Genomic DNA, 51,430 nt, shown 5'->3' with positions numbered 1-51,430 from the left:
TTCTTCACCTGGGCGCTGTTAACAGTCTGGAATTCTGGATAGGATGATGCAGTGTTGTGGGGCTGACCTGTGTACCATGGGATGGTTACCAGCACCCCTGACTTTTAGCCACTAGATGCCAGTAGCACCTTCCAGTTGGGAGTGGTCCAAAAAAAAAGTCTGCATTGCCAAACATCCCCCAGGGCAAAATTGCCCCAGGTTACAAACTGTTTGCACTGCTGCAAACCCCGCCCTCTTCCTTAGTAGATCCAGAGAAAGAATTCCAGGCCCTAGGATTCCTACCTAGTCCCTATTGTTCGTCAGATCACACAAATGGAACTACTGGAATTTAATTTAAAAAAATCTTTTATTAGAGATGTGTGGAATAACAAGTCTGAGATGAGCAAAACCAGACACTGGAGGGCCCAGCAGACAGCCCTGCTCCTGTGGGATCCCAGACCAGTCAGGTCTCCAGGGTAAACAGCCCAGCCTCCAGGGCCAGACTGCTTCGTTGGCCATTGGCACCCGCTGGCCTCTCCTGTTTGGCCTGGCCCATCCCTGCCAGGGCCCAGCGCCCGGTGCCCATACAACTGTGTTAGAGACTGATGATGGCGTAGCTGTATCTGCTTTCAAATATGGGGCTGAAAGTCACGGTGACACTTCTGGGACTGGGAAGCAGAACCTTCAGTCCCTGCCCTCCTGTTCTTATTTTCTCCTTCCTCCGTTCTTAGCTCTTTCCTTCCCCAAGACTGGAAGGCTCCTGAGTTGACCAAAGAAAAAAGAGAGAAGGGAAGATCAATCATCCCAGACCATTCCTTTCCTTCCTGCTGCATCAAGGAGAGTAGGCAAATAGGGGTTACTCCTAGTCTACACTTCCTGGCTGGGGAATTGGACAGAGGTCCCCGGGAAGGCTGTGCTGTCCCTCGAAAGGAGTGCTATTGAGTGTTTACCTAACAGCCAGTACCGCATGAGCACTGGCCAACCAGAATGGATGTGAGCTGTAGATGGTGTAATGTCACGTCGGTGTAAGCCAGCTGATCACCTGTCTGCCCCTGGGCCTGGGACCATTCCCTGGAATCCAGCCCTGCCCATTCCCAAGCCCAGCCTTTGGGATCAGTGTCCCAGCAAGGGACCACATCTGTAAGACCCTTATCTTACTCATGTGGCATCTGGACATAGAGAGGAACTCAGTAAAGGAATACTAGATCGATGGATGTTCAAGAAGACAGTCCCTTGGGGCCAGAATCCCTGGTCTGGATGATGAAGGTGGGCTGGTCCCACTGTTATGTAGCCCCCAGACTGATGGGAGAAACACAGTTCTGGTCTGAGGAGACTGAGGGTTCTGCAGCCACAGCTAGCTCAAGAGCACTCCGACCCAGCCGTAGGGCTCCCTGGGTGGTGACGGGATAGAGAGGAAGAGCTGCCATCAGGCCTAACTTGGAAGGATCCCAAATCCTTGCAGGGGGCGTAGGCCCATGGCAGGGAGGAAGGCCAGCCCCAGATGCACAAGGGACAGACAGAGCAAGACCCAAGGGAACAGACACTTCAGTTCCCCGGTCCTGTGGGCTCAAGTCCCAGCTCTGAACATTGGGATCCAACATGGGGGTAGTTCAGGCATGTAAGGGCCAGCAAGGAGCTAGTCTTGTAAAAGCTGCACAGAGTTTCCAGGAAAACCCCCATCCTTGGGCCCTCTCCTTCAGTGGAGCCAGCCTGTGGAGAGAAGAATGAAGACTGACATTTTCTGAGTGCCTGTATTATACACCAGCTGTTTATCTCCCTCAGTTCCATCACTGTCCTATGATAGATTCATGAAATCATCCCCATTTAACAGACAATGAAACTGACGCTTGAAGAAGCCAAGCCACTTTTCTGAGGCCCCTACCTCCTACAGCCCGAGCTCTTCTTATCACACCCATCTGAACGACCAGTATCTACTAAATGCTGGGCGATGGTACCTGGTTGTAGACACAGATCGGTGTCTGGTGCCTGACTTTGATGGAGTGAAGATGACCAATTCCTCAGAGATACCCAACTCCTGGCCCTGCTGTCTCCCACTCCCAGAGCAGACAACCACAGCCACCCCTGAGGGACCCCAGGGGAACACGGAGCAGGAGTTTCATTCTCAGCCACGCTGGCTCTGTCCTGTGCCCACTCCCCGGTTCCTCAACTAACTGTGGGTAACTGTGAGATACTTCGTGATTCAGTCAGGTTAAGGGTGACAGCTCTTGCCTCGTCCCTGTCACATCTCTATGCCTGGGGGCTGGCAGCGTGAGAGGATTCCAGGAGACTCCTAATCAACGGGACAGTTAGGCAAACCATGGGCCGGTACAGGCTGCCCTAATCCCACCTCATCTGCAGGGCAGTGAGCCACCAGCCTGGCTGACACAGGTTTGCTAACCTCCCCTGTTATCCAGAGCTCGGGCCTCATCACCTCTGCCGTCCCTCAGGACCTGGGCTCTCTCCAGCTTCATGAGTCCTGGGCTGGAGTGGGAAGGGGGTACACCAGGACAGGGACTGGCCAAACTGTGGCCACCTGGCCTCATATGTACCCCAGTCACAGGGAGAGGTCCTCTACCCCAACCACCTACTGTTGACTAACTCTTGCCTCCTATGGGTCCTGCCACCACCCCTCAAACCACAGTCCCAGAGCTCATACCAGCATGCTCCTTCTGGGCAGAGGCTGCCTGGTTGAGGGACGATCTTCCAGGCTCCAGCCCACCCCGCCGATAGGAACGAGTGCTCTCGGAGCTGGAAGGCAGGGAAAGGCCAAGGTGACCTCATGCCAGCCTCTTAGAGAGGGGGAGAAAGAGCTCAGATATAGGCTGGGGCCTAAGACAGGTGGGTAGAGAGTCCTCCAGGCTCCTAGCTGGGTCCATTACAGGCTGCAGAGGCCTGGAACTAGCCTCCTGAGGGCTCTGGAGCTTTCTTGTATCTACTCCCCAAGCTCCAAATTGAAAGGGTTCTTTGCAGGGCAGGGAGGACTGGATCGTGGGCTGGAGAAGGGACACAGCCAAGATTCCACCGAGGACCTCTGGAAGCTCCATGGGCAGGACTGGGCCTTCTCTATTCCATCTGCAGCGGTCTGGGTCCCAGGCTCCTTCCCAGCTTTCCAGGCCAGACTCAGGGGGCAGGTGTGTGAAAGCAAAGGGTCCATTCACCCTCTACTAAGGGCTAGCATATTGCCTTGGTCATGGGCCTCTGAGCTGGGAGGTGTCCCAGTCTTTAGGCAGGCACCATTTACAGGTGGGGAAATAAATGATGTACAGAGGGGTCTGGAAACTTGCTCAGTTGCATAGCTGGGCTCTCACCTGAACCTGACTGGGGGGTACATCTCTGCAGGGGTGGTTCCAGATGTCAGGCTGGGTCGGGAGGGGCCCTCCTCAGAGCTGGATGGGGTTTGGCCTGGACCCGCAGCTTCCACGGGGCTTGTGAGGTTGGAAGTGGTGCAGGGTGGACTGCCTAGGCTCTCAAGGGCCCCAGAGGGCTCTGAGCTCAGGCTGGGGACTTCAGAACGATCTGGAATCAAAAGTGACAAAGCCTGTCTTTATCTCTTACTATCCAACACGGCTGCCCCCCACTCCCCATTTCACCCACCTGTCTGGTGTCCCTGCCAACGTCTCCCCACCATGCTTCTGTCTCATTTGCTCTGAGAGCCAGGCCACACTGATGCACTATCTTGCTTCTGCTCCCCATGCTCCCCAGTTCGGACTCCTCTGTTCATCCCTCAGCTCAGCTCAGGTGCTACCCTGACAGGATGCCTTCCTCAACCACCCGTCAGTCCCAATAGGACATGCCCCTCCCTCTCTTGAGCTCCCACAACCAGCCTGTTCATTCAATGAATAGTTCTTGAGACAGCCAGGTAGGCGCTGTACTAGGTGCAGGAGAAATACTAGTCAACAGAACACTCAGGTTCCTGTCCTTTTGAGATTTACACTCTTTTTTTAGGGAAGGTTGAGTGGGATTTACATTCTATACCATTATGTCGAATATTGTAATGAATCGCACTCCAGCTTTTATTTCCCCCACTAGACTGTGTCTCAGTCATCCCCAAAATACTAGAGACACAGTGGACAGTCAATAAATCCTTCACTCTTTATTTAAGTAAAGCATTGAGGAATTTAGAATAAGACAGATCTGGGTTTGATTCCCACATCGGGGACTTATTAGCTATGGGATCTTGGACACGTTACTTGACATCTCTGTTCCTTTACCCATAAGGAGGATAACCTCGACCTGACAAGTGATTGTGAGGGTAGGAGGGTAGCACGGACTATCACATGCCCTCTTAGTGCACTGGCACCTAGCAGTCCCTCAGGAATGGCATGCTGAGCATTTTTCTGGGCAGCCAACCATACCTCCAGTGGCGTGTCCTGCACGCCCATGGACCATGGTTCGAGAAAGGTTTTTGACCGGCAAAGGTGGAGGGCCGACCTCACTCTGGCTCTGAGGGGCAGCTAGTCCCAGGCTGGCGATGGTCTCATAGGTCTTGTTGCTGAGGTCGATCCTCCCACTGACCCAGCGGGCCTGGGCTGGGGGCTTCAGGGAGCAGCGCTGCAGAGTCAAAAGTATGGAAGAAAGGACAATCTGGTTCCTCTAATTCAGCCCTACTCCCCTCCCCACCAGGTCCAGTCTGGCTCTTTCTGTCTGCTGTCTAACGAAGGCCCAAGAGACGGGGTGGGGACCCACCTTCTCTTCCTCATCCTCCTCGCTGTCAGAGCCAGGCTCGGTGGAGATTCCCCAAGAGTAGTCCACGTGCAGAGGGAAGGCGAGGGTTCCAGCCTGGGCCTGCTCCAGCTGCCAATAACAAAGCCTTGGCAGTTCAGAGGGTCAGGGGCTCAGCAGAGAGAGAGGAAGGGTCAGGGGCTTCCCCTCCTTTCCTAGACCTCACCAGCTCCTCACACTCCTTGTGTTGCTTCTTCCTGGCTATGTCCAGAGCTGTCTCTCCTGCCTCGTTCACTGTGAGGGGTAAAGTCAAGGGTCATGGTCAGGGTCAAAAGGCATTATAGCTTAGAGGTTAAGATGGGCCTCTGGAATCAGATTGTGTTTGAATCTTGCTTCTGCTACTTCCTGGCTGTACGAACTTGGGCAAGTTACTAAGCCTCCCTGGGCCGTGATTTTCTTATCTATAAAATGAATGTAATACTTGTAACTTTCTGATGACATTGCTGTGAGGGTTTTTTGTTTTGTTTTGTTTTTTAGATTTTTATTTATCTTTTAATGAGAGACACAGAGAGAGAGGCAGAGACACAGGCAGCGGGAAAAGTAGGCTCCCCATGGGGAGCCCAATGCGGGACTCGATCCCAGGACCTCAGGATTATGACCTGAGCCGAAGGCAGATGCTCAACCACTGAGCCACCCAGGCGTCCCTGCTGTGAGGATTAAATGAGTTACCATGTGTAGAGCACCTGGTGCGTTACAAGGCACATGTTAACCAGTAAGTAGTGGCTGTCATTATCACTATTATTTGAGTTCAGCTAGTATTTATTTGGTTAGGTACTTTCAGGAATGTTTATCTTCTCAGCAGGTCTACTAGGTCATATTATACCCATTTTATACATGAGGTTCAAGAGGTGAGTGGACAAATCCCAGGGCCACAGAGGTAGTCAGAGGCAAGCCAGGATTAGAACCCAAGTCTGTCCGCAAAGTCCATGCCTGTTACCAGGGCTCTCAGTCTAGGGAAGAAGGCAGGAAGTTCCCACCAGGGGCAGTAGGGATGGGAGTCTTGTGGAGTGGGTGGCCACCCACCTGTGCCAATCGCAGCTCTCCCTTTCAACAGCAGCTTGAGGCAGTCAGGCTGGTTGTAGAGAGCAGCATAGTGCAGAGCGCTGTGGCCGTCTGCAGCCTTGGCATCCAGGTGACCTCTGTGGGTGGGGGGTCAGGGAGGAAGGAGGGGGAATGGACAGGGGAAGGGGTCAAAGTCAGGGGAAAAAAGAGGGAGGGGGAAGGACTGGGGAGAAGACAAAGGGACGGGGGAGAGGGGGAGGATAAGGAGGTGGGTGAGGAGGTGGGCAGATGGGCAGGGAGGTTCTCACCCATTTTGGATGATGAAGTCCACCAGGGGCAGGGAGGCCTGGCTGGCGATTCTGACAGCCAAGTGCAGGGCGAGCTCTCCAGGTGCCTGGGTACACGTCCAGACCTCTGAATTTCCCCCAGTTCACCTGCCTGCAGCCCAGCACTATCCTCTTGAACTCTGGCTGCCCCTGACACCTCCAGATATAAAGCTGCTAGGGCCCCAAGAGAAGAGACTGCAGGGCTGGTACCTCATGTTTGGGACGAGGGTGAGAGACCATTGCTTCACTGCTTCCTTCAGCGGCCCCGTCTCCTCTCGCCCCAGTAATAGGTGCCTCCCAAACTAGGCTTTCTCTCTCTGTGCTTCTTTCTCAAGCTCTCCCACCCAGAGCTCAGCTAACCTCATGCTTTCAGCTATCACTCATTTGCAGGCTGTTCCAAATTCTTACCTCACCTAAGTGCTGCCCCTCCCTGCCCACTGGACAGCCCCACCAAGATATCAGACAGACAGCTCCAAGGCAGGACATCAATTTTCATCTACAGTGAGCAACTCCTGTCAATTCAACCTTTCAAACATCTCTGATACCCTTCCCCTCCTACCCCCATCCCCCGCTCATGTGATGTTTGTTACTAGAATCACCAATGCAATAGCGTTCCCTGATCTAATCTGACTTACCCTTACCCGTTTCCAAGGCTAGTCAAGAAGAAAGATATGAACATTTCTTGCACACATAATATGTGCTTGGCCCTTTATACACACGACTTCATTCTCACTCCAACCCTGTGGGTGCTATCATTAACTCATTTCACAGTTGAGAAACTGAGACTCAGAGAAGTTAAGTAACCTGCCTAGATCACGCAGCCAGGACTCTGGCCCCGGCCTGTCTGACTGAAGTGCTCTGACCTGGTTACCCCTCTGAGGGGTGGGGTTTAAGCAGATGTCAGAGGCGGGCCAGGGCGGAGGGACACCTGGACCCAAAGAGGACTGGGGAGTAGAAAGTCGGTGGGGTGTAAGTGGCCCTTGGGGGTGGTCCTCACCTGCCCCTCGGGCCCAGGCAGCAGCTGTCCGAAGTCCTGCCCGTTAGCGAAGGCCTCCAGCACGGACAGGAGGTCCCGGTTGCAAATGGCCATCCGGAGTCTCTGGGGCTCGGGTGTGGACCGGCGCGCAAACCTGTGTTCCACGTACTTGGCCACGATGTAATCCCTGCGTGTGTTCCTGCAGAAGTCAACCACCATCTCAGGGCAAGGGCCGTTTCCATCCAGCGACCCCTGGAACCACCCCACAGGAGCTCCGGGTCTCCTTTCCACCATCCATGTCCTGGACCCCTCCCGATGTGTGGCTCCCTTCTCCCCAGACTTCTGGTCCAGGACCCTCCGGAGACTATGGACCTGAGGAAGCAGAATTCCCAGCCAGGACGCCCCCCTTCCCCCCAACCTGGGAGTCCCCTTACATGTCACTCTCCGCTGAGGGTTTAGGGCCGCCGCGTGCGGGCAGCTGGGCCTCCATGATCTCATTGAAGCGCGTGTTTCCGATGTTCAAGGCCAGCTGGGGTCGCGGGAGAGGTGGGGGTAAGGCTGGCGGTTAGGACAGCGCCCCCTTGGAGCCCCGAGCCTCCCCACCCACCCGAGGGCGTCCCGGATCCACGGGACCCACAACCCCCGGGGCGGAGCCCGTCGGCCCAAGCCCCGCCCCTCCCGGGCCCTCCCCTCCCCGGGCCCCGCCCCCTCCCCTGGCCCCGCCCCGCCCTCACCAACAGCTCGGAGGGGCCGAGCAGGTCCAAGGTGAGGGACTGCATGCGCGAGAAGCGCACGCCCAGCTCGCGGTGGACGCCCGAGCACTGGATGCAGGTGAGCACGCCCAGGTTGGTGCTGAGCCACGTGGGGTCTGCAAGGTTAGAGCCCAACTCGTGCCTGGAGGTGGGGGGCCCTCCCCTCCGCTGCCCCCTCCCCCCCTCCCCGCCCCGACGGCCCACCTGCAGCCCCGCAGTCGCAGCACTGGCCGTTCCCGGGTCTGCTTTTCACCTCCGCGATGAGCAGCTTCGTGAGGTCCTGGGGCTCCCCGTCCAGCCCGGCGCCCCCCCAGGGTCCCGGGCCGCCGCTGGGCTCCCCGAGGAAGGCACTGCTCAAGGCCTCATCCTTGCTGTTCTGTAGCACTGACACCCACCTAGAGGGGGACGCAGGGTGACATGGGAGTGATACCCGCAGGGGTGGGGTCCCCCGAGGCTAGGGGTAGTTAGGACTCCCCTGACCCCACCCCCAAGCAGGCCATGGGGGGGGGCGGGGGTCACTCACGCTTCACACTCATGTTCATCCTCTGCCTGGAAGTGGTAGGTCCTGTTGTCTGTGGGGAGAAGGGGAGAAATCCTGTGGATGCCCTGGGCCCAAGGAGCCCTCACCCAAACCGCTGGGTCCAGGTGGAGCTTTTTGTGCCTGCGGAGGCAGGCTGCGCCTAGCTGGGAGTGGGGAGGGTGATGGCTGGCAGGGTAGTGGCTGGCAGCATGGGCAGTTTCTCAGAAGTCACCTCTAAAGGAGGATCCCAACAACGCCCTCTGTCCCAGCGTCTAGGGAGGTCTCCCAGAGCACAGGACCCCACCTACCTTAGAGTCAGGCTATCCTCTGAACCTACTGCTACCACCCCATTTGAGTCCTCAGCCTCCTGTCTGGTCTCCCCGCTCTCCAACTCCCCCCCGCCCAATCTGTACCGGCTGCCAGACTGTTGTGCTGGTCAGACCCACTCTCCTGCTTCCATGCCTTTCATCATGCCAATCCTGTCCTGAAACGTCCTCCCCTAAACTGCATTCTGTGTCCTTCAAGGCTCCACTCAAATGCTCTCTAAGCAGCCTTTCCCAATTCCCCACAGCAGGGCAGGCCTTACCCTCCCTTATCTTTGACAGTGCTATATCTGCACCTCTCTTCTGGATGCTCCCCATCATTTTACAGTTCTGAGTTCCCACATCACATCCCTGCCAGAGAGACCTCCCCGAGGATGAGATCTAGGTCTTTCTTGGCCTGCACTGGCCCCACGTAAAGCCTAGCATAAAAGCCTCCAAAGGATGAAGAGTGAAAATTTGGAAGAAATAATCCATTCATATCTACTTTACAGAATTAATCATATATAATGTGGGATGTAGGTACATTGTAATGTTTAATGGGATGTGGAGTGAAGCCTCTAAAAAGAGTGTCCTGGGCAGCCTGGGTGGCTTAGTGTTTTTTTTTTTTTTTTTGGCTCAGCGGTTTAGTGCTGCCTTCGGCCCAGCGCGGGATCCTGGAGACCCAGGATCGAGTCCCATGTCAGGCTCCCTGCATGGAGCCTGCTTCTCCCTCTGCCTGTGTCTCTGCCTCTCTCTCTCTCTGTCTCATGAATAAATAAATAAAATCTTTAAAAATAAAAAAGAGTGTCCAGGGCCTAATAAGTTATCTGATGCCTGCAGTGGCAGCTATTTGATAAACACATGTGGAATTAGACAAAGGTCCCTAACTGAAGCCTCCCAGGAGCTAATAGGTCTCTTAGAGAAGCTCTGGGTAGTTGTGGGGGAGGAAACAGGGACTACTCACGGGTCACCAGGTCAAAGCACTTTTTCTCCTCAGGGTTTGGCCTCACTTGGCACGTCAGTAGGGTCAGCTTCACTGGGGGCCGGTTTATCTGTGGGAATTTGAGGACAGAAAATCCACATTACTCTCTGGATCTCCTAGACTCTTCGGCTTCCATTTCCCAATCGGTTAAATGGGCATAATAGTCCTGTTCCAGTTCATATCTCCCCTCTCCCAGCACCTCATGGATGTGGGGTGTGGGCCAAGACTAGGTTGGGAGCTTTGAGTCCTCCTTCCTCCCGTTGGGGGTCTGCAGCAACCTGGATTCAGGTTTGGGGGCCAGGGCTAGAGAGGGGGTTTGACACTTGTTTGTTCAGAAGTGAAGAGAGGACCCATTGATCGTATCCTGAGACCCCCACCCCTCCAGGCCTCACCGTGCTGTGTGAGATGGTCAGGCAGCCATACTTGACTCCACACTTCCTTTTCTGCCAGACTCTTCGAATTCTAGAGCCCAGAGGGATAGAGAGACACTGACCCAAGGGTCACACCTAATTCCCCTGTATCAGAAAAGAGTCCTGGACCAGGTCCTCAGCCCCTCCTGTATGACCTCTAGCCACACTTCTTCACCTCTTCCATCTCCTAACCCCTACACCCCTCACTTTATGGGGCTCCCTTCTGATGGAGAGAAACATACCCCCACTCTCTGGAAATCTTTATTCTAAAGGGGACCATGTGACACTGGCCCTCTGAGAGCTTCTAGTCTGATAAGGAGACACAGCTCCCAACCTTAGGGAACTCTTAGTCTGAAAGGAGGATCAGACTCTTTACCACAACACATGCATTATGATTAAGTATAAAGCAAGATAAATATTGAGACCCCAAAAATAAAATTAGCAAACGCACAATCCAAAGCTACTAAATATCTCTGTAAGAGGTAAATACTAATTAGTATGACAAAGCTATTCTCCTCTGATTAAAAACTGATTAGTAAGTAGAAACTTGAACACATCCCATGGAGCCTTTGCATTTCACACGCTGATTTTTTTTTTTAAGATTTTATTTATTTATTCATGAGAGACACAGAGAGAGATAGGCAGAGGCACAGGCAGAGGGAGAAGCAGGCTCCATGCAGGGAGCCAGATGCAAGACTTGATCCCGGGATTCCAGGATCACGCCCTGGGCATAAGGCAGGCACTAAACCACTGAGCCACCCAGGGATCCCCTATACGCTGATTTTTTTTAAACCAGGGAGCAAGGCACAGTCAACACTTTCATATTCCAGGCATACTCAGTATATTATAGAGGTTAAGGGTAAGGGCCTGGAGAAGGTCTAGGGCATGACAAGTGCTCAGTAAGTGCCATCTGCCACTTTTCCTTTTCATATTAGGAACAATGGTGACTTCTAGCAGAAGCTCATGTGCCTAGGACTCTGATGGTTTTGCATTGCCAGGGCGGAGGGTCCTGGAACCCTCAGTCTATGTAAATGATGAGAACAGTCCCATTGGGCAGCTCCACCAACTGTCACTTACTGGCTGTGTGGCTTTGGGCAAGTTACTCAAGCTCCCTGAGTCACTTACCCATCACTCTTCTTGTACAGAAAGCCCACCTTCTCTGTGCCAAACTGCTTGTTGCCTTGGTGCTGATGGATGCTGTAGCCACCTCCCGAGTTCTTCCGGCTCAGGTTCTCCTGTTCCTCGGATAGGCAAAGGAGACCTTAGGGCATCTGGGTGGGAAGAGCCTTATTCTGCAGGGGTCTTTCTCGAGGACACTTCTCAAGGGACCTTTGAAGTGGGGTCTTCCTTCTCTCCCCCCCTCCACGGTGGGCCTTGGGAGAAGGTATTCATTTGGGGATGATTCAAGAGCTGACCTCTCTGCTCTCAAGCTGCAGTGTCCCTCGGAGGGAGTCCCGGAGCTGGGTCAGCTTCTGTAGCTCCTCCTCCTGGGCTTGACGCAGCTGTGCAAAAGAGGGCAGGGCCCCACTATCAGCTGGCAGGTGTGCTAGGTGCACAGCCCAGACCAAGACTAGCAGGGTGGCAGCCAGCCCCTCCACACCCACAGATTCTCCTGGAAAGACAGGGGCTTGACCAGGTGCCCAAGGGTGAGGCCCAACTTACTGCATGTACAGAGGCTGCCAGCTTCTCGATGAAGGGGGACAGGCTCTGAGCAGCCTTCCAGCCATCTTGGAAAAAGCTAAGAGGTATGAGGCCAAACAAGGGATGAAAAGGGTGAGCATGAGAGAAGCAGGAAGTGTGGGAGGAGGTGCTCCAAGGATCACAGGGCACCTGGGGGCAGTCTCCCCTGTCAGCCAGGAGCCGGCTCTCTGGAGCCAAGTCGTCTGGGTCCAGATCTCACTGACAAGCTGTGTGATGTTAGTAAATCTGAGCCTCAGTTATCTGAGGATATACAGAGATAATAACACTACCCATTCACAGGGTTGCTGGGGATGGAGCAGGAGCAAATGCGTAAAGCACTTAGTGCCTGATACATGGTGAGCACCCACTAGAGAGCATAACCAACAAGGCACGGACACACAGAGTCCTCAAGGGCCTGGGGACGGGCTTCGTTTTGCGTTGCCTGAAGGGTTAAGGGGTGAAATGGGGGTGCGGACAGGGAAGAAACCTACTTGTGCTGAGCGTGGAAGAACTTGATGAGGCTCTGCAGGAAATCGGGACCCTGCTTCATCTGGCTTTCACCGGCTCTCAGCAGATACTGAGGAAAGAGCAGGGCCAAGGGTGCAATGTGAGCAGCAGTGGCAAGGGGCCACCATCACTGAACTTCTTCGCCACCACTGAACCTTAGTGATGTCTCTCTTGGCCAGGACCTGTGACTGGACCCCTGGGGACTCAGGCGGGGAAGACAGACACATCCTACCCCACCCTCACCCCTGCAGCACCCCTTACCTCACACATGTGCAGCTGAAAGACGCGCCGCTCTCTCTGCGTGTCCTGGGCCACCTCCCCAAGGCTCCCTCCTGTCACCCGGGCCCGGTCCCTCTCCTTCTCCAGCTTGGCCCTAGGCCCCAAGGAAAGAGAGGCCTGTACAACTCTCGCTATAGCCCCTTTCACGTCCCACCACCTCTCTGTGCTCCCTTCTGCCACAAGCACACGAGAGTGAGGGGGCCCTCTGTATGCCAGCGGTGTATATGGCAGGGCTGGGGAACGAGGGTGAACAAGGAGGATGATCCAGGAGTCCCCAAGCTGGTGGTTAGAGAAAGACGCAAATCAAATCACAGCCTTGGAGAGGGCAAGGGGAGACTAAAATGGGGATCTGACCTCATCGGGCTGCTCAGGAAGTGCGGCTGGAGGTGAGATCTGAAGCCTGAGAAGCCGCCTGGAGGAAGCCAGAAGCTTCAGACTGTGTGAGAGCTTGAGGCAGGAGGCATCAGGGCTCGGGAGTGGACGTGGGGAGAAAGTGGTTCCAGGGGAGGTACAGAGAGGCACCAGATAAGGCAGGGCCTGATTCGGATCATGTCAGGGTTCCCAAGGGCAATGGGCAGGAGTTGAAGGTTTTAATGCAGGAAGTGATGGGTTTAGGTGAGGACCAGGTGGGTTTGGGGGTGACCAGTATGATTTTGCTGGAAGGGATTTAGGACCACGTGATTTAAAGGATCACGAAGTGCCTTCATACTTCATATTTGAGCCACAGAGCTTCCCATTTAAAGTTTAGGAAACCCTTGTTCTTTTCTTTGTAAATGAAGATGCCTCCCGTGCTTGTAGCTAAAAGTAACCTGGGCCTTGCCCCCACAGATCTCAAGGGTTGGCCGTTTTCTTCGGGGATGGGTGGATTCTGTGCATAAATGATTTCCTGGAAATCCCACACCCATCATACCACCCACTCTCAGCCAGGAAAGCGTTTCCACATCTGGGGCTGGGCACATGTAACCGCAACTCCTCCGTGAAGATGTCTTGCTTATCAGTTTTGCTTTCAAGTAGGTGCCAGCCCTGAGCAAAGACAGCTGTGGGATATATTACAAGCATCACTTCCGCTCTCTGAACCTGTCTCCTCATCTGCAAAATGTGGGGATCCTAATCGGTACCCAGATGAGACAGAGGATGCAAAAGACTTAGCACACAGAAGACCGTACAGCTATTATTATCATAGGTCCCTCTAGGCCCTAGTTTTTCCATCTGTAAACTGGGGAAGCAGTGGCCTAGGCATAGTTTATTTTGGCTTTAAAGTTCCAGGCCAAAAAAATAAATAAAAAAATAAAAAAAAATAAATAAATAAAGTTCCAGGCCTTACCGAGATCTGGCCTCCAGGATAGTGTTTATATGCAGAATCTGTCCCTGGAGATCCATAGAGTAGTTTCTCAACCATGGAACTAAAGAAACTTTGACCAGATAATTCTTTGATGTGGGTGTAGATAATTCTGTGGATGTAGGATGTTTAGCAGTATCCCTGACCTCTACCCACAAGCTGCCAGTAGCATCTTCTAGTTGTGACAGCCAGAAATGTCTCCTGGGGGTGAGGTGGGGGTGCAAAATCACCCCTGAGTGAGAACCACTGCTTTAGCGTGCAGTTCTATAGGTTTTCTAGAAAAAAACTCCTTAAGAGTGGCTACTTTTCATTTCCCTAAGGCTTTATCATATCCTGAGAGGGGAGACTGTAACAGGGTAGTGGAAAAGTTGAGGTGGGGACTGACCCTGCGCACTGGGCCTGGGGGTCACAACAGATGCTTTCTGTGGGATCTGAAGATGAGCAGCAGAGTGGTGATGGCTAGGCCTGCAGCATGTCAGCAGTGAGCTTGGCAGCTTGCTAGGGAGCGCGGGAGACAGAGCAGGCAAAGCGGCTGGAAGGGGCAGGGGAATCTCCCATATATGTTGCTACCCTAGCTTTCAATAGTAAAAAAGGAAAACTAAGCTAGACATCTATTAGTAGGAAGTAGTTAAATAATTATGCTATGGCCAGCTAGAGGAATACTATGCAACTGTTAAAAAAGGACAAGGAAGCTCTATATGTACTAACATTGAAAGACATCTGGCTCCAGGGGGTCCCTGGGTGGCTCAGCAGTTTAGTGCCTGCCTTCAGCCCAGGGCATGATCCTCTAGTCCCAGGATCGAGTCCCGCATTGGGCTCCCTGTGTGTAGCCTGCTTCTCCCTCTGCCTGTGTCTCTGCCTCTCTCTCTCTCTCTGTGTCTGTCATGAATAAATAAATAAAATATATTTTTTTAAAAAGACATCTAAAAATAAATAAGTAAGTAAATAAATAAATAATAAAAAAGACATCTGCTTCCAGAGTAAATGGATAAAAAGGAAACACAGTATGGTACAGTGGGTAGAAATGCATAGTCTGGGTTTGAATGGCAGCTCTCTCACTTAGCCTTTATAAACTTTCTAAGCTTCAGTTCTCCCATGTCAGAAATGAGACAAATAATGCCTTGTTCTCAGATGGTGTAATGCATGGTACAGTCCCCGGCATATGGTCAGCCCTCAAAACAGCTGGATTATGATGATGCTAATGATATAGATGATTCTGGTAATAACCACTGGTAATTCCTTTCTTTTTTTTTTTAAGATTTTATTTATTCATTTGAGAGAGAGAGCAAGCAAGCACGCAAGCAAGGGGAACAGCAGAGGGAGAGGGAAAAGCAGGCTCCTCACTGAGCAGGGAACCCAATGTGGGGCTTGATCCCAGGACCCTGAGATTGTGACCTGAGCTGAAGGCAGATGCTCAATGGACTGAACCACCCAGGCACCTCTGATGATTCCTTTCAATAATGTTTTTTTTTTTTTTTAAGCATAGGATGCTTCCTTATTTATTTAAATTTTTTTGGAATAGGCTCTAGTGGAGATTAAAGGACAGAAGCTAGTTAACTAAGGATGAAGACAAGCTGTAAAGTACCATGCATGGTTCCATGAATTACCATAGCTCTGTCCCTCAGCCTCAGCTAAGGTAATCTACAGAGATTCACCCTCCCAAGTCTGACATTCCCCTGAAATGACCTGCCACCTCATACTACTAGCTGGGGAATGCTTTTTATTCGCTCACACCCTGGCCCAAAAAGAGCAACTCCTATTCCCTCTCTGCCCTCAAAGTTTCACCAGTATTTTATGAACATTTCAAATGTTGGAGATATTTTATTTCCTTTGAAGGGAGTTGCCGCAAGAGGAGTAAAATGAATAGTGAGCAAGAAGTAGGGAAATGCTAGTTACTGAGGAGACTAAGAAAAATGGAGAAGGGGACACTGGGAACAGCCTAGTATTCAGATGGGGAGTGAGGGGGTCAGTGAGGAGGACGGTGGGAGAGGAAAGGAATCAAATGAACCCTGCACCTGCCAAGCTGACACCTGGAACCGCCTCTCCTGCGATGCCTCCTCCAACCACCCTTCCCTGCACCTCAACAAAATTACCTGTCTTTTCTGCCACCCCAGTGCTGATACTGTACCTACGGCACCATCACTTTGTATTTTCATCATTTATCGACCCACCTCTCCTTGCTTACAAACCAGCAGGATCCACTAAGGTAGGGATTGTGGTGGTGCTTTTTCCCCTTACTTCTTTCCTATAAATTGGAGAAAATAATAGCACCTTTCCCAGTCAAGGGAAGTAAATCTGGTAACAGATGTAAAGAGCTCATCACAGTTCCCAGAAAAAAGGAAGCTCTTAGGTAAGTATAAGTATCAGCTGCCATTATGACTAATTATTATTTTTAAGCACTAACATTGTGCTGGGTGCTCCACCAAACCCCTCACGTATTAAAGTGATAACCCCATGAGGCAGGAACCATGTAAAACCCCATTTTACAGCTGAGAAGCCTGAGGCTGGGACAAGTCACAAATCGCTCAGCTGTTAAGTGCTACAGCTAAGATTTGAATCCAGGTCTGTCTGATGCTGATGCTATGGCCTCAGGGACGGCACTAGTAACCAAAACTGTGCCTCAGATTTGCTCCATCCATCCTTCCCTGCCTGGCTCCTCCAGCTGGTGACAGGCATGGTGTCTTTTTCTTTCTTTCAAAATGTATTTATTTAATTTTTAAAATTTAATTCCAGGGGATCCCTGGGTGGCTCAGCGGTTTAGCGCCTGCCTTTGGCCCAGGGTGCGATCCTGGAGTCCCAGGATCGAGTCCCACGTCGGGCTCCCTGCATGCAGCCTGCTTCTCCCTCCTCCTGTGTCTCTGCCTCTCTCTCTCTCTCTCTTTGTCTATCATAAATAAATAAATAAGAAATATATTTTAAAAATTTAATTCCAGCATAGTTAACAGATGGTGTTATATTAGTTTCAGGTGTACAGTATAGTGGTTCAACAATTCTGTACATTGCTCAGTGCTCATCACAGTAAGTGATTTATTGACTTATTTGAGAGAGTGCATTGAGTATGAGTGGGAGGAGAGGGAAGGGAGAGGGAAAGAATCTGAAGCAAACTTCCCACTGAGTGCAGAGCCCCACACGGAGCCCCAGTTGGGGCTCGATCCCACAACCTTGAGTTCACCGCCTGAGCCGAAACCAAGAGACAGTCGCTGAACAGACTGAGCCCCCCCAGGCGCCCTATAAGTGTACTCTTTAATCCGTATCACCTGTTTCACTCAACCCCCTGCAGTGTATTTTCTGATAAGGTCACAATCAGAGATTGTTTTACACAAGATGAAGCTGAGACCCAGAGAAGGGAAGTGATGGATTGTTCCTAGGGTCAGGAGGATTGTCCCCATCTGGTCAGGGGGATGTGAGGAGCAGAGGCTTAGGCTCCTGCCTCCTGGCCCCTTGCTGTGCTATCCTGGTCTCAGTTCTGGCTCAGAAAGATGATGAATAAATACTTGTTGACCTGCAGTGCCAGGGGCTGAAGAGGCGTTGTGCTTATTTCATCTCCACATAACCCTACAAGCTATTGCTGGCCCCATTTTTCAGATGAGGAAACAGACCTGCCCATAGAACAGCCTAGAAAAACTAGGCCCCTGCATAGGGCCTGGGATGCCTTTCTTAGCAGCTCCAGGTAGAAAGGGGATACCCCCTCTTCTACGAGCAACCAAGAAGTGAGACTCCTGGTGGTATCCGACAGATGCTATTCTGGGGCCTTCCAGGTGCTGTCCAGTCTGGTTTGGTAAGAATGAGGTAGAAATGACACAGTAACCCAGGGCTCGCCAACAACTAGCTATCTCTGAAGCCCTCATAAAAAGGAGTGTACACAGACACCTGTGTCAGGAATGTAGCTCAACCTATGTAACGTGCACGGCAGGAGCCAGGAGGCCACGGAGCATGGCAGGAAGAGCAGTGGACTCAGAAGCTCTGGGTTCTAGTCCAGACCCTGGTGATAACTCACTGGATAACCTTCACCAAGCCTCTCTCCCCATCAATTACAGAGTCTGTTCTTTAAACAAACCCTTACAGGTGAGATCAAGATGGAAATCTGGTAAAAGCAGAGGTGCTTGGAGGAGGTCAGTGGAGCAGGGCTTATTCTTTCCATTTGGTAGATGGTGTCCTGCGAAGCTGAGGGCCTAGTCAGGGTAACTCACGAAGATGCAGGCCCTGTGGTGACCCCACATCAAAATCCCAGGGACAAAGACTGCCTGCCTGTGCATGCCTTTCCCTAGGGCTCTCATGAGAGCAGATGGCCATGCCCAGCACAGCTCTTACACCCTTCACCCCAGAATCTAGATGCACAACTGCAGTGTAGACGGAGATGCTGCTGGCATGGGGAGTCCCGGGCTTCCTTCAAACTCGGGAGGTCCCCGTGGCCCTGGGGCTGGCTTATAATAAAGCTCCAGGTTCTACTTCTTAGAATCAACCCTACAAAAGGAATAATTGTGGGTGGGAACAAAGGTTTAGTTCCAAGGATGCTTCCCCAAAGACAGGGGAGACAAAATACGTTACGGATCGTGCATATGTTAGCACACAGTGCCCCATTCAAGTGATGTTGCATAAGAATATGTAATGTAGAAAGATGGTCATGATGTATTTTTCAGTAAAAAAGACAAACAAAAAAACCCAGTATGATTATTATGTCCTCAATTTTGTAAAAATATTTCTTTATATATAGAAAAATGACCAGAAAGATGTTAATGTTTTAGTTTTGGAAAATAAGAATTTTCCTCTTGGTTTTGGGAGTTTCCCCTGCCCCCACATTTTTAAGTGATAAAACGACAGGGTTTGTCCAAACTATCTAAAAATATTCAAACAACAGAGAAGTACTGGCTAGTACCCAGGTGGCCCTCATCTTCTCCTAAGGATAATTAAATTTTTTTTCTTCTTTTGCTTCTCCTTATTTTCTAAGTCATTCACAACGGACCCATATGGCTTTTGCAAAATGCAAAGAAAACAAAATTTTACAAACAGCAAACGGTGATCTGAGGTATGGTAGGCCTGCCTGAGCCCCAGCAGAGTCCTGCAGACAGAGCCCAAGGAGTCTCTGCTCTGGGGGAACTGGCTCCTTCTGTCCCCATGATGATTCAGTAGCTGGTGAGAGGTCTGGAGTATGGTGTGTACCCAAGAGGCCTGGGTATGACACTGACTCCCTTTCCTCCTCTATGTCCACCCAACTAAATGTTCATAGACACCGCCTGGTGTTACAGAAAGAGGATCAAGGAGTGTGAATCCCACTTCTACCTTGCCTACCTGTGTGGCCTTGGGCAAGTGACTTAACCTGTCTGAGCCTCCAATTCCTCCTCTGACAACTGGGACACTAACACCTCCTGGTTGGTGGTTGGGAGAATGAAGTGGCTGGCACGCAGAGGTATTCAGGAAACGGTAAGTGGCTTCTTTCCCTCCCTCTGCCCGAGTCTGGCACCACTGGGCAGGTAGGCCTCTGAGAGTAGCATCCTGGGGTCCCTTCATAACTGCTCCTCTTTGGTGGTCTCACGGTCCAGCCCCTAGACTCCCATCAGGCCTGGGCATAAATTACCCTGGGTAAACACCTCTAGAGAGTGAGATGAGTGCACTTTGGGGTGACATGTTTGGGCAGCATTGAAGTTCTCCTCGGTGTCAAGCCTCCTGCTGCAACACCAGTATTACTCCCCTGGGCAAACCACCCTGACCACAGCCACTTACATTTTGGCTTCATAGTCCTTCCACGCCTTCTCCAGCTGCTTTTTGGAATCCTGTGGTTTCAAAAGAACAATTTCCCCAAAGGAGGACTTGGGGTCTGGAATCAACAGTACACTTTGCTACCTTTAGGGTGACTCTGTAGTTTCATGCTCCCCTATCCCCTATGCTGCTCAGCCATACTCCCAACTAACCCCTCTCCCAAAGCCCTTACTATAAACCTCACCCCCCCCAAAACAGATCCAACTGGCCCCATTTTTCAAGGCAGACCCTCTCCTCCCCTAGTTGCTAAGAATCAGCTGGGCTTGGTGGGCCTTGGCCTGAGGTGTGGGAAGATTCTGGGGGTCTGCCCTAAGTCCTCTCCCTCAGAAGACGCAGACCACCATGAGGATGAGGATGGGAAGATGAAGGTCAGACTCCTCCCCTAACTCTATCCCACCCGTTTCTCCTGCCTGGTACTAGACCATCCTTTCAATAGGAAGGGGACAGGTAGAGGGACATGCACAGAGAGGCTAAGAAGTCTACCCAAGGCCACACTGCAAGCCAGGGAGACCTCGCTGATCCTTGGCCTAGTTTGCCCAAGCCTCATCCGGTGGGACAGCTCACACCCTTCAGAATTGCCCCAGTCAGCCTGGTGAAAAAGCTGCCTGGCTGGTTTGGGTGGTTCCCAGGCCCCTGGTGGCCTCAGGCAAGAGGGAAGCCTCTGGGGGTGTGGGGGGAGGACAGCTTCTGGCCAGGGCCTCTGGGGCAGATTTCTCAGGGAGATTATTCTGTTACTTTGAGTTCTGCTCTGCCTGGAGATGGGAGCTGCCAGGTGCAGAGAGGAGCCAAGCATGGGAGTCAGGAGCCCAGATCCCACCCTGGCTCCTCCACCGATGAGCTATGTTAACTGTAAGGCTACCAAACTCCCTGAGCCTTGGTTTCCTTGGCTGCAGAAGAGGGATGACAGTGCCTACAGAACCCACCTCGGGGTGTTGTTGTCTGAACGGGCTGACCTATTTCACTTAAGGGCCCAGGCAGATGGGAGGTCAGCCATCCTAGGCTGACCCCAGAGCCAGGCCTTCCTTTCCTTCCGAGGGTCCCTAAAATGGGGTCCGCACTCCCACCGTGACAGCCTCACCTGACCTCCTGCTTCAGCCCAACCAGGCCTGTTGCCCCTACAGTCTCCATCCTCCCGCCTTTGGGAACCCCCACTCCCCAAATGGGAACTCACCTGTCGCCCGTCCCTCAGTTGCCCCTTCAAGAGACTGTCCAGGGGGAATGAGACAATGTTGTTCAGGTTCTGAACCTGGAAAGAGCAGAGATCCCCCCCCATACCCCACCCTGGGTGACCATCTGTCCAGCCCCAAGGGGCGAGGGCACAGGGAAGCATAAGGAGGCGAAGGACAGCGCCAGGGCTAGAGGAGGTGGGGAGAGAGAAGTGAGGGTGGAGGGAGCAGGGGCGGGAGGCCAGACTCCCTAAGAGCTGTTATCCCTGCCCCTGAGGAAGCCGGCCTCCTCACCTCCCAGCCCTGGAACATCCAAGTCAATCCCATCTCTTCCTTTGCCTTGAGTACCCTCACTTGTCCCCTCACACTCTGACTCTGAAGGCCCCTGAAGTGCCCATCTGTTGTGTGTATCTGGCTAGCTCCTCGTCTCCCCCTGTCACGTGGGGAACCCTCCCCCTGTGGTCACACGAGGTGAACACAGGAGTCAGAGCTGACCAGAGTGCCCCATCCTCAGGCTGTAGTGACTGGATCAGGCACCTGACTCAAGCCAGCCAATCAGGATCCTTCCTGGAACTTTCTGCTAAAGTCAGGGGAGAAAGACTCTTTCTTCTGATAATATTGTGAATCTGGGTCTGCTGGGCCATCTTGTCCACTGAGCAGACACAGAGAGAAACTACCTAATAGAGAAGAAGCCTAAAGCCAGTGGCATACCTGGATTTCCCATTACAAGGGCCTATCAATTTCCTTTTTAAAAAATCCTAGTTTGAAAAAAAAAAAAAAAAGATCCTAAGTTGAGTTGAAGTTCTATCATTTTATAATCCCAACTGCCTGTCTGATAGTTCAGCTCACCTTTCAAGGTACATAGCTTGGGTCACCTCTACTCCAGGAAGCCTTCCTGACTTGGAGACTGACTCCAGGCCTGACATGGCCTATGCTGACCTTCCTTTTTCTTATAAATAAATAAATAAATAAATAAATAAATAAATAAATAAATAAATAAATAAATAAATAAATAAATAAATAAGAAAGAGAGCACAAGTAGGGGTAGGGGCTTAGAGAGAGGGAAAATCAGACTTCCCACTGTGCAGGAAGCCTAACACAGGGCTGGATCCCAGGACCCTGAGATCATGACCTGAGCTAAGTCAGACACTCAACCAACTGAGCTACCCAGGCACTCCATGACCTTCCCTTTTCTGAACTCTGGCAGCACCAGGTGTCTGACCTAATTTGCTGGGTTCTTCTTCTTCTTCTTCTTGTTTTTTTTTTTTTTTAAGATTTTATTTATTTATTCATGAGAGACACAGAGAAAGAGGCAGAGACACAGGCAGAGAGAGAAGCAGGCTCCATCCAGGGAGCCTGATGTGGGACTGGATCCTGGGTCTTCAGGATCACGCCCCATGCCAAAGGCAGACGCTCAACCACTGAGCCACCTAGGCATCCCAAACTTCCTGGGTTCTTGAGTTTGTGGTGCACTGCTGTTCATGCTTGGTGACATCCCACATCTGAGTTCCTGCCTCCCCCACTTGACTGTGGCTCTCAAAGGCATAGCCTCTTTCCTGTGCCACTCTCCCCCTCCAGGACACTGCCCAGCACAGAGGAGACCCTCAGCAAACCCTAGTTTGATCAAAGCAGGGAGAAAAGAGGTAAAGACAAAAGCAATCACAAATTCAGTTGAACTCAAAATGACCTCCATAGAGGACAGTGTGAGAGGTGGGGCTAGGCAAAGTGCTATAATAGTGACAGACGGCAACAGGAACTACTAATACTGAGTGCTTACTTAACTCATGTAAAACCTCATCATAGCTCTGTGAGGTGGGCGCCATTATTAGCCCAATTTCACAGATGGGGCCCAGGCAGATTGAGTGACTTGCCCAGGGTCACACACCTAGGGAGCAGAAGAGCAGGGATTCAAGGCCTGAGTCTAAGCCTGAGGTCGGGTGCTCAGTCACTCAGAGGTGATGCAGCCAGGGACCAGGCAAGGGAGCGAGTAGAGCCATGAAAGCCAGTCCAAATGCTGCGGAGCCTGGTGAGACATGGGCTTTCCTCAGGGGCCATAGTCGGGCTTGTGTTCAGATGCTGGAACCAGACAAGCTGGGTTCAGATCTGGCTATATGAGCTTGGGCAAGTTACCTGACTTCCTGCCCTAGTTTCCTGGCCCAAAAAGTGGGGACAATAATCAAACCAAACCCACAGAGCTGTGCTCCAGGATGAGTTAACACACGTGAGGTACTGAGAACCATGCCTGTTCACGGGAAGAGTTTGTATCTCAGGAAAAAACCACAGGCAGGAACCTGAGGGCACTGGGCCATGTGCAGGAGCTAAGATGCTTGTTGGGGGCAGATGGGGGGTAGGTTCTGGGCTTTGGGGACACAGCAGATGCAGCTGGGAAAGCAGAGGGCCACGGGGGTTAAGGGGAGGCAGTGGCACAAAGACAGGAACCCCGGAGTCTGCCCTCCCTTCTCCCAAACCTCCTCTGGGGAGTCCTCTCTTTGTGGGGCTCTTCCCTGCCATGAAGAGAGGCATCTTCCTCTCTGCGGCTGGACACTCACCACAGAGGAGATGGAGAGAGAGCGCGTGAGAGAAGACTAGAGAAGACGTAGGGGAAGTCCGAGAAGAAGAATGCAAATGGTAGGTCAGAACTGGAAAGGGAATTGGGTCATTGGTCAAGGTCAAGGGAGACCAGAAGTCAAGGGCAACCCTGGAGCAGGGTGGAATCTTTCTCAGTTGGCTCTTAGACTCACTTGATTTACCCTGAGCCTAGGCTAAGGGCTGGCTGGGAAAGGAACAGGGCCTCACCAGGTTCTTGAAAAGCGCGGCCACCTCTCGGGTGAACACAGCCAAGTTCAGGAAGCCGGTGGACAGCTCATGACTGTTTTGGGACAAGTGGCTGTTGCCTAAGGACTCTACAGCCTCTCGGTACTGCTCCTCATTCTCCACGTGGCCTGTGGAGGTAAGGAAAGGCAAAGTCAGTTCCACGCAGGGGCCGAGGAAGGGGCTGCTTGGCCAGGTGGGGCATCAAGCAGGCTCACTCACCAAGGCCGGAGCTGTGGATCGCCCGCACAGCCTTCTTTATTCTCTGCAGGATGGCCTGGTCTCCTTCCAGGATCTGGAAGCAAATGCAGACAGAGTTCAGGGATGCTCGGCTGGGAGGGGTGCCTGACTCCAGGATCCCACCCTTCAAATACACATATAATGTTTCTTCCCTGGGGTCCCCCTGCATCCCCCACCAAACATAAATGGACCACCCTCTTCCTCCCAGACCACACAGGACACCACAGATCAGTCATAGCACTCCAAGAAGACCACAGACTTTTGCTCTGAGCTTCCTGATTAGCTATCTGTGAAAATGAAGGCTGCCTCTCAGGGCTGTTAGGAGGATTATGTGATGAGATGATGCACATAGGGCATCCCTGGGTGGCTCAGGGGTTTAGTGCCTGCCTTTGGCCCAGGGCATGATCCTGGGGTCCCAGGATCGAGTCCCACATCGGGCTCCCTGCCTGGAACCTGCTTCTCTTTCTGCCTCTCTCTCTCTCTCTCTGTAAATAAAGTCTTAAAAAAAAAAAGAGAGAGAGAGGATGCACATAAAGGGTTCAGCTGGGTGCTGAGCACAGAGTGTGTCTTCTGTCTGCAAAATGGAGATGCAGCACTCTTGGAGGTGCTGAGGGTATTAATTCTGTGACAAATATATACAAAATGCTTAGAAAAGACCAAAGGAGAGAATGTGGACATCTCTGTATTCTCGAAGACACAGATGAAAGAAGGCTTGTTCATCAAATCCCAGGTTCAATAAACAGAAGGGGCCACACTCAGCCCTGACTGGAAAGAACTGGTGGGACAGCACCAAGCAACCTCTGTGGGTTGCATAACAAACAGCAGGTGGTGGGGAAGGCCAGGAGGTGGGAGGCGGAGAAGCAGGTCTCACAGGCCTTAGTGGAGGCTCAGCCCAAGATCAAAATCTCCGACACACTCCTCTTTCAGTGGGTGCAGAAGTGCCAACCTCACGGACCCCTTAGGAAATGCTTAGTTAAGTTGGAAATCACAGAGCGGTAGGGCTGAGAAAGGGCTGACAGAGCCACAGATGAAGAGACTGAGGCCTAGAGAGGCCAGGGCCTGGCCCAGAGCCAAACGGGGGCAGCAGCCTAGCTGGGCTTCCAGGGGCTGCTCCAGTACAGTGCTCCATCCACACACCCATCCACCCTCCCCAGGCCCACCCAGACCCCAGCCCCACCTATTTTGTCTGGTGACTAAGAAGGGAGCGGAGTTTATTGCCAAAGAGTTACCTTCAACATAACAAGGGTTAGCAAACATGTTTGGAAGGGTTTCTCCAAAGATTCTATGTGATTCGCACAGGAGGGCACACACAGGGCGGACGTCAGGGGTAATGTGGAGAGTCTCCGCAGCCCGTGGCATGTGGGAAGCTTCTGGAGGGAGAGGGGTCTGGTTTTGAAGCTCAGCTCCACTGCCCAGATGCTGCATGACCCCAAGCAAGTCTCTTATTCGCTCTGAGCTTCGTGATCAGCTATCGGTAAGGCCGACGAAACGATGCCTGCCTCTCAGGGTTGTTATGAGGATTACAGGGAGGAGATGATGCACAGAGAGGGTGTAGCTGGTGCTGAGCACAGTGTGTCCTCAAAGAACCGTACATATGATCCTTACCCGCACCTGCTGCTGCCGCTAGAAGGGTCCATCAAATTATGAGTACTTTTCCTACAGGGACTAGAAAGTGAACATTCTCTTCCCTGAGTATCAATTTCCTGTTTGGGGCATGTGGTTTTGGGACAGTGGAGGCCCATCCCAGGGCTGAAGAAAAAAAGTCAAGGCATTAGGGAGCTGGGGGGAGAGAGGGCCATATCTGAATCAGCTAAGGAACTAAGACACTCTACCGGAGAAATAAAGACAAGAGGGGAGAACTGGGACATCACTACAGATGTCCCTGAGGATCCAGACGAGGAAACACGCATTCACCAAAGCCCTTGATCCCCATCTTGGGACTTGAAAGGGAAAGCTAAGACATGATTAATTTACGGAACGAATTCCTAGGAGACTTAGAAAACTCCTAGAGGGACACCTGGGTGGCTCAGTGGTTGAGCATCTGCCTTTGGCTCAGGGCATGATCCCGGGGTCCTGAGATTAAGTCCCACATCAGGCTCACCGCAGGGAGCCTGCTTCTCCCTCTGCCTATGTCTCTGCCTCTCTCTGTCTCTCATGAATAAATAAATCTTAAGGAAAAAAAAAAAAAAGAAAGAAAAGAAAACTCCTAGAAAGGGGGCACCTGGGTGGCTCAGTTGGTTAAGTTTCTGACTCTTGATTTTGGCTCAGGTCATGATCTTGGGGTCCTGGGATTGAGTCTCACATTGGGCTCCACGCTTAGCAGGGAGTCTGCTTTTCTCCTTCCCTCTGCCCCTCCCCCGGCTCATACACACACACACACACACACACACACACACACACTCTCTCTCTCTCTCTCTCTCTCTCAAATAAATAAATAAATAAAATTTTTTTTTAAAAAAAGAAAGCTCCCTAAAAGGCAGATCCATGTCCCTAGCATACAGAAAATACCCAATAATTGTTTACCTAAATGAACGACATCTTGCAAAGTCCTAGGACATGGACCTGAGAAGTCTATGTCCACGCTCTAGATTCTTTTCGGGGAGTCTCCCATCTCATGACACCTATTCTCGGAACACTGTCCCCCCCCACCCCAGAGGTGGGTCCTTGTTACCTTGTTTGTTCTACCCAGAGTTGACTGGACCAGATTGGACACCTGACCCAAGCTAGCCCAAACAGCTTCTCTCTCCAAGGAATTTGGAATTGGGCTCTGGGAAGCTGGCTAACTGACCTGAAGTACTTAGCTGGGACATCCTTCCCACCATGCGCAAAGAGAAGAGAACAAAGCAGATGTATAGAAAGAAGCAAATGAGACCCATGCTGCCGCAGAAAAGCAGAAGAAAAAGGCTGCTCTGGTTTCTGGCAAATCTCCAGACCCCACACCCTGAGAGGCTCCTCCACACTTCCTGTCCTTGGGTCTTCGTGCTTAAGCTGTTTTAAGAGAATCTCTCTTCCCTGCAGGGTGGCAGAGACTGCTGGTTGGCTTCCAGTCTCCATTCTTTCTTCTTCCTTAGCAATAAGATCCCTGACTTTTCAGATGGCCACTTGGTCACTCACAAGATAGACTACATTTCCCAGCTTACCTTGCAGCTGAATGTAGTCATATGACTAAATGCTGACCTATGTCATGTTGTGGATATTTCATTTGTTAGCTTTCAGAAGTATTCTTAAAAGGAAGGGAGGGACTACACACCTATTAAAATGGCCAAAATCCAAAATACTGACAACATCAAATGCTGACGAGGCTGTGGAGCAACAGGCACTCTCATACACTGCTGGTGGGAATGCAAAATGCTGCAGCCACATTGCTAGACGGCTTGGCAGTTTGTCACAAAACTAAACATACTCTTACCATATGATACAGCAACTGCGCTTCCTTGGTATTTACCCAAATGAACTGAAGACCTATTTCCACATAAAAACTTGCACGTGGATGTTTATTGTAGTTTTACTCATAACTGCTAAAACTTGGAAGACAATGAAATAGCACTAAAAAGAAGTGAGCTATCGAGTCACAAAACACATGGAGAAATCTTAAAGGTATATTTCTGAGGGGTACCTCAGTTGGTGGAGCATGTGACTCTTGATCTTGGGGTTGTAAGTTCAAGCCCTGGGTTGGCTATACAAAGTTTCCTTAAAAATAAATCTTTAAGAAAATGTATATTATTGAGTGAAAGAAGTCAATCTGAAAAGGTTGCATATTGTCTGATTCCAACTATGTGACGTTCTGGAAGAGGCAAAAGAATGGACACAATAAAAAGATTAGTGGTTGCCAGTGGAGGGAAGGATAAACAGGTGGAGCACCTGGATTTTTAGAGCAGTGAAACTATTCTGCATGACACTGATGGCAGATACATATCACTATGACTTTGTCAAAACTCAGGAAATGTACAACAGCAGGAGTGAACCCTAACTATGGATCTGGGGTGATAATGATGTGTCAGTGTAAGTTCACTGATTCTAACAAATGTACCCCTCTGGTGTGGGGCAGGGACAGTGCGGGAGGTTGTTTGTGGAGTAGGAGGTATATGGGAACTCTTTATACTTTCTACTCAATTTTGCTATGAACCTAACAGTGCTCTAAAAAATTAAGTATTTTTTAAAGAGGAGGGATGTCGGGTGCCTGGTGGCTCAGTCTGTTAAGCATCTAATTCTTGATTTCTGCTCAGGTCATGATCTCAGGGTCATGAGATCAAGTCCCACATCAGGTTCCACAATGAGTGTGGAGCCTGCTTGAGATTCTCTCTCCCTCTGCCCCTCCCTTCTACCTGCACTCTCTCTCTCTCTTTCTCTTAAAAAAAAATAAAGGAGAAGAAAGAAAGGAAGAAAGGGAAGGGCACCCTCTGTCATACCTTTCTCCTGGCTAGAATGCATTTGTGATGTCTAGAGCCATCTTGGACCATGAGGAAGAAGCCATGTGTTGTGGATGGTGGAGCAACAAAGTAGTAGCCTTGTCCCTGGTGATTGGGGAGCCACTCTATCAGCCCTGGACCACTTATCTGAAGACTTCTTTCATATGGAAGAGAAATAAATGTCTATCTATATGAGTCACATTATGCTAGGTGCCCTATCATTTGTGACTGAAGCTAGCTCTAGCTGGTACAGGCAAGCAAGTCACCTTAATTTCCAACAAATTACCACTTGATGACCTTGTCAGACATATATCAGGAAATGACTTCTTGGCAAGATACCATTCCTGCCCCTACTGCTCTGAGCAACCAAGGTTCACATCTATTCATTCATTCATTCATTCATTCAACTGGTTATTGAGTGTCTGCTATGCATTCGCACTCTGTAAAAGACACAGTCTCAACTCTCCAGGGACATCACTATCTAGGGGGAGAAAGAGCCATATAAGTAGATACCTGCAATGTGATTAGAGCTATAATAGAAGGTGGACAAGGCATCCGGGAGCCCAGGGGAAATAGGGAATAGCCCTTAGGAGAAATAGGGAAAAGCTATTAAGCTGTGATCTTGATTGTAGGCAGGGGACAGGCAGGAAAGAGACTAAGGGTACACTGTGAGGTGGTGTGGGGAGCACTTGGTATAAATGGTAGGATTGCTAGACAAGGGGGCTTGCTCTGGGAAGAATGGGAAAAGGGAGGAACGTCATTCATTTGTTCGTTCATTCATTCATCCATTCGTTGGTTCACTCCAACAAGCATCTACTGGTGCCCATTTTAACCAGGCATGGCTCTTTTTACAAGAGGCTCCCAGATGTATAAATATAGAAGTGTTCAAAGAGAATTTTTTCTTTTTTTTTTTTTTTTAGATCTTATTTATTTATTCATGAGAGACACAGAGAGAGGCAGAGACACAGGCAGAGGGAGAAGCAGGTTCCCTATGGGGAGCCCGATGCAGAACTTGATCCCAGGACCCTGGGAACACGCCCTGAGCCAAAGGCAGACACACTCAATCACTGAGCCACCCAGGTGCCCCAAGAGAAGAGAATTCTAATCACCCTTTTCTCAAGAGAATATCTGAATACTACTCACACTGGGGCATAAATGACTGATAATATCCACCCTCTATGATATAATGCTAAAGCCAAAGAAATACAGCTTTAAGGAGAAAATTCTGCTCATAGTCTGGGGATGGGAAGGTATCTGGGGAAAGGCACAGTGGTTTCCAGAACTCCTGTAATGACGTTACTGTAGCACAATGAGTCACAGGCTGAGATTCTAGCCCCAGTCTCCTCAAAACTACCTCTCCTGGCCATGTTAGCACAGCAATCTCCAAATATCCTCTTCTTTAAAATAGGAGAAACATAATATAATATTTTTATATTCTCCACTGAACCCTCAGGGTTACTGGTGAGGCTTACATGAGATCTCAGGCATGGCAGCCTGTGCCAAGGCTTGAGGCATTTGGAAAAAATTAATGAGTGTGAATCTTACTGTGGTTTGCTTTCTGCCTCTGTATGAGGTCAGCCCTCATTCCCCATGTCTGAGACTGGATAGGTTAGAAACAAACAAACAAACAAACAAAATCAGTCTCTGGATTCAGGGAAGTCTCTTAAATCCTCAAAGTGGGGCCGCTGAACCATCAGCATGATCTGGACCTTGTTAGAAATGCAAATTCTTCAGCTGAATCAGGAAATCTAGGGCTGAGGCCCAGCAATTTGTTTTAACAAGCCCTCCAGGTGACTCCAATGCCCGCTAAAGTTTGCGAATCACTGGTTAATTCTACCCTTGAGATGCAATAAATCATCACAGCTGAAAGTATGGGACTGGCCCCAAACTACCTGGCTGTGAATTTCAGCTCCATTAGGGACTTGCTCTGTGACTGCTCTTGCCTCAATGTCCCCATTCATGAAATGAGGATGATAATAGTTTCTACTACACAGGGTTGTTAGGGAGATGAAATGAATTCCATAGGCAAAATGCTTAGAACACCATTATTTGATAGCTAATAATGTTACCTATTCCAAAATTAAACTGAATTTGGTTAGGAATTTCTCAACCTTTCTCGAGCTAATTAAAGATCCTCTCCCCACCCGCCAATGATCCTGCTCAGCAAGTTGTGTGAATGACAGGTGCAGAGGGGCCACTGGCAGTCACACAGAACAAGATGGTACATGTTGTGAACGTCTGTGCTGTGCCAGGCACGTTTCTTGTCATCCTTCCAGCCACCCTCTGAGGTAGGCATCACCACTGGCATTTTATAGAGGAAGCTGCTGGGGGAAAGAACATGTCTAGGTATGGTCAGGTCACATAATGCCGAACACTGGCAGAGTTGTAACTGAAACCCAGGTCTGGCCAAATCCAGGGCTGATGCTCCTTCCCGACCACCAAAGCTGCCCCACAGAGGTTAAGGGGCATGGCTTCTTTGATCTAGGGACTGGGTCTACCTCTGAATCTGAACCCCAACTCAAGCGCCTCTACTATATCCCCTCAGCATCCCTCAAACAGGGACGGGGCAGGTAGAGACTTGTGACAAAAAAAGAGGGTGGACCATGATGCCCCAACTGTAAATACTCCGAGGGCTATCCCAACTTGTGCATGTTGGGCCTGAGGAGGATTCTCAGGGCTGAGAGGTGGAATTTAGGGAGAAAAAACAAATTTCTGCTTAGGAAGAGGTTCCTAAGGAAGAGTAAGCGACCCTTGGAGAGAGTGAGCTCCCCCCCACTTGAAGTATTCAAGGACTTCAGGGAGTAGACCATGACTCAGGCACTGGCATTGGGATTAGTAGCGATGGCCACTTAGATTTCTCTCAAAGCTAAGGGTCAGCGGCTCCATGCAGGAGCCTGGGCAGGCGTCAGGCAGAGGCAGGGCAGACACAAGACCGTCAGGGACGTGCCTAAACTTGGAAAACCAGCTGGAGTCCTTTGGGCAGCCTCGCCTGGCTGGCCCTAGACAAAGGCTGAATTCCAGCTGGTGGCACTGCCCCTTTGTGCCCCTACCTCCCCCAGCCGGCCCCCCTCCCCACACTGTGTCTGGCTCTCTGATTCGTGTTCTCCACAAGCAAAAGACTACAGATGGCAGCACTAGGGGCCATGCCCAGCTGCCCTGCTTGGAAGGGCCTTCTGCATACCCCCCTCCTGGGTTAGGATTCATCAATAGGACCCATTCTTCATTCCTGTAATTTCCCAGAGCCAGCTGTGGTAACCATGGCGACTCAGGCAAGGGAGCAGAGCAGCAAAAGCTAGGGCGTTGGGAGCTGCTGATTAAATTTCACCATTAGACATTCACTCCTTTGGATTAGTATAATATGGAGCATAGGCACCACTTTTGTGGCATCATTAATCAATCTCAGTATTTTTCCCACTGACCCTGGACTTAGTTCATCATTCTGCTAATATTCTCCCAGGTAGCCTCTACCGGTTAAACTAGAATTGGCACAGGAGATAAAAACCACTTTCTTTGCTTTGGCCCACCTCCACAGTACTCAATCACAGAATATTAGAGATAATCTAACATTACCTCCTCATCCTACAGACTGCAGACCAAAGGCTCAGATGAGTTTCTTGCCTCAGATCTCAGAAATGTAAACAAACTAAGGAAAGAATACAAACCAACACTTTTACAGACTCTACAGTTTACAAAGCAGTTTCACATCCATCCTGTAAGACCCACAGCACCCCAACAAGGCAGTGGCTGCCTTTGTTCCCATCTGGCTGAAAAGTCAGTGAGGCTCAGGGAGGTGAAAGAGGTTGCCTGAGCTCACGGTCACAAAGTAACAGAGATGCACCTGGGACCAGAACCATGAGACTCTAACCCCCTTGTCATTTCGAGTTGCCCAGACCCCAGATGTCCACAGAGTTATTCCCAAGGCCCCATGAAGCCACACTCACACAAAGCATTAGAGACCAAAAAACAAGTCTCACAGATTAGCATGACTACATTCCAAACCTGTATGCAGCGTTAGGATCAACAAGATACAAAACCCAGAGCACCCAGGTGGCTCAGTTAGTTAAGCATCTGCCTTCGGCTCAGATCATGATCCCAGGGTCCTGGGTTCAAGCCCTGAATCAGGCTCCCTGCTCAGCGGGGAGTCTGCTTCTCCCTCTCTTCTCTGTTCCTCCCCCTGCTCATGCTCTCTCTCTCCTGCTCCTCTTTCTATCTCAAATAAATTAAAAAAAAATTTTAAAAAAAAGCCACAAAAAGTCTTTAAAAACATTCTTGAGGGACGCCTGGGTGGCTCAGTCAGTTAAGTGTCTGCCTTTGGCTCAGGTCATGATCCCGGGGTCCTGGACGGAGCCCTACGTAGGGCTCCCTACTCCGGAGGGGGTCTGCTTCTCCCTCTCCCTCTGCCTGCTGTTCCCCCTGCTTGTGCATGTTCTCTCTCTCTCTCTCTGTTAAATAAATAAAATCTTAAACGAAACAAAACAAACAAAAAACATTCTTGAATTCATGGTAACTTTTTGTCCGTTTACAAACTTCTCAAGCAACACTAAAAGTATGACTCCGTGGGAAGGTCAATGAAACTCTGACATTAAGAAGGGATCCACCCTGTAAGGGCCAGAATCTTGGCTCTTCTGAGCTTTGACGTCCACAAAGATGGCTAAATTATATGTACTGCATTTTATTATTATTTTAAAGATTTATTTATTCATGAGAGACACACAGACTGAGAGAGAGAGGCAGAGACACAGGCAGAGGGAGAAGCAGGCTCCTCGCAGGGAGCCCGATGTGGGACTCGATCCTGGATCCTGGGATCATGACCTGAGCCGAAGGCAGGTGCCCAACCACTGAGCCACCCAGGCATCCCCCATGTACTACATATTAAATGTGAAAGTTAAAATACTACGTTTTAATGAGCAAGCCAAGTTACACTTAAAACATTTAATGAAATGATATAATATAAAATATGTAACATCCCTGCCCCCCCCACACACACACACACAAAACCCTAGGGATTCTCATTTCTGCATCCAACTACCAACGTACAGGAAATGCAGATGGAGAAATTCGTGAAGCCACGCCTGGGGAATGCAACAGTGAGCACAGACCATGTGAAACTACAGAACAAGTCACTGATTTCTTTAACAAGGGGATTGCAAAAAACGAAACCAAAAATGATGGAGGAGAAATCGTTAAGAGGCTCAAAACACACACACTGACAAATGGCAACGTATGGACCTCACTTCGCTTTTTAAAAAACTGTTTGGAATTTAAGCAAATTTTTGGCGTTTGCTTCAAAATAAGACAAGAGTCAGGAAAACAAGTGGGGGTGTGGGGAGGGGAGGACTGGGTTACGTGTAAATGGAGGTAGTTCATCATTTTGTTCTGTCTCTGTGACAATTCCAAATTCTCCATAATCAGAAAAAAGTAAGGGCTAGTAGATGAAAAAAATAAGATTGGGAAAATATTAATAGTTGTTGAAGCTGGGCGAGTCTACTCTTGTGTGTTTGAAAATTTCTACAGTACAGAGTTAATAACAAGAAGACAAGGGATCCTTTCTTCCTTCCTTCCTTTCTTTCTTTTTAGGTAGACTCCACGCCCAGTGTGGAGCCCAATGTGGGGCCCGAACTCATGACCCTGAGACCAAGACCCTGAGATCAAGACCCAAGCTAAGGTCAAGAGCCAGACTCTCAACTGACTGAGCCACCCAGGCCCCCTTAGTATGTGGAACCTTTTGATGACAACTGTCTGGGCACAGCTTTCAACAAAGGGAATGGGATGGAAGAGTGGGTTTGGAGAAGTTGGCCCGAGGGGGGCCAAGGGCCTGGGGGTGCAGGGCCCATGGAGGGCAAGGATCAGCTGGAAGGGTCTCCGAGGGGCAGGAAGGAGTAAAGGCTGACCTTTGGGCTAGAGGCAGCCTCCAGGCTCTGCAGCCTAGTGACAAAAGGGCACATGGTGGAAAGAACACAGGATGTGGAGGCAGGTCTATTCCAGACCCAGTTTCTCACTCGCTCTGAGACTCTGGGCAAGTCCCCAGCATCTCTTGGCCAACAGGAGGCTCTTTACCTGCAAAATGGGAAGGATGGTCCCCTTTGCTCATCACTTCCCGCTGAGAACAGACTCATCTAAAGACCGGGGCAGGGACCCCTGGGTGGCTCAGCAGTTGAGCATCTGCCTTCGGCTCAGGGCGTGATCCTGGGGTTCTGGGATTGAGTCCCCCATCGGGTTCCCCACAGAGAGCCTGCTTCTCCCTCTGTCTATGTCTCTGCCTCCCTCTCTCTTTGTCTCTCATGAATAAATAAAATAAAAATCTTAAAAAAAAAAAAAAAGACTGGGAAGCCTGTAGCCCACGCAAATGTGAGCTGTCCTGGTCATATCAGGCTCTAAAGTTGGCTGTTTCTCGTCCAACCTGCCTGACCACCAGATCCAGAGAAAGGCAGGGAACCCCCCTGGGCCCTTCCTGGGTGGCCAGCAAGGAAGGGCAAGGGTGGGACTGAGAAGTATTTCCAGCATCCCACCTCTAGGGCGATCCCAGCTTGCTCCATGCCTTCAATAGTGTCTGCTTGGGAAGCTCAAATCTGCAAACCTGACCTCCACCCAGTGAGGCAGAGGAAGGAGCCTGGCTAAGGGCTCTAATGAGTCCCCGGCACACAGTAGGCGCTCAGTCACACATACTGAGCACCTCGCTGTACCAAGGCCCTGCACAGGGTGCTGGGGAAAGAGGGATGTCAGCTCGGGTCCTGAACTCAAGGGGGGGTGGAGACAGGACACGATTGGTGTTGGGAGACAGGACAAAAAGCAAACAGCTGAGGAGGCCCTTGGGGAGCCCAGAACAGGAGAGAAGGCTGTGGGAGGACACAGATGAGGAGTGAGCGCCCCACACTGAGATAAAGTGATGCTTCTCCAAGGCCTTGAAAAAACGAGGAGACATTGGTGGAGCACAGTGAGACATGGAGAGACGACTCCAAGAGAGGAGAGGTGCCTGGCAAATTCCTGGGCAGGAATGCTTCCCACATTTGAGGACCAGCCTGGAGCTTCCTGGAGCAGCACCTTAGCAGGGCCTACAGTGAGCCGTCAGGGACAAGCAGGGCCCAGAACGACCCCCTGGGAGACCAAGCTCGCAGTGAGAGCTGACCAGATGCTTCTATCACTACCACGTGCCAGGCTGTGTTGTAAGCATGTGACATACTTTTCTTTTTTTTTTTTTTTTTTTTTTACTTTTATTTATTAAGTAATCTCCACCCCCAACATGGGGCTTGAACTCACATTCCCGAGATCAAGAGTCACATGCTCTACCACGTGTGACCTACTTTGTACCATTTCATGTAACCCTGTCAATAACCCCAGGAGGTCTTACAGATAAGGAAACTGAGGTCCAGAGAAGTTTCGGCATTTGCCCAGGCTCGTACAACTAGTAAGTGGTGGAACCTCAACCCGGGCTGTCAGGCTCCAGAGTCCATACTTTTTTTTTTTTAAATCATTTATTTATTTATTCATAGAGACACAGAGAGGGGGAGAGAGAGAGAAAGGGAGAGGGAGAGAGAGAGAGAGAGGCAGAGACACAGGCAGAGGGAGAAGTAGGCTCCATGCAGAGAGCCTGATGTGGGACTCGATCCAGGGTCTCCAGGATCACGCCCTGGGCTGCAGGCGGCGCTAAACCGCTGCGCCACCAGGGCTGCCCCAGAGTCCATACTTTGAACCAGACTCCTAGGTTTTACCCCACGAGTGACGGGGAACACCCGCAGGGCTCTGGACAAGAGAGGAGTGACGTGGTAAATTCTGGTGGTAGAATGATCAGCTCTAGGATCTGGCTGCAGACCCATGGCCGAGTGGGAGAAAAGGGTGTAGACTCATCCCCCAGGCACGAGGGGGGTGGAACAGAGACTGGCCCAACCCAAAGCAGTTCACACAACAGGAAGGAATGATTCCGAGGTCCCAGAGTGAGTCTACTTACTAACACGAATCCAATCACCCCCCTTCTTACTGAGTGATCGCTTTGGGGCAGGCACTTTATGTTGACCTCATTTATTCCTCCCAGAGACACTGAGATAGCTATTACCCTTCCCATTTTACAGATGAGGAAACCGAGGCTGGGGTAGATGATGCAACTGGCTCAAGGTCACGTAGGTAGCTCCAGAAGGGTAGAGCCCTTAGCTTCCAGAGCCTTGTCTCACTATCATGTGACAGCAAACCACGAGGTAAATCCCTCCCGGCTGAGCCTGTTATCTCTGTTAGCGCTACAGTGAAGATTAAATTAGGCCGTATTTTTTCTAATGGTGGATGCCAGGCATCTTGAGAGATAGTGCAGAAACATTTTGAGGGAAGAGAGAGCGACTGGATTTTAGGTGTGCCTCTGCCACTAGCCCCTCTGTGTCCGTCTGAGTAAGTTCCTTCCTCTTGTGCCTCTGTTTCCCCATCTGTACACCTTAGAGCTGATGGACGTGAGTGCTAAATCCCCTTCTAGGTCAATGCTCTGGGACTCAGAGTCCTGTTCCTGTATACTGCAGGGCTGGTCCAAACTCAGCCAACCACAAGAGCAGGTCTCTATATGGTTTTCATCTGGATGGGCAAGGCCCCAGCCCCCCAGGGCCCGAGAGTCCAGGCTGGGGCAGTCAGAAGGAGGCGCCAGAGAGCAGGGCAGGGCCCTTGCCAGCTAAGCTCTGCATCACCCACCTTGGGGAGGCCCATTCCCATGCCCATGCCCTGCCTGCCTGCTGCCCCTGCATGGGCCAAACTGCAGAGCCCGGGAGCCAGGACCTAGGGTCAGCCCCAGGTCTACACAGCCCCTGCTGTGACCTGGTTTGGTCTTCTTCCCTCCCAGGCGGACTCCTCAGCTCCCATCTGGAGTCTGGAACAGAGCGGCTGGGCGGGAATCGGAAGGCTCCTGCCAGCTCTGACATTTATTATTTCAGGGTCCCTCGGCCTCTCGCTGTTTTCCTTCCTGCTGCTGGAGCCGGTGACTGGCCGTGGGCCCCCTCTGTGGGCCCCTGCAGAGGTCTCCCCGGCCAGGGAAGCTGCTTGGCCTCACGGGCTGCCCCTTGTAGGGTGGTGGGAAGCGGGCAGGAAGAGGGGTTTCAGGAAGGGAGCCGCACCCTCAACATAAGCTGAGGCCTCTGCAAACCCCAAGTTTCCTGGCTGGGATTTTTCTCGGGAGACTGCTAGGCAGTGATGAGCTAAGAGAGCAAGAACTCTGCCGGCCCGATCGCCTTAGATTCCCGTCTGGCTCCTGGCCCCAAGCCCTGAATTCCACCCAACTCTGCAGACAGACAGCCTGGCCTGGCCTCCCTGGATAGAGGAGCAAAGGGTCACCTGCCTCCCCTCCCTGCACCCAACTGGATATCCATCACTGATCCCATAAACTCCAGTCCTACCAAACTGCCATTTCCTCAACATGCCAGGCTGTTGCCAGCCGCCACACCTTTGCTCATGCTGTTCCCACTGCCAGAGAGTTCCTCCCCGATCCTACCTAGTAGGCACTTCATCTTTCTGGACTGAGCTTAGGTCACCACCTCCCTCCCTCAACAGAACTGACCCCTCCAGAACTCATCCCACCCGCCTTTGTTCCACCCTGTGTGCACTACAGGCTTTTATCAGGGCATTCGTGGCTCTTACGTACCACACATGTCTGACTTCCCTCTAGAGCTGAAGACTCAAAGGGCAGGGATCAGCTCATTTGCCTTTGCATGGACAGCACCCAGCACGGGGCCCGGCACGTGGGCAGCAGCAAGCATTTGTAGAATGAATAAATGGGTAAACGAATGAATGACTATGACCAAGGCCCTATGGGAACAGAGAAGCAGCAGCAGCGGTTAAGGACTCCAGCTCTTCCATAAATCACACTGTTCTGAGATCCGAATTCTGTTTTTGATAGTCTTATTGAGGTGACCTGGAGCGAGTGACTTAGTTTCTCAGACCCTCTATTTCTCCATCCATCAAATGGGATAATAACAGCATCAATCTCACAGGACCGAGTGCAGTCAGGCATTCAGCAAGTAGCCCAGGGCCCAGCGGACGGGGAGGGCAGCAGGGTAGCTCTCCTGCCCAGTGAACATCTTCTCTGTCCTCCCAGGCCCTGTGACCCACATCCCCAGGCTGCCAGGGGAATCACCTGGAGCACTTCAAAGAGTAAGGATACCATGGGCAGCCCCAGTGGCCCAGCGGTTTAGCGCTGCCTTCAGCCCAGGGTTGTGATCCTGGAGACCCGGGATCAAGTCCCACATCGGGCTCCCTGCACGGAGCCTGCTTCTCCCTCTGCCTGTTTCTCTCTCTGTCTCTCTCTCTTTCTCTGTCATGAATAAATAAATAAAATCTTAAAAAAAAAAAAAAAAAAAGGTAAGGATACCAGAGCCTCACTTGAGACCTGTTAAAATCAGTCAGGCACGACCCATGGAGTGAGAGGTCAAGCACTCCCAAGTCCCAATCCTGGCTTTGCTACTTACTGCTAGTAGAGTTGCCAGATTTAGCAAAAAATAAATAAAATACATGCTGTTATATTTGAATTTCAGATCATCAAGGAATAATTTTTTTAGGATAAATATGTAAAAGATCTTGCATGGGCATCCTGTAAGTTACTTGGTGATCCTGTTTACTAAGCTGTCTGTCTCTCTGTGCCTTATTTCCTTATGGGATTACAGGGCTTAGATTTGGGAAATGCTTACAGCACTGCCTGGTGTGTTTGCTGTTCCTATTTTTATTGCTTTTAAAGCATCCCAGATGGACATGAAGGAGGAACCCTGCAAACATTACGCTAAGTGAAAGAAGCCAGACACAAAAGGGCACATATCGTAGGATTCCACTGATATGAAATACTCAGAATAGGCAAATCCCGAGGGAAGAGGAGGCTGGGGGAGGGCCCGTGGGAAATGACTACTAAGGAGCACAGCATTTCTTTTTGGGGGTGAGATGTTCTGGGGTAAGTGGTGGGGACTGTCCAGCACTGTGAATAATGACCACTGACCTGCATGCTTTGACATGGTTAAAATAGTGAATTTTCTCTTAATTTTAAGAAATCTACTTAACAGCAACCCAGAAGACTGTAATGCACAGTCAGGACTAAGACTCCGGGAGGCTCTCAATAAATGTTTGATGAGAGGCGCCTGGGTGGCTCAGCCGGTTAAGCGTCTGCCTTCGGCTCAGGTCATAATCTTGGGATCCTGGATGATCTCAGGATCCTAGGACCCAGCCCCACGTCCAAACGCCTCCCTGCTCAGTAGGGAGCCTGCTTCTCCCTCTGCCCCTCCCCTGTTTGTGCTCTCTCTCTGTCAAATAAATTTAAAAAAAAAATTTTTTTTTTTTAAAACCACCATTTGAGGAAGAAATGAACGGTTGAGAGGCAGCAAAAGGCAGAGTTGAGGGAAGAATCTGCCTTGTGCAGAACTGGGCTCAGCTCTTCACTCCTAGACGCCCGCAGGGGACACAAGATTCCTCTTTCTGCTTTGGTGCCAGCACCACTGGGACGATTTTAGCATTCACTCGTAGTAATGGCTTCATCCCTGTTGCAATGATCTCATTTTCTGTTTGCAGTTCCTGATCTCTTTAGTCATCCCTTGTGCAGGTGTAATTGTGTTCTTAGTAAAAGGGACTTTTAGAAAGTTAAGTGTCTGTTATGTGCCAGGGATATGCTAGACACTCTATAGGTTATCCCCTTAAACAACCCCACAAGATAGTTTGTATGGCCCCTGATTTACAGATGGGGAAACTGAGACTCGGAAAGGTGAAGTCATTTGCCTGGGGTCACATGGCCAATAGGAATCCAAACCCAGGTTTGTCTGACATCAGCCACTGGATCCTCTCCATAGACCTCAGCCACATCTTTAGATGCTGTGGATTGTCAGCTTTTCATGGGCGTAAGTCCTTATCCTTTCCAGATGGGGGCGTTGTCTTCTCATCTGTGTGCCCTCAGAACCTAAAATCCGCTTTGCACACAGCAGGTGTTCGATAAGTTCAATGACCTTACGTGGGCAGGCCATAGCTTACCACAATCATTTTCACCCTGACTGCTCAGCAGTCGCCTGGGGAACTTCTGAACTGCTTACTTGTGCAGGCCTCACTCCTGGGAGAGTCTCAAAAAGTGGGTCTGGGTGGAGCCTATGGCATCTGAAGTTCTTAAAAGCTCAGTCAAGGTCAAAAGCCAGCTGAGTTCGAGAACCCTTCCCAGGTCAGCCTCCTGTACCCTCCACAGTGAGGCCCACTCACTGACCCCAGTGAGGCCCAGGCACAATGTTCCTAGGACAGAGGGCGCCCAGGGCTCTGCCCTGGAGTCTGGGGAACTCACGGTGCCTCCATGGGCCTCACTGCCTCATGTGCTCTGGGCCCAGGCACTAGGCCCATGGAAAGGATCTTCTAGCAGGGTGTCCGGGTGGCTCAGTTGGTTGAGTGCCCGGTTCTTGGTTTCAGCTCAGGTCATGATCTTGGGGTCATGAGATAGAGTCCCATGTCAGGCTCATGCTCAGCAGGGAGTCTGCTTGAGGTTCTCTCTCCTTCCCCCTCACTCCCCATCCCTCCCCCTCCAGTAAATAAATAAATATCTAAACAAACAAAGGATCTTCCAGCAAGACAACGTCTGCCTGAGGGCTAGACTACCAAACTGCCTTAGGGGAAAGCATTTCTTTCTGCCATGACCTAAAGTTCCAGTTTCTGTTCTCAAACCCGCTTGCATCATCCCGGTAGCCAAAAACAGCTGAACATCAAGCAAGGAAGCGAACAATGAAGACTGATGTTTACAGAGGGGAGGAGGCTCTACCTGTTGCCCTCGTGCAGAGGCAGGTAACAGGACGAGGTGAGGTTCAGACAGGGCTGTGGTCTAAGCTCATCCTGGAAAAGCCTCTCGGCTCAGGTCTGCAGCCATCACCCCCTGCCTCTGTTCCCCGTCCCAGGACAACTGCCCAGCTGCCCACTCCTCGCATCAGGCCAGGCCGGCACAGAGGGGAAGCCAGCACCGGCCCTGCTCGGAACCTGGTCATCCGCGTGGCCACGCTCAGGGGTTGTGTTTGCCATTTTCGTATCTTGCCTCTGGACATCTAGGCAGCACCTGACCGAGCTGAGCACTGCTCCCTCCTCGAAACATTCCTCTCCTGGCTCCTGCAGCACTATACTCTCTCCAGTTCCCTCCTTCCCCACTGACATCTCCTTCTCAGCCTCAGTTTTTGTTTGTTTGTTTTTTAAGGTTTTATTTATTTATTCATGAGAGATGCAGAGAGAGAGAGAGAGAGAGAGAGAGAGAGAGGCAGAGACACAGGCAGAGGGAGAAGCAGGCTCCATGCAGAGAGCCCGATGTGGGACTCGATCCCAGGTCTCCAGGATCACACCTTGGGCCGAAGGCAGCGCTAAACCGCTGAGCCACCCAGGCTGCCCTATTTTTTTTTTTTTTTTTAAGATTTTCTTTACTTGAGAGAGAGTGCACGCAAGCCAGGGGTGGGGGGGCGGGCAGAGGGAGAAACAGACTCCCTGCTGAGCAGGGATCCCAATGCAGGGCTCCATCCCAGGACCCTGAGATCATGACCAAGAGCTGAAGGCAGATGATTAACCCACTGAGCTACCCAGGCGCCTCTCAGCCTCCTTTATTAACTTGTCTTCCCCTCCTAATCTCTCGGCCCTGGAGCTCTCCAGAGCTTGGACCCAGGCCTCGTTCATTCCTCTCCCTGGGTGATCACATCCATTCCCTCAGCTTTAAACACCAGCTAATGCAATGCATGAATATGTGGTCCATGGATTGCCTGCATGAGCATCTCCTGGGGTGCTGGTTAAAATGCAGATTCCCAGGCAACCCCCTGCAGGCTGGCAAACTGGCCAAGGACATTTGTCATTTTTTGCCAATCTGGCATCTGAATCTCTGTCCTCCATCTGGGAAATGACTTGCTGTGAAAGTCCTGGCAGAGTTCACCTCCTACAAAAGCTGACAAGACCAAATTCTTGCTTTTCCAGACTCCCTTGCTGCTAGGGTACAGGGGTGTGAGCCAGGCTCGGCCAATCAGGCACTCACAGCAGACTCTGAATCAGGAGTGGAGAGGGGAAGACCCATTCTCACGCCGGTGGCAACAGCAATGAAGAAGCCCAGTCTCCAAGGACAGGGATAATAACAAGTTGTGGCATTTAGCGCATGGCAGCAGTGTCCTCGCCAAACTGGCTCAGTGGAATGATTTTGGCTGAGATCCTGCCAGCCACCTCATTGCAGTTCTCCAGCTTCTCAGAAATTCTGTGACCTACTGAATATTCCCTTTCAATGAACTCCTTTTTTTGTGCAAAGCAGCTCAGGGTGGTTTCTGTTGCTTGCAATAAGAAGCCTAAGAAAGATACAGCTGGGAATGATATCAGGAGATTCTTACATAGATGCAAGTTTGAAACCCACTATCTCAACTCTGACAACTCTCCAATGCATGTCTCCAGCCCACTCCTTTCATCTCCAGAACTATATATCCGAAACAAATAAACACACAAACTCCAAATGCCTTCTTGACATCTCCACTTGGATGTCTCAAAGAACTACAAGATTGTACCAACAGAATTCCTGACTTTCCCCCAAAACCTATTTCTCTGCCAGATTTCCCCCTCCAAGGGAAGAGTAAATGGCACTCTTCCTTAGGAATCTGGGGTTGGTTTTTTTTACCACCCTCTACATGCACTCCATCAACAAATTTTGATGTTACCACTTATAAAATACTTCTAGAATCTGTCCACCTCTCTCCTACACCAATCATGGCCCTATCTACACTTCCATCATCTCTTCTATGAACAGCTGTTGGAGCTACAACAGCAGCTGGGTCTTAGGTCTTCTCCTTGGGTCTTCTCCTGCTCCCTCCAATCTAATCTCCACACAGCACCTGATATGATCCTTCTAGAACAGAAATTGGATCATGCTGCTTGCCTGCAAAATAGATAAAATCCCAAACTGCTATCAGGGCCTACAAGCTTGAATATGACCTAGCCCCTGCCTGCCTTCCCAAACTCATCTGGTCATGCTCTTCCATCTACTCATCACTACACTTCTGCCTCTCTGGCCTCCTTTAAGTGTCACAGATACTTTAGATTCTTTACTGCCTTAGGGCCTTTACTTAAGCTGTTCCCTCTATCCGGAGCACCCTCACATCATTATTCTCTATTAATACTCCTAAATACCAGGGGTACAGTGGTGAGATTAAGTTCTATTCTCATGAAAGTCAAAATCTAGTGAAAAATCAAATTTTAGGGATGCCCGGGTGACTCAGCAGTTGAGCGCCTGCCTTCAGCCCCGGGTGTAATCCTGGCGTCCGGGGATTGAGTCCCGCATTGGGCTCCCCACAGAGAGCATGCTTCTCCTTCTGCCTGTGTCTCTGCCTCTCTCTCTGTCTCTCATGAATAAATAAATAAAAATCTTTAAAAAAAAAGAAATCAAATTTTAATAAAATCATTATACAAATAAATACAAAATATATTCATGATGTGTGCTGCAAAGGAGAGATAAAGAGCTATCATGGAGAACTGACCTAGAATAAAAGCGGAGACAGAAGTTAGGAGGCTACTGTAGTGCGCCAGGGGAGAGGTGATGCTGGTTTGGACCAGGGTCAGGATGTAGAGAAGTGGGTAGGCTGTGGAGATGTTTATAGAACTGTTGCCCCCCCCCCCCCCCCCCCCCGGTGATGAAGGATGCATGAGGAGGTAGAAGGTTTCTGGCTGGTGTAACAGAATAGAGGGACGTACCACTCATGGAGAAGGAGATACTGGAAGGGCCAGCCTTTGGGGGAAGTCACGAGTATGGTTTTGGACACGCTGAGATGTCTAAGTGAAATAGCCAAGTGAGCAGCTAAACATGAAGGTCTGGGCTGGATATACAAATGTAAGTGAGTCACTTAAAGATGAGAGAGGACCGTGGCCATGGGTATGGGTGAGAGTGCCTGGGCAGAGGCTAGCATGCAAAGAAATGAGGACCCAGGGCCAAACCCCAGGGAAGGCCTTGACCAGGAGGATGAGGCTTCATGCCATTTATCACAACATGAAATTACTTCCTTGTTTGTTAATCTGTTTACTAGCTGTCTTCCCCAGAAGACTTGTAAGCTCTTGGAGCTTAGGCCTGTATTTCTCTGAAAAAGCAGTGTATCTACCCAGTGCGTAATATAGGGCCTGGCACGGAGCAGTCCCCAGGCACTATGCTGACTGCTGTGTCCCTCAGCAGGACTGGCTTCATCCATTCCTTGGACACTATGATTGGGTTCACTGTCCAGCAAAAAGCCCAAGTGATGAATTGGCAATCGCAGCCTTCCAAGTCATGCTACACCCTCTAGCTGTCCTTTTGTTTTGTTTTGTTTTTAAAGTAGGCTCCACACCCAACGCAGAGCCCAACGCAGGGCCTGAACTCATGACCCAGAGATCAAGAATTGGATGCCCAACCAACTGACCCACCTAGGTGCCCTTAGCTCTCCATCTTTTTAATCCCACTAAACCTGAGCTTTCCAGACAGGTCCATCTACACCTGGATAACCAAGTAGGCAGAAAACAGGATGAGCACAGTGCCTCTCCCTGGATCTAAGGCTGTGCCACACAAAGCACAACTGCCATGGACACATGGGGAGTAGGGGCTCTCCAGGCTCTGCCTCTCTTCTCTGAGCAGCGCTCCCTCCCAAGCACAGGTCTGTAGCCACGCTTCCCCTGCCCAAGTCTGCCCTTCCATGGCCTCTGCTGATGAAACCAGGGGTGAAAAGCCACTCCTAGAACCAATCCAGAAGCTGGATCGAGCTCTCTGCCAGGAACCGGAAAGTGGGACACAAGACTGGCTTGGTTACCTATAGACACTAGACTCACGAGGTCACATTAATTGGAGGGCTGAAGCCACCTGTCCTCCCAAGAAGACTGGGTGATACCTTTTGGGTCCTGTGATGACAAGTGAGCAAAGGCGCTGTTCAGAGGTGCAGAAAGAAGCAGAGGCAAGGCAGCCAGAATGATGAAGCAGCTGCCTTGTTCCTGACTACTTCCCCACCTCAAGCGAGGCCCTGGTGCGCTCTGCTCCTCCTTCCCACGCTTCAGTCCCACGAGGCACCTCTAATTCCTCAAAACGAGTTTCCCTTCAACAGAAACAGCTTGAGAAGGCTTATGTTTCTTGCAAACAGTCTCTAAGATTACACGATTTTTATTATTTTTTATAAAACAAAGACAGAGGATGAAACAGAACATAAAATACACAAGAGTATTAATGACGAAATTCTTTGTAAAAACGAGATTCCAAAAAAAAAAAAAAAAGCCACAATGGAAGAGACAAATCTGACTCCAATAAAGTATGAACTATGTAATATAAGACACGGTACTAACCGAAGTAAACATTCCTCCTAAGCACCACCCTCTTACGATAATGTATCTTCTCTGAGGACATTCACTGGGAAGCTCACACACTTCCACAGCAATTACCTCTGGGGAGAGTATAAGGGTTGTGAGGCTCGGTCAGAGGTGACTTTTGCTTTTTCTGTTATGTTTTTAAATTTTTAAATTATAAATGATCATGTCCTTATAACACTATATGTTAACTATACTGGAATTAAAATTTAAAACTTTCGGGATTCCGGGATCCCTGGGTGGCGCAGCGGTTTGGCGCCTGCCTTTGGCCCAGGGCGCGATCCTGGAGACCCGGGATCAAATCCCACGTCAGGCTCCCGGTGCATGGAGCCTGCTTCTCTCTCTGCCTGTGTCTCTGCCTCTCTCTCTCTCTGTCTGTGACTATAATAAATAAATAAAATATTTAAAAAAAAATAAAAAATAAAAAAATAAATAAAACTTTCGGGATTCCTGGGTGGCGCAGCGGTTTAGCGCCTGCCTTTGGCCCAGGGCACGATCCTGGAGACCCGGGATGGAATCCCACGTCGGGCTCCCGGTGCATGGAGCCTGCTTCTCCCTCTGCCTATGTCTCTGCCTCTCTCTCTTTCTGTGTGACTATCATAAATAAATAAAAATTAAAAAATAAATAAATAAATAAATAAATAAAATTTAAAACTTTGTAAAAGATTTATTTATTTGAGAGACAGTAAGAGAAAAAGAGAGCATGCTCATTTGCCCAAGCAGGGAAAGGGGCAGAGGCAGAGGGTGAAGCAGGCTCCCTACTGAGCAGGGAGCTCAACATGGGGCTTGATCCCAGGATCATGACTTGAGCCAAAGGCAGATGCTTAACCACCTGAGTCACAGTAGCCCAAATTTAAAACTTAATAAAAAATTATCTTGCCCTTTGTGCAATTAAAACTTCATTAACCTTCAGATAAATATATGAAACACAAGCCTTGGAAGATCTCCTATTTGTGGAAGACTACTTTATCTAAATCTAGTAGGAGATATAAGTTCACAAGTTGAGATGCATAATATAGCATCAATTCTCAGCACTGGTCAAAATGGCTTACTTGCTTCCTGAATATATTCTCTTCCCACCAGTTTCCAAATTCACTCACCCTCTCCACTGAATGATGGAGTTCCTCCAGCCTTCAAGACCCATCTGGAAGTCACCTCCTCCAGAAAGTTCTCCCTGACTGCACCAGTCCTCACTGTTCTCTAACTCCCCCACCCCACTGGCCTCTTATGAGACCTTTCTGTACTTCTTTCTAGGCACTCAGGACAGATTCTTGGGATTCCTACTTATCTCCCTAAGATAGGCCACATCTCCCCAAACAGCCAGCAAACCAGAGCAGCATGTTTACGTCCTTGGTGCCTAGCCCAGAGATGGCATGGAGAACTGGACAGACCCACTATGTGACACGAGGAGATTGCCTTAACCTTCTTGGGCCCATTTTTACCTGTGTTCTTGTGAATGCCAATAAGATGAAGACTGTAAAGGGGCCCAGAACAGGAAAGAGTGGTTGACAGAATTATTTGTTTTAATACTCTCTCACATTCGTATAGTGTCTCACAATGAAAAACAAAAGTCTTTAACAACCTAGAAGAGGTAATCAAGGAGGGATTATTAGACCCATTTTAAGAGTGGAATAACTGAGGTTCAGAGACACTACATAGGGAGAATAGGCAGTTGGACTTCAGAAAGAAATAGAATAGGACCAGGGATTAGAATATTTGGGTAGCAATGCCAATTCTTCTATTACTCAGAGGTAGAGCTTGGACAAGTCTCTTGTGCTCTCTGGACATCAATTTCCCCAACTTAAATGAGAGTTTGTGATCTCTTTAAGATAGGTGATCTCTATCTTATAGGGTTGCTCAATGCTGACATTCTAGTTTTCAGTGGCCTGCCAAGGGTCCTTCTTAGTAGGACTACAAAAATAAAAAAGGGCTGCAAGTCCCAGGACAGAGTCTCTAGTAACTCCCAGGAAGACAGCAGGGACTGGAAGACTTGCTTTAAGAATTTGTTGTATTTTAATTCAGCCAAATGGAGCTTCAGGCCTGGGGGTGGGTTAGTCATGACCAGAATGGGGGTAGGGATGGAGTGGGGGAGCTGGGGGGTGGGGGGTAGGCGGATGCCAGCATCAAACTGCATGTAAATATAAACATGAATGCAAAATCAAACAGGAAACCTCAGGAAAGTCCAATCCAAAGGTCAGATTCTAACTTTTCTGACACTGAAATGCTGAAGAGAAAAGCTGTGTTTGGGTGTCACAGACTTTCCTGCTGCAAAAACAAACCCTTACATGCACCAAACCAAAGTCCTGAAGGCAAAGGAGGCTAGATTTTTGTCTAGCCTGAACTGGGACAAAGCTGAGCCCTGGCCAGAGTCTACTACAGCCTCCAGACCAGTTCCAAGGGCTCCCCCTGAAATTTCCCCCCCTGCACCCCACCACCATCACACACAAGTGCTGACACACACTAAGCCAGGCAAGGCCAGATGCACAGGCATAAATGGGCATTTCTGTCCCTGGAGAAACGTTCATAGTACAGCCCCTTCTCCTGCTCCTGCTCCTGCTCTGATTTAACATTTTAATGAACAACCCAGAGAGGAGAGTGAACTGTGAAAGCCCTAGGGATGCAAATGGCACTGAACTCTTCCAGGTCATGAAACGTGAGGCTATGAAGACAAACCTCAGAAAGCACTCTCCCAACCAGGATGACAGTTTCCCTGTGAATCTCCCAGAAAAACAGAATCCACATTCCTAGGTGGTAGACTCCAAGGAAAGCAGCCAAAACGTCATTGGCTGCTTCTTACTTTAACGAAAGCCTGTAACCCTACTAGGTGCAATGCACTAGGCGAGGCTCTGTGAGAGAAAGGAGGACAAAAGAAGCTCAGTCGTTGTCTAAAAATATCCATCAATTAACCCGGTAATCATTCCATTTATCAAGATGCATGCTTTATACACACTGACTCACCCTAATACCATAGCCCTGTGAGGTAAACATTATTATCCCATTTTACAGATGCCAAAAATGAGGCTCAAACAGATCGGGTCACATACCTAAGCTCACACAGCTGGCAAACGACAAGGCCAGAATTTGAACACAGCTCTGCCTCTGGCAAAGTGAATGCTCTTTCCACAATCCTCTATCCCCCCTACAGAGAGATGCACATAGACTCTGGGATGGGGGATTCAGCCTGCCAGGGAGGGGCGGAGGAGACATTCCTCAAGACATTGGCCCGGGGTATTTTGAACCGTTGAGCTTTGCATTTGCCACACAGTAGGCACTCAATACCCCTATGGTGAAAGATGGAAGAGGAGAGTCCCTGCTAAGGTCCAAAATGCCACCCAGTTTGGGGCATCCCCTGAAAGGGAGCTGCACAAGCACATTATTCTCCCCGGGCCCAAAGCGGCAGGGTGTCTGCCCTACAACTGCCCCTGCAGAGGCCCGGGAGAGCGCAGCAGGTCGGCAGAGGAGGACCGGACTCCAGTACAGCCGGGAATGGGGTGCGGCAGCCCGCAAGGGCGAAGGCCTGGGACGCGTTTCTGGGAAAGACAAAGAGGGAAGGGGAGGGGAGGGAGACTACAAACTTGCCAACAGCCTGGCCAAGGTGAACCCCGGCTCCTGGCGCCTTCTCATTCGCATTCATTCCACAGGCGCCGGCCAAATCTCAGAACCAGCAGCCAGGGGGAGGGGGCCTCCCTGCAGCCGAGGAGAAGTAAGTTCAGGACCGAGGCGGGAAGGCCTGTTTCCCAGCAGGGGAGGGACTCGGGGAGCAAACTCGTGGGGCTCCAAAGATGAAACCCCAAACAGATGCAGAGAGGCGCTGCACAAACTCGCGTGCGACCGGGCAGGTGAACAAGGGCGCTGGGGTGATGACCCCGACCTGTGAAGTCCCTTATCGAGAGGACCTAAGCCACCCCCCCACCCCCAGGTCCCTCGGACCCTCCCCCGGACTCGACAGCGCACAGCGCGGGCGCCGATGTTGGAGATGCCCTCGGTTCTCACGGATCTAGAGAGGGGTCAGGTTTCCGGGGCGCGGTAAGGGCCATCGCAGCTCCGGTCACGCCCGTGAAGGTCGAGGAGAGGCCCTGCCGGGACCCCCGACCCTCCCGCCTCGGCCCCCTCACCTCCTCCCGCGCCAGGGCCGCCCCCCGGCACCGGGGCATCTTGGCGGCAAAGGCGGCGGCCCCAGCCGGGGAGCTGAGGTCCTCCGCGGTGACGGCCAGAAACTCGGCGACGCTGAGCTGCTCGGGCATGGCGGGCGCGGGGCGGGGGCGCCGGGACTGCTGGAGCGGGGCGCGGGGGGCGCTCGCTGCACGGAGCTGGGCGGCCTCACAGCCCCGCCGCCAGCGCCGTCGGGGCCTCTGCACGCCCCGCCTCCTCCGCGCCGCTCGCCCCGCCCCGACTGCCCGCCTCCCGCACGGCCGCCTCTTCCCCGGAGCCCGGAGCTTCCCCACGCCGCCCGCCCCTAGGCCCCGCCCCCGGCCTTGCAGCTTCTCCCCCCACTGCCCCCTTAGCCGGGTCAGCCGGGCCCCGGCCCCGCGCTGGGCTCCCCGGCCCCGCCCCCGGAGCCCCGCCCCTGGACCCTCGCCGGGCTCCCCAGCCCCACCCCCAGGACGACCGGCCCGAGAGCTCCGCCCCCTGACTCAGCTCCGCCCCCGGCCCCGCCCCCAGCTCGCCCCGCCCCCGAGAGCTCCGGCCCTGACTCGCTGTCCCGCCCCTCGGCCCCGCCCCCGGCCCCTCGGCCCCGCCCCCAGCTCGCCCAGCCCCGGGGAGCTCCGGCCCCGCCCCCAGCGCTCCCAGCCCCTGAGAGCTCCGGCCCCGCCCCCAGCTCGCCCAGCCCCTGAGAGCTCCGGCCCTGACTCACTGCCCCGCCCCCGGCCTCCCGGGAAGCTTCTCCTCCCGGTCGCGCTCGCAGGCCCCTCCACGGCCACGCCCCCTCTCTTCCTCGTCCCGGGCCTCCCAAGTCCGCCCCGCTCCCACCGCCCGGGTGCTCCACCTCCGCGCGCCTCCTGCCTGCGCCCTGCGTCTTCTACGGAATCGTTCCCAGGCCCCCGTGATCTCTCCCCTTCAGCCTCACCCCGACTCCGGCCCCCATCTCTCCACCAAGCCCACCCGGTCTCGGCACCCCCCTTCGCTCCCAATTGCACCATTCCCTTGCTCCGCGCACCCCGCCCTCGGCCTCGGCTCTGCGCTCCACCGGAGCCTCCCACTCGCCCCTTGGCTTCGGCCCCTGCGGGTTCCGTCTGGCTCGGTGCCCTTGGGTAGTTGTGGGATTTGGGGGAAAGTACATTCCTTCTTGTTGGAACCTCACTTTCCTTCTCTGCAAAGTGAGAAGTATGATGCCCACTAAATTGTGATGTTGTAGGGAAAGAACCTAACACGTGCATGTACCGAATAAGCGCTGAGCAACCCGCTCCCCCTCTGCGGACCCTCTCACCCTGCCCTCTTTCTTCTAGGGCTCAGTATGGTGCCTTTCATTCCTCAACCCGGCTCACCGTCCCGACGGGGCTGAAGACTGCCACTCCCTCCCACTATTAACCCTTGCCTCTCGGGAACCACGTATATCCTTGGGTGGATGAAGTTTCGGGTTCCGGATAGAAATCCACTTAGGTTTTGCTCTGGAGCCTGAAGCCCTATGGAAAGGATTCCTTTAGTAAAAAAATCAGGGAAGATGGGGAGCCTGGGTGGCTCAGTGGTTGGGGGGCTGCCTTCAGCTCAGGTCGTGATCCCGGGATGCGGGATGGAGACCCGCATCAGGCTCCGGCGAGGAGCCTGCTTCTCCCTCTGTCTATGTCTCTGCTTCATCTCTCTCTGTCTCTCGTGAATAAGTAAATAAATCTTAAAAAAAAAAATCAGGGAAGCACTGCGGTGAAGACTATTGGCTTTGAAATCTGATAGGTCTAAATTGCAATCCTGTTTGCTGCTGTTGACCAGCTGCACGCACCTGAGCAGATTGCTAGCTTCTCTAAACTTGAATTTTCTTTTTCTTTC

The 51,430-nt window shown here is 51.1% G+C and overlaps 1 protein-coding gene across 4 annotated transcripts; it reads right to left on the bottom strand.

Annotated features, from left to right (window-relative positions):
- Positions 1-327: 327 nt before the first annotated feature.
- Positions 328-49,757, bottom strand: ASAP3 (ArfGAP with SH3 domain, ankyrin repeat and PH domain 3). Of its 4 annotated transcripts, XR_005356028.1 has the most exons (26): positions 49,564-49,749; positions 23,733-23,805; positions 23,496-23,641; positions 20,705-20,779; positions 19,498-19,547; positions 12,420-12,531; positions 12,143-12,228; positions 11,634-11,709; positions 11,387-11,473; positions 11,097-11,206; positions 9,954-10,023; positions 9,544-9,631; positions 8,281-8,329; positions 7,962-8,152; positions 7,740-7,873; positions 7,440-7,534; positions 7,027-7,204; positions 6,012-6,097; positions 5,725-5,840; positions 4,868-4,935; positions 4,666-4,773; positions 4,335-4,530; positions 3,288-3,495; positions 2,636-2,727; positions 1,138-1,689; positions 603-739 (listed from the first exon to the last, which is right to left on the bottom strand). XR_005356028.1 is itself a non-coding variant. In XM_038531633.1 (25 exons), the coding sequence occupies exons 1-25, from the start codon at positions 49,690-49,692 to the stop codon at positions 1,676-1,678; spliced, it is 2,637 nt and encodes an 878-aa protein (XP_038387561.1). In that variant the 5' UTR covers positions 49,693-49,749; the 3' UTR covers positions 328-1,675. The 4 variants fall into 4 exon arrangements, 3 of the variants coding, with proteins under 3 accessions (XP_038387561.1, XP_038387560.1, XP_038387562.1); XM_038531633.1 differs by having other exon boundaries at positions 328-1,689; XM_038531632.1 differs by lacking the exon at positions 1,138-1,689 and having other exon boundaries at positions 328-739.
- Between the last annotated feature and the right edge of the window lie 1,673 nt (positions 49,758-51,430).

The sequence above is a fragment of the Canis lupus genome, chromosome 2 (genome assembly GCF_011100685.1).
Source record: "Canis lupus familiaris isolate Mischka breed German Shepherd chromosome 2, alternate assembly UU_Cfam_GSD_1.0, whole genome shotgun sequence".
Lineage (NCBI taxonomy): Eukaryota > Metazoa > Chordata > Mammalia > Carnivora > Canidae > Canis > Canis lupus.
This window is presented reverse-complemented; position numbering and strand designations above follow the sequence as displayed.

Bases quoted from the DNA above. Each gene is read 5' to 3' on its own strand.
- ASAP3 (XM_038531632.1), bottom strand. From the start codon at position 49,692: ATGCCCGAGCAGCTCAGCGTCGCCGAGTTTCTGGCCGTCACCGCGGAG. The intron at 19,548-20,704 runs GTGAGTTCCCAT...TTGAAACCACAG, and splicing joins AACTGAGGGACGGGCGACAG to GATTCCAAAAAGCAGCTGGA. The intron at 6,098-7,026 runs GTGAGGACCACC...ACGTGTACCCAG, and splicing joins TGCCTGGGCCCGAGGGGCAG to GCACCTGGAGAGCTCGCCCT.